The sequence below is a fragment of the Myotis daubentonii genome, chromosome 1 (assembly GCF_963259705.1).
Source record: "Myotis daubentonii chromosome 1, mMyoDau2.1, whole genome shotgun sequence".
NCBI lineage: Eukaryota > Metazoa > Chordata > Mammalia > Chiroptera > Vespertilionidae > Myotis > Myotis daubentonii.
In genome coordinates, this window is record NC_081840.1 from 148356276 (window position 1) to 148428364 (window position 72089).

The window sequence follows — 72089 nt, forward strand, 5'->3', positions numbered from 1 at the left end:
AAAGGGGGAAGGTCTATCTCATTTATTGTACAAATGGGTATCACGTAGCCCATCTGCCATTAGGGCCACATGGCAGTGCAGGTGAAAGGTCTTATCAAGCAGCATTCCAAAATTCTCTAAGCTGCACTATAGGCAAAGAGAGACATTTCCTTTTACCCCCTCTTTCTTTTTTATATTTATTTATTTATTTATTTATTTATTTATTTATTTATTTTATGCTTTTCTTCCTATGATTTACCCCCCTCTTTCACACTCAAACTACTTTACAGCAGAAACCAACCAACTGACTAACCAGCAGAGGTCTGAATTATGCCAGCATAGATAACGGGACATTTCAGGGACTCCAGGGCTGGTGTGCAGCGAGCTCAGGAGAGGCTGGAATGGGAGCCACCATGCCTCAGGGGTCTTAACCTCTTTTCCCACTTCCTTTTGCACCACTGTTTCTCTGCGCCTCTGGGCACAGGGCACATTACTCCCTCACAGCTCCTGACTTTGTGTGTTAGAGTTTTGGCTAAACAAAGAGACTAAGGGCTCTTTGTTCAAATGCCAAATTTTGTAGTAGAGGGTCTTATTGGTCTTGGGTCAGGTGTTTCTTGTGACCACAGACAATTACTTTGTCTAAGACCCAACCAGCAGCTAATTTTGTGTGCAATTGGTAATTGTATTTCCTGCAGATGTGGAACAATTTGGCCACAAAATGTACTTGTGACCACTGGGGTTATTAGGTGTGTGTTCTCTTCCTCCATCATCTCATTGCTAGCACAATCAGTTATGCTCACTGCGCAGTCTGAGCGGGAGAGCCATCACGATTATTTGTTAGTGTGCTGATAGGCGGCCACCAGTCATAGAGAAATGGCACACAGGTTGGAAAGCATCATTATTGTGAGTCATTCTTTGCAATAATAGAAGGCACGGCATATGAGCCAGTTTGTATGCATGAGTATATGTGGGTATCCAGCACTTCAGTCTGTAACTTGGCATTACACAAACTTACATATACAATAAAAGCCTCCCGATTTATTGCTAGTGGGGCACTGGCCAAGTCACAACTTCTCTGAGACCTAGTTTAGTCATTTTAAAATAAGGGATAAAAATAACACAGGATCAAGTGAGGATTAAATAAAATAATACATTTGAAATGCATTATGCTAAGCAAAATGCTTGGCATATTTAGCAACCACTTAAAATATCTTAACCCTTATTGTTTTCATTTTTATTATTAAGGGACTAACCTTGGTACCTCTCTCTGACGGATATATAGCACAGGGACTCCATGGCAATATTTTAAAGGGACTTCTTACATTGACATGTGATAAGGTGACAATGTAAGAGTTAACTTTAAAAATGACCATTTGTTACAACCAGGTAGTGTTTACCAGTAAGGGTCAAAGGCTATGGGTTCACTTTCTCTACAGTCAAGGACAGAGTGAAAGAGGTGGGGAGAAGTCCATTGCCAATTGATGACTCTGGCAGAAGGCTTGTTTACAGATAAGCATTTTTCAACAAGCTTCACTTTGCCCTACACCTGAGGTGATGAAACTAACAGATGTCATGAGTTCTAGAAAGAACAGGAGATAACCTCACTGCCCAGTCAATGTTCCTTTTGTACAGGACAGAGTGTAAGTCCAAGGTAGCGAACTCCTAAGTACGTAATTCTGTATTCTCATAGAGGTTGTCCTCTCATCTCTCTCTGACTTATTCTAGATTACTGGGGGCGGTGAGAAAGTGAGATCAGCATTTTTATTATTATGTACTAATAATGAGCTAAGCCCTGTACTATGTGTTGTTTGCAATGTGGTAAGAAAAGACAAATCTGTGATGCAGGTATTAGCTCCATTTTACAAATAGAAACTGGGGCTGAGTAAGAGAGAGTGAGACTAATGTAATAAAGACAGATGTAACAATTAGCAAGGGGCGGGGTTAGGATTTTTAAAAAGTATTTTATTATGAAATATACATATAAAATTAAGTAAATCACAAATATAGTTTTTAATAAATAACCATAATCAGATCAAGAAATAAAACAAAGGATCCTTAGGTATTATTTTCAAATCATGGCCCCTAACTTCCCTCTGAGAGGTAACCATTTCACTGACTTTTATGATGATGAATTCCTTACTATATTGAAAATTTATGAATCTCTGAACACTATAGATTAACTATTTTAAAAATTAAATCTTTATTGTTCAGATTATTACAGTTGTTCCTCTTTTTTCCCGCCATAGCTCTCCTCCACCCAGTTCCCACCCCACCCTCTGCCTTTACCCCTCCCACTGTCCTCATCCATAGGTGTACGATTTTTGTCCAGTCTCTTTCTGCACCCCCACACCACTTTCCCCACAAGAATTGTCAGTCCACTCCCTTTCTATGCCCCTGCTTCTATTATATTCACCAGTTTACTCTGTTCATCAGATTTTTTATTCACTTGATTTTTAGATTCACTTGTTGATAGATATGTATTTGCTGTTCATAATTTGTATCTTTACCCTTTTCTTCTTCCTCTCCTTAAAGAATACCTTTCAGCATTTCATGTAATACTGGGTTGGTGGTGATGAACTCCTTTAGCATTTTCTTATCTGTGAAGCTCTTTATCTGACCTTCAATTCTGAAGGATAGCTTTGCTGGATAAAGTAATCTTGGTTGTAGGTTCTTGGTATTCATCACTTTGAATATTTCTTGCCATTCCCTTCTGGCCTGCATAGTTTCTGTTGAGAAATCAGCTGACAGTCATATGGGTACTCCCTTGTAGGTGACTGACTGTTTTTCTCTTGCTGCTTTTGAGATTCTCTCTTTGTCTTTTACCCTTGGCATTTTAATTATGATGTGTCTTGGTGTGGTCCTCTTTGGATTCCTTTTGTTTGGGGTTGTCTGTGCTTCCTGGACTTGTAAGTCTATTTCTTTCACCAGGTAGGGGAAGTTTTCTGTCATTATTTCTTCAAATAGGTTTTCAATATCTTGCTCTCTCTCTTCTTTTGGCACCCCTATAATTAGGATGTTGGTGCGCTTGAAGTTGTCCCAGAGGCTCCTTACACTATCTTCATATTTTTGGATTCTTTTTTATTTTTGCTTTTCTGGTTGGGTATTTTTTGGTTCTTCGTATTTCAAATCTTTGACTTGATTCTTGGGATTCTCTTGTCTGCTGTTGGATCTCTGTATATTATTCTTTATTTCAGTCAGTGTATGCTTAATTTCTAGGTGGTCTTTTCTCATATTCTCCAGGGTCTCACTAAATTTATCGGCGGTTTCTAGAAAATTCTTGAAAAAAACCTTATAAACGTGGTTTTGAACTCTATATCCGGTAGTTTGCTTTCCTCCATTTCTGTCATTTGTGACCTGTTTCTTTGTCTCCACATTTTGGCTGCTTCCCTGTGTTGATAGAGTGGCTTTCTGTGCTAGGTGTCCTATAGGGCTCAGGGGCTCAGCCTCCCCAATTATCTGAGGTGGTCAATCTTGGTGCACCCCCTTGTGGGCTTTGTGCACAGTCTTGTTGTAGTTAAGCCTTGATTATTGTAGGTATCACTGGGAGGAATTGACCTCCAGGCCAATTGGCTGTGAGAATCAGCTTTGTCTACCGTGGGAGAACTTCTGTGCTGAAGACACCCTTCTGGGGCAAGACTTGCTTCAGTGGGGCTTTGGTGCTCACTGAGTCTGCCCCCTGAGTGTGTCCCTTATGGATCTGAGGGGTTGTAATCTGGATGGTCCCACTCTGACCACTGGGTACACTGGCACTTGGATCTAAGGAGGTGCTAATTTTAGCCTCTACCTGAGGCTACCCAGCAGGAGCTATGGAGAGATCTGCAGATTCCCCTTCCTTGTTTGGGGTTTGGAGGTGCCCAGATGAGGCCCAGCTGTGAAGCAATGCAAGCTGCTGTGGGGCCTGGGGCCTTCTCTTGGAAGTTCTGGGTCTGTCTGGCCCAGCTGCAGTTTGTTAGGTAATTTTCAGATTGCAAAGGGCCAGGGCATTCATATGCAAAAGCCTCTGCTCGCAGCTTGGGTGGGGCAGGGTCTCAGGGAATCAACAGGGCGGAGCAAGCAGCTATGGCTGATCCTTAGCCCTGCCCTAAGAGGCCCTGGGTCTCAGTGTCCTGGTAATCACTGCAAGAACCTTTGAGAGAAAGCCACCCTCGAGTTCCGAGTTCTGCCCACTGCCAGACAGTCCAGTTTCTCCCCGTATGAGTCTGGGTCCCCAGAGACTTCCCGGAACTGGAGTTCAGAGCAGTCTGGGGGCTTGTGACTCCCTCCCGATTCAAAACTAAGCTGCATCCTCAGTTGCCAGCCCTTGCCACGTGTGCCTCCGTACCTCTGCACTTCCGCACCTCCTCATAGTCTCAGTGTGCTTTTCTCTTTCCTTCTAGTTGTAGAATTTCCACTCAGCCAGCCTTCCTGTAGTTCTGGATGATGTCCATTTTGTCTTTTAGTTGTATTTTTGAAGTTGTTATGGGAGGCAGCAATTTCTGGTGTTTACCTACGCCACCATCTTGGTTTCTCTAGATTAACTTTTCTTAGTTTTTAATTTTATATAAACGAAGCATACTATATGTTTGCCAATTCTCCTTAAATTGATTTGTAGATTAAGCAATCTCAATTAAAATTTCAGCAACTGCTTTGAGAAGCTGATTCTATCTATAATGTCTACAAAAATACAAACGGCCAAGAATTGAAGAGGCAGTTTAGAAGAAAAATAACAATGTAGGGGAACCTGGTCTACCCGATATAAACATTTATAAGCCATACTGATTAAGACAGTGTGGTGTGGCCACAATGGGACAGAATAGAGCCAGGAGCAGACTCACACTCACATGGGCACTTGACAGGTGATAAGGTGACAATGTAGACCAGCAGACAATTGGGTATCCATATGGAAAAAAACAAAAAACCAAACCTATCTACAAAAGTCAATTTTAAATAGATTAAATATTTAAATGTGAAAGTTTATAAATAGGCTTTACAAAATACACTGGAATATATGCTCATGACATCACGATTGGGAAGGATTTCTTAAAAATTTTATTTATTGATTGATTTTTAGGGAAACATTGATTTGTTGCTCCACTCATTTATGCATTCATTGGTTGATTCTTATATGTTTCCAGATCTCAGATGGAACTTTGGCATAGTGGGATGATGTTCTAATCAACTGAACTACCTGGCCAGGTTGGGAAGGATTTTTTAAGACATGAAAACAACATTAGAACTAGACTGATTGGTTCCAAATTCCAAGCTCTTTTGACTATGATGTACTCTAACCTAGGAACAACAATATCTATCTCCTATGCCATTCCTTAAAAAATATTTATTTATTTATTTATTTATTTATTTAGTTAGTTAGTTATTGTTGCCTGATGCATGAAATTCATGCAAGAGTAGGCCTTCCTTCCCCCAGCTGCCGGCATTGGCTTCCCTCTGGCACCTGGGAACTGGGCTTCCCTCGCAGCCCCAGCTTTGTCTGGAAGGTTGTCCGGGAGGATGTCCGGTATAATTAGCATATTACACTTTTATTATTATAGACTAGGGGCCCAGTGCATGAATTTGTGCACCTTGAAAGGAACTGTGGGCCGAGAGGCTGAGGTGGGCACAGGGGTGGGTCTTGGCCAATCCTCTGCACCCCCGCCTGGCCCCTCCTGTTGTGGCCCCTAGTCCCCTGTCTGCCGGCAGCCCCCACATGCTGGCTCCCAATGATGGTGTGAAGCAATTGGGGCTGGTACCAGCAGCAGGTGGAGTGGGGTTAGTGCCCTCAGTGGGTGCAATCAGGGGGAGGTGGAGAAGCCCTCAGGGGCGATTGGGGTCGGCAGCCACCACTCGCACCCACTGAGGGTGCTGAGCGATTGGGGCTGGCACTGGGTACTGGCAGTGGGTGTGAGTTGGGCCAGCGCTGTCAGCAAAGAATTTTCAGTAACCACCAGAGGCTTGCCCTGATTGCAGCCACTAGTGCCCCACTTTGGTCTGGTGCCCCTGCTCACCTGCTCCACCATCCTGCCGTGGTCAATGCCTGCCATGTTCCACGCATGCCCTCTGGTGGTCAGCACACATCATAACGATTGGTTGTTTGGTTGTTTGGTTGTTCTGTCATTTGGTCTATCTGCATATTAGTCTTTTATTATATGGGATAGTATTACAGATGTCTCCCATCCCCCCCCTTTTCATCCCCCTCCTTCCCAGGCTCTTGCCCCCACTCTGCCTCCAGTCTGCACCACTCTATTGCCCATGTCCATGGAATATGCATAGCTAATCTAATAAAAGGGAAACATCTGCTACACCCCAAGTCACACCCACCAGCCAATCAGAGTGACTATATGCAAATTAACCCAACCAAGATGGCGGCTGGCAGCCACGGAGCTGGAGCAAGCAGGAGGCTTGGTTGCCCCGGTGATGGAGGAAGCCAAGCTTCCCGCCTGCCCTGGCCGGCTGCGGCCTCCACTCAAGGCAACAAAGTTTCAATTATAGAAGATAAATAAATCCTAGATATCTGCTTCCAGCCAGCCTCCACTGGGAGCTTGGGTGGCTGGGGGCTGTGGCTAGCCTGCAAACAGCCATCAGCCCCTCACCCAGGCTGGCCACACCCTCATGGGGTGAGGGTCCCTGCTGGGGGGCTTGGCCAGCCTGCAAACAGCCATCAGCCCCTTACCTAGGCTGGCCAGGCACCCCAGGGGGGACCCCCACCCTGAAGGGGCTGTGGCCAGCCTGAAAACAGCCATCAGCCCCTCACACAGGCTGGCCAGGGATCTCAGCAGGACCCCACCCTGACCCAGGACATCCTTCAGGACAAACCAGCCGGCCCCCACCCTTGCACCAGGCCTCTATCCTATATAATAAAAGGGTAATATGCAAATTGACCCTAACAGCAGAACAACTGGGAATGACTGGTCACTATGACACACACTGACCATCAGGGGGCAGACGCTCAATGCAGGAGCTGCCCCCTGGTAGTCAGTGAGCTCTGCTCAGCCACCAGCCAGGTTGATGGCTGCCAGTACAGTGGTGGTGGTGGGAGCCTCTCCCGCCTCCTCAGCAGTGCTAAGAATGTCCGACTGCAGCTTAGGCCTGCTCCCCGCTGGCAAGTGGACATCCCCCGAGGGCTGCTGGGCTGCCAGAGGGATGTCTGACTGCCATCTTAGGCCCAATCCCCCGGGGAGCAGGCCTAAGCCAGCAGGTGGTCATCTCCTGATGGGTCCCAGACTGTGAGAGGGCACAGGCCGGGCTGAGGGACGCCCCCCCACTCCAAGTGCACAAATTTTTGTGCACCGGTCCTCTAGTAAGTATATAAGTTCTTTGGTTTAGCTCTTCTCATCCCCCCATCCGCACATCAAGGTATATCAGTCTGTTCCATGCTTCCTTGCTCTGGGTCTTATTTTGTTGGTCAATTCATTTTGTTCATTCAATTCTACAAATAAGTGAGATAATGTGATATTTGTCTTTCTCAGACCAGCTTATTTCACTTAGCATAATAGTCTCTAAGTCTATTCATGCTGTCCCAAAGGGTAAGAGATCCCTCTTTTTTATAGCTACATAGTAGTCCATCATGTAAATGCCCCACGGCTTTTTTATTCATTCATCTAATGATGGGCAATTGGGCAGTTTCCAAATCTTATCTATTGTAAATAACACTGCTATGAACATAGGAATGCATATAGTCTTTCTAATAGTGTTTTGGGTTTTTTAGGATATATTCCCAGAAGTGGGATCACTGGGTCAAAAGGAAGTTCCATTTTTAATTTTTTAAAAATATATTTTATTGATTTTTTACAGAGAGGAGGAGAGAGGGATAGAGAGTTAGAAATATTGATGAGAGAGAAACATCAATCAGCTGCCTCTTGCACGCCCCCCACTGGGGATGTGCCCACAACCAAGGTACACGCCCTTGACCAGAATCGAACCTGGGACCCCTGAATCCGCAGGCCGACACCCTATCTGCTGAGCCAAACTGGCTAGGGCCCATTTTTAATTTTTTGAGGGAATTCCATACTGTTTTCCATAATGGCTGCACCAGTTTGCTTTCCCACCAGCAGTGCACAAGGGTTCCCTTTTCTCCACATCCTTGCCAGCATTTGTTGTTTCAGAAAGCAGTTCCTCCCACTCCCCAAGATGGCGCTGCCCACTCTGAGCTCTGGGTGTCATCCCAGGCTCCTCCCACCTCTAGCAGCCACAGCTGTTGTCCTAGCGGAATTATTTCAGAAATTTCAGAAGTACAACCACTGCCAACCGACCTTCTACACAGAAAGTTAACATTGCTGTGTCCCATTATTTTCCCCAGAATCCATGGGCCTTGGGACTGTCAGAGACTCCACCCTGGCATGAATGTAACTGGAAATATATCCACTTTGCAAGTCTCATGTCATTGCAACTGTTGTCAATAATAATAATAATAATAATAATAATAATAATAATACCACATCTGTAAAGCACATCCTATTTCCACACACTTTTTTCTTCCATTTTTTTTTCAAACAACCCCTGTAAAAAGACCTTGATTCAAGGCCTCACAGGTGGCAATTAGGTTGGGGTTACAGCTGGGGCTGCAGATCCTCAAGATTCTCACAGCAGTGAGCTTTCAACTTGACTCCATTCCCTGTTACTAGTCAGCCCAGCAGTCTTTTTCTTCTCTGACACTCCTGGTTTCTCCACCTCTCAGTGCAGACAAGGGCAGAGAAGGAGGAAAGCAGTCTCTCCAACAAAGTGTGAGGATACAGACTCTGGGGTGTCTGTAGAGTTGCTCTGAGACCGCACTATTCCAACACACACCCCTCCATATACACACTGCACAGATGTATATTTACACAAAGAGAATAATTCATGTGCAAATTACATCGTGCTAATGACAGCTTGCTAATACTTCTCCACATAGCCATTTCTAAATTTTAACAAAATTTAATTAAGAGATTTTACAAATGGGTTTTGACATGGTAGAAAAAAATTCTCAATATTTTCTTATTTGGTTTCTGAATTGTATAATACACTTAAAAGGGCTTTCTGCACTTCATGATTTTATTTTTGAAATTTCTCTCATGGATTTTTCTAGTTTGTTTAGTTTTAATACAAATCTCTTACCTAAGGGACTTTATGTACCTATCTTCTTTTATCTCCAGAGGCTGCCTAGTTTCCTCAACACCATTAGGAAATAACCCACTGCCCTGGCCATTATTGCTCAGTGGTTAGAGTGTTGGCCTACACACTGAAGGGTCACAGGTTCGATTCCCAGTCAAGGGCACCTACTTTGGTTGCAGGTTCGATTCCTGTCCTGATCAGGTGCTTGCAGGAGGTAACCAATCTCTCTCTCTCTCTCTCTCTCTCTCTCTAATCAATAGAAACAAAATAAAATATATATATATATATATATATATATATATATATATATATATATATCCCACCAATTATGAACAGTTTAAAGACCAGATGTGTGGTGTCCATAGTTTGTGAGTTTTTGCATGTGTTTTGCCAGTGGTATTTTATAGTATTGCTATGGGAGAGTAAAAACCAGGTTTATGTATAGGTTACATGAACTACCCATGTAAAAAATGTGTTCAATGTGCTTAGATACCTATCCTATATAATAAAGAGCTAATATGCTAATTAGACTGAGCAGCAGAATGACCATCTGGACGACCTTCTGGATGAAGTAGGGCCTGCAAGGGCCGAGGCAGCCAGGGCTGCGGGGGCCAAGTCCCTTGCATGAATTCCATGCATCGGGCCTCTAGTATAGTTATAACATTGTGCCCTTGGCAAGAAAATGCAATGAGTATACCAGGATGGAATGGTAATATTAGTAATTACCATATTTAAGACAGCAGAGGCAGTGGTTAGCTTAGCATATATGAAAAGTCAGCAGGAGTTTTAAACCTCTAAAATGCTATGTTTTCCACTTCAGTAGAGTAAGAGGAATCAGGCAGAATAAGGATAAATACTGGAGGGAGGCGATTTTGTAAGGGCTTCTTTGGTTGCTTAGGCTTATTTGTTTTTGTGGGGGTTTTTTGAAGGGACCCAAAATGCTGTTTTCTTCCTCGCATGGGTGTTCTAGAAATGGAGGGAATTAAACTGAACTGGTGATGTGAGAAGGAGTTGAGGTAAGGGGGTGGAAAACTCTACCCTTTACAGGATGGGTGGGGAATGTCTGGTTCACGAAATCATTTGGCTTGGCCCTGCCAAGGCAATCACAGGTGGGACTTGAAATTCCATAAATCTAAGAGCTTTTTTCATAGCAACATAAATTTATATTAAGTGAATTATGTTAAGCAAATGGTGTTAAAAATATCCAAATGACCCTTTGCAGAAAAAAGATTCCCAACCCCTGCTTTACAGTCTCCTTCCTTTTATTTTCTCTTAGTTGCCACCCCACCCTTTTTTTTTTTTTTTAGTTTTTCAAGAAAATAATCTTAAAATTTTTATTTTATTTTAAATCTTTATTGTTGATAATATTATAGATGTCCCTCTTTCCCCCCCTCCATTTCCCCCCTCCACCCAGTTCCTGCCCTACCCTAGGCCTTCACCACCCTATTGTCTGTGTTCACAGGTTATGCATATGTGCATATAAGATCTTTGGTTAATCTCTCCCTGCCCCCCCTCCAACCCCTCCTCTGAGATTTGTTAGTCTGTTCCATGTTTCCATGCCTCTGATTCTATTTTATTAACTAGTTTAATTTGTTCATTAGATTTCTTGTTTGTTTATTTTGATTTTTAGATTCAATTGTTGATAGATATGTATTTATTGCCATTTTATTGTTCATGTTTTTAATTTTTTTTCTTCTTCTTCTTCCTCTTCTTAGAGAATACCCTTCAACATTTCATGTAATACTAGTTTGGTGGTGGTTATCTTATTTAGATTTTTCTTGTCTGTGAAGCTCTTTATCTGACCTTCAATTCTAAATGATAGCTTTGTTGGGTAGAGTGATCTTGGTTGTAGGTTCTTGCTATTCATGATTTGAATATTTCTTGCCACTCCCTTCTGGCCTGCAAAGTTTCTGTTGAGAAATTAGCTGACAGTCATATAGACACTCCCTTATAGGTAACTAACTGCTTTTCTCTTGCTGCTTTTAAGAGTCTCTTTTTGTCTTTAACGCTTGATGTTTTAATTATGATGTGTCTTGGTGTGGGCCTCTTTGGGTTCCTGTTGTTTGGGATTCTGTGCTTCCTGGACTTGTAAGTCTATTTCTTTCACCAGGTAGGGGAAGTTTTCTGTCATTAATTCTTCAAGTAGGTTTTCAATATCTTGCTCTCTCTCCTCTCCTTCTGGCAGCCCCATAATGTGAATGTTGGTATGCTTGAAATTGTCCCAGAGGCTCCTTACACTATCTTCATATTTTTGGATTCTTTTCTCTTTTTGCTCTTCTAATTGGGTGATTTTTGATTCCTCATATTCCAAACCTTGATTTGATTCCTGGCATCTTCTACTCTATTGTTGAAACCCTGTAAATTATTCTTTATTTCAGTTAGTGTATGCTTAATTTCTGACTGGTCTTTTTTTGTCTGACATTCTCACTAAGATCCTTGAAAGTCTCACTAAGTTCCTTGAAGCTCTTATTAAGATCCTTGAGTATTTTTATAACCATTGTTTTGAACTCTGTATCCAGTAGCTTTCTTGTTTCCATTTCTTTCATTTGTAACATGTTTCATTGTCTCCACATATTGGCTGCTTCCCTGTGTATGTTTCTATGTATTAGGTAGAGCTGTTATGTTCAAGTGGCTCAGCCTCCCTAGTCATCTGAGCTGGGCACTCTAGGACTCCCCCTTTTTGGCCTGTGTGCACAGTCTTGTTATAGTTGAGCCTTGATTGGTGTCACTGGGAGGAATTGGTGTTACTAGGAATAATTGACCTTCAGGCTAATTGGTTGTGATGACCAGCTGCATCTACAATGGAAGAGCTGCTATGCAGGAGACATCCCTAAGGAGCAGGACTTGCTTCAGTGAGGCTTTGGTGCTCACTGAGTCTACCCCATGAGTGTGTTGCTTGTGGATGTATAGAGTTGTAATCTGGTGTGGTCTGAAGCTGTCCACTGGGTCACTGGCTCTGGGTCCTCATGGGAGGTGCAAAGTCAGCCACTGCCTGGGGCCACCCAGCAGGAGCTACAGAGAGGTCTGTAGATGGATAGTATTTGCATTGGGGTAGAAAGTGCCCAGGCAAGGCCCAGCTGTGAGGCAAGGCAGGCTGGTGCTAGGGCTGGGTCTTGGACCTTTTACTGATAGGTTTGGGGTATGCTGACTCCAGATGCTGCTTGTTTAAGAGATTTTAGCAAAGTTTGAAGCCTGAGCCAGGACTGGCCATTCAAATGGAAAAGCAGCTGCCAACAGCTTGGGTGAGGCTGAAAATTGGATGGGGCAGGGTCTCAGGGAATCACGAGGGTGGAGCAAACAGTGTGCTCCAGGCTGATGGAGACTCAGATATGGTTGCTAGTCAGCCCTGAGACAGGGGAGATCCCAGCACAGGAGCAATGACCCCTGCAAGCACCGCTATCTGGGAGAAAGCCACCCCCGAGTTCCTGCCCCGATACCAGACAATCCAGTTCCTCCCCATATATGTCTGGGTCCCCCAAAGCTGCCCAGTGCTAGGAGTCCAAGTAAGTTCATGCACTGGAACACTTGGGGCTCTAGCAACCTCTGTTCATTCAGCCACAATCCCCACTAGTTTTTATAGCCTTTAGTTGTGGGGACTTCTCTTCCCAGCTCTGGCTGGGGGTTTATTATGCCACTGGAAACCCTCGCTCTTCATGGGAGGCCTCTACAAAGATGATTTCCCTGATAATTAAAAAAATGGCACAGGTGATTCTGAATGATAATTGTTTTGTGTTTTAATTGTAATTTTGATGTGGTTGTGGGAGGCGGCAAGTACTGGTGTTTACCATCTTGGTTGTCTCCCCTTAGCTCCCTTTTAAACATCATTATAAGTAATATGGGGACTCGAGTGCTTTTTAGTTCTCCAATTGATTTTACCATTTCCTTATTTTCTATTTTACAGGAAAAGATTTCTGGAAAAGGATTAAGGAGCAACCTTTGAGCCAGTAAAGCCATTGATGAGTGACCTTCACACCCTCATAATGTCCATCAGTCCCCCAAAGCCAACCCCCAAATTTACATAGGCTGAGTTAAACAAGGTGCTTACCTTACCAAAGCTTCTCCAAGATCAGGACCCTAATTTCCAGGCATTTTACTGAGATTGCTGCCTCTCAAACCCTCATCTAGAAAACTACTTCTAATAAATGTCTTTATTTGATTATATGTAATTCAAAAATTATGTAACCATAGTTTCCTAATTATACCAAAGGCCTTGGGAAAAGCAGTTATTTTAATGAGATCAATACTAAAAATATTCTGAAAAGCATTAAAAAGAATCTTGTAATGATAGGGTTTTGTTGTTATTCATTTATTTATTCACATGCATTCAGAAATAAATATATACCTGTTAGGAAATATTAGCTTACAAAAATATGAACAAAAGGGTTTATGGCTTGAGGTTTTTTTTTGTTTTTTTTTTCTGGTTCAACAGTAAGCTTCTCTTCATAGAGATAGTACTTTATCCTCATGCTGGCTAAGTGTCTGTGGAAGTTCCAGGTTTGCATCCTCATACCAGGAGAGCTCTTCTGTTCCAGCATTCACGCTGCTGGGAACAGCTTAGGCCAATGGTCCATGCACTGTGACCCAAGGCACGGCCATGCTGATGGACTTCACCAGTGTGTGTGTATGAATGTGCACATGTGTGTTGTATATCTATTTGAAAATTTAGCACTGTTAAGGTGAGGGAAGGAGGAAGGAATACTGGGTCCACAGACAACAAATGTGTAGTGGAGAACCTGTGCTCCACTTTGTGGAAAATAAAAATATGAATGAGAGCAGCTAATGCTCTCAAGGGTCTCGAAGGGAATTGTTGAAATAGATATAGTCCCCAGATACCTATACACCAATGTACTTTTACCACCATATTACCTAACTGATGGCGTGATCAAAGTCTCATGGGAGAGAACAGTTACTTTTAGTATGACTCTGGGGGCTCTGTCGCCCTGCAATCATAGCTCTTACATAATGAAGACAAATTGACATGCACAAAGAAAAGTAAACAAAGCACTGGATAAGAAGAACAAAAGAGCTAGAGCAGCCACGATATTAATTTCTTTTATGTGAGTATATCTGTTACTTGTCTGTAATAAGTTCCTTGTAATAAGTTCCTCATTCTGCATGGGGGAAAGAAAATGAGACATATCCTTCCTTCACAGAGTTCCCTTATTTTAAGATATTCTCATGTATTTTACAAGTTCATTTAACTTGTCTCTCACTTGGAAACTCTCATTGTGGTAGAATGAATAACAGCCCCCAGAGATAACCTATACATATCCTTGGAACTATGAGTGTTACTTATATCAAAATGGACTCTGCAAATATGACTAAATCAAGGATTTTGAGAGGGGGTGATGATCCTGGATTAGCCTACTGGGTCTGATGTAATCATAAGCGTCCTTATAAAAGGGAGGGAAGACCATCACGAAAGGAGGAGGCAGGACAGCAGACACAGAAGTTGAAGGGATGCACTCTGAAGGTGGAGGAGGTGGACCAGGAGCCAAGCAATGCAGGTGGTCTCTAAAAGCTGGAAAAGACAAGGAATCGGAATCTCCCCTGGAGCCTCCAGAAGGACCCAGTCCTGCCAATACTTTGCTTTTTAACTCCCTGGGATTCATTTTGAACTGATGTCCAGAACACTAAGAAAATGAATTTGTATTGTTTTAAGCCACTAAATTTGTGGTAATCTGTTACAGCAGCAAAGAAAAATAACACAATCACACCACCTCTTCCCCTGCTTCCAGACTCACCTCTTCGCTCTCTACTTGCAGCTACTTAGAGAGGTCTCTATGTAACACAAATCTGTTTGCTTAAAGCTCTTCACAGACCCCCGAGATTCTAGTGGATAATGTTCAAATTCTTTTACAATTTTTCCTTTTTCTCCTTTCACAACTCTTAGCTCTCTTCCTCCTGTCTTCACCTTTCCCTTTTTGTGTGTGCTGTTTTCACTCTAGACTCTGGGCTTTTGCACATGCTGTTCCTCTGTCTGGAAGGGGGTGTCTACCCTTCCCTGTCTGGTAAATTATTTTCTTTCAATATCTTCTAAACTATGAAGACTCCAGAACTTTTCTGGATAGCATTGATTGTTCCCTTTTCAAAGTTCTTGTCTATCTTGGTGATACGCACCACATACCATCTTCTGTTGACATTGCTCTGTTTACATTCTTAGCAGGGGCTGATCTTAGGCAGGAACTCTGAAAGAGTCCAGAAAATATTTGCCCAAGGCATGGATGAGTTCATCCTGCTCCAGGTCTCCAGCGGGTCATAGCCCTTCACCATTCCTCCTCTAGCACAGTGCAGATGGGTTGGCATTTACCAAACAGACAGACCTACATCTCAGCCCTAGGCTTTCCAGCCAGAGAAAATGCTCTAAGACAGGCATGGCAAATGGATGCTCGTACATAGGAACACAATACAGCAGGGGACTATTTTCAGAAAGAAAGATAGACAAGAGTTTGAAATGATGGAAAGTCAGTTAAAGTTAATACAGGCTGGGGCAAAAGTAGGTTTACAGTTGTGAGTACGTGAAACACAGAGTGTACGCATGTATTATTATTATTATTACTTTTCACACTATCATCGTTATGGTAGGAAGAGTTGCGCCAAGACTCATGTATTATTTTTTATTATTTTCCATACAAACAACTGTAAACCTACTTTTGCCCCACCCTGTATTTAGCGTTTAACTAATGATTTCAAAGTACATTGAAACACCCTCTTTTTTCCTCCCCCCTCCCCCCAGTGGATATTCACTCACTTGTTGCTTTCCTCCCTTTTCAGTCTCCATTTCCCACTTCCTCACTTCTGCTTCCTGGGATTATCTCCAAAGCAAACATCTGCCCCAGCCCCTTGTCTCAGGGTCTGCTTTTAGGAAAACTCAAACTAAGGCATTGTTTAAAACCACATGGCAACTCCTCAGGGAAAGTCATGACTTTTATGACTTCATTATGAGGATGGAGATAAGAGCATTTTTCTGCCCTTTCATTTTGAACTTTCACCGGCTGTCCTCTTCATCTGGTAACAGAGCGGACAGAGGATACGCTGCTTCTCTTCCCCTGGACTGGCAGCAGCTCCCCCTCCAAGGACAATGTCAGTCTGCACTCCCAAATTATAACACCCAGAATGAAGCCAGATCAGATAGAACACTAATGTTGGACTATCTAATGCAAACATGCCATTAAAGAAAAGACTGTTTTCTATCAGTCTTGGACTTGACCTGTGAAACTTTCAAAAAGACACATGGAAGCAATCACAATGAAGATTTCATGCATTTTTGGAGCGAAGCTTATTTATTCAAATTATCTTAATAGTTGGAGCCCATCATGTTAGAGGATTTTCAAGAAATTCTTAGGTGTCCTTTTCAAAGTGGTAGATTTCTTATTTAATTATTAATAATGTTATTTGGTACAGAATTTTGTATTCTTCACTGGGGTTTTTTCCTATTGGATATGCAGATTGAATCTCTTGAGGATTCCAAAGCAGTTCTTGGTAACAATAACTTTTCACATTTCATGGAAAGGCAAACTACATCCAAAGAACTGCAGAGGCTTTATTCTTTAGTCTAAAGCAGTGATTTTCTTTTCTTTTTAATTAAACCTTTATTGTTCAGATTATTACAGTTGTTCCTCTTCCCCCCCCCACCCCCATAGCTCTCCTCCACCCAGTTCCCACCCCACACTCTGCCCTTATCGCCCCATTGCCTCATCCATAGATGTTCGATTTTTTCCCAGTATCTTCCCGCACCCCCCACACCCCTTTCCCCCTGAGAATTGTCAGTCCACTCCCTTTCTATGCCCCTGATTCTATTATATTCACCAGTTTATTCTGTTCATCAGATTATTTATTCACTTGATTTTTAGATTCACTTGTTGATAGATATTTATTTGCTGTTCATAATTTGTATCTTTACCTTTTTCTTCTTCTTCCTCTTCTTAAAGGATACCTTTCAGCATTTCATATAATACTGGTTTGGTGGTGATGAACTCCTTAAGCTTTTTCTTATCTGTGAAGCTCTTTATCTGACCTTCAATTCTGAATGATAGCTTTGCTGGGTAAAGTAATCTTGGTTGTAGGTTCTTGCTATTCATCACTTTGAATATTTCTTGCCACTCCCTCTGGCCTGCATAGTTTCTATTGAGAAATCAGCTGACAATCTTATGGGTACTCCCTTGTAGGTAACTGAGTTTCTTTCTCTTGCTGTTTTTAAGATTCTCTCTTTATCTTTTGCTCTTGGCATTTTAATTATGATGTGTCTTGGTGTGGTCCTCTTTGGATTCCTTTTGTTTGGGGTTCTCTGTGCTTCCTGGACTTGTAAGTCTGTTTCTTTCACCAGGTAGGGGAAGTTTTCTGTCATTATTTCTTCAAATAGGTTTTCAATATCTTGCTCTCTCTCTTCTTCTGGCACCCCCATAACTTGGATGTTAGTATGCTTGAAGCTGTCCCAGAGGCTCCTTACACTATCTTCATATTTTTGGATTCTTTTTATTTTTGTTTTTCTGGTTGGGTGTTTTTTGCTTCTTTGTATTTCAAATCTTTGACTTGATTATTGTGATCCTCTATTCTGCTGTTGGATCTCTGTATAATATTCTTTATTTCAGTCAGTGTATGCTTAATTTCTAGTTGGTCCTTTTTCATATCCTTGAGGGTCTCACTAGACTTATCGAGGATCTCACTAAATTTATCGGCGGTTTCTAGAAAATTCTTGAAAAACCTTACAAGTTTGGTTTTGAACTCTATATCCAGTAGTTTGCTTTCCTCCATTCTGTCATTTGTGACCTGTTTCTTTGTCTCCACATTTTGGCTGCTTCCCTGTGTTTATAGAGTGGCTTTCTGTCTTAGGTGTCCTATAGGGCCCAGTGGCTCAGCCTCCCCAATTACCTGAGGTGGACACCCTTGGTGCACCCCTTTGTGGGCTTTGTGCACAGTCTTGATGTAGTTAAGCCATGATTGTTGTAGGTATCACTGGGAGGAATTGACCTCCAGGCCAATTGGCTATGAGAATCAGCTTTGTCTACGGTGGGAGAACTTCTGTGCTGGAGACACCCTTCTGGGGCAAGACTTGCTTCAGTGGGGCTTTGGTGCTCACTGAGTCTGCCCCCCTGAGTGTGTCCCTTATGGATCTGAGGGGTTGTAATCTGGATGGTCCCACTCTGACCATTGGGTACACTGGCACTTGGATCTCTAAGGAGATGCTAATTTAGCCTCTGCCTGAGGCTACCCAGCAGGAGCTATGGAGAGATCTGCAGATTCCTCTTCTTTGTTTGGGGTTTGGAGGTGCCCAGATGAGGCCCAGCTGTGAAGCAATGCAAGCTGCTGTGGGGCCTTGGGCCTTCTTTTGGATGTTCTGGGTCTCTCTGACCCAGCTGCAGTTTGTTAGGTAATTTTAGATTGCTAAGGGCCAGGTGATTCATATGCAAAACTTCTGCACACAGCTTGGGTGGGACGGGGTCTCAGGGAATCAACAGGGTGGAGCAAACAGCTATGGCTGATCCTTAGCCCTGCCCTAAGAGGCCCCAGGTCTCAGTGTCCTGGTAATTGCTGCAAGCACCTCGTAGAGAAAGCTGCCCTGGAGTTCTGCTGGATGCCAGACAGTTCAGTTTCTTTCTGTATGAGTCTGAGTCCCCGGAGACTTGCCTGGAACTGGAGTTCAGAGCAGTTGGGAGCTTGAGACTCCCTCCCAATTAAAAAAGACAACCGTGTCCTCAGTTGCCAGCCCTTTCCTCGTGCGCCTCTGTACCTCTGCACTTTACTTCCACACCTCCTCTGAGTCTCAGTGTGCTTTTCTCTTTCCTTCTAGTTGTAGAATTTCCACTCAGCCAGCCTTCCTGTGGTTCTGGATGATGTCCATTTTGTCTTTTAGTTGTATTTTTGAAGTTGTTGTGGGAGGCAGCAATTTCTGGTGTTTACCTATGCCGCCATCTTGGTTTTAAAGCAGCGATTTTCAACCTTTTTCATCTCATGGCACAGAGACTAATTACTAAAATTCCGCAGCATACCAAAAGTATTTTTTTGCCGATATGACAAAACATAGGTATAATTTTGATTGGTTCACTCTGGACAGCTATTGTTTTGGCTGTTTCATTTTTTTAATTTGACAATCTAAGGGAAAAGATCAGTGCCCCTGACTAAATAGTCAAGGATTGCATTTTTAAAAAATCCCTGCGGCACACTGGTTGAAAATCTCTGTTCTAAGGTATCAGGGCCATCTTGACTTTTCTTTTTATGACTTTGACTATCAGTGAAAATTTATTATCTTGGACCCTCCTTTTAAAGCAGGTGCATCAGAACCTGAGTGGTTAAAGGATTAAATTAACTTCCAATTGTCATGCATCTCACTGGACTACAAGAGCTGGGAAGGCCCTGATTTTCTGAAGAATAAAATTTTGACTCTTGATTCATGGGTAATGTGGAGTCTCAACCTGACACCTTTTGACCTGAATAGCAGTAAAGAAACATCCAGCTCTTCTGTTGCCCACACAAAGAATTGAGCCTCGCAGTTACCCATTATAGGTTGATTGTAGGCAGAGAGTCTCTGAACATCTCCGTGGAAGTAAGAGTTTTTCTACCCCTACTCTCCCAGACCATTATAGATTCTGTAAGGCAGGACAAGCTTTTGGAAAGGGAAGATGAATGTAAGGGGGCAGAGCAAGAAGCTGGAATCCAAAGCAGAAGCCCATGAGAATAGGCTGAACCCTATGTCAGCTTTGTTGCCTCTGACCCCAGTGGTGTGGGTGTCCTGCATTGCTGGGCCCTTTGCCATGGAACTCAACCCATATTTCAGGTATAGGAATAGGAGAAGCTAAGGGGGGCCCTGGGAAAGGTGGGACAGCTGTAGCCCCATCGTTGACTCACTTCAAAGAGGTAAATATAGTTCAGCCTAGGTAAGTTGACACATTACAAAGCCACCACAGTTCTTCCTTCATCAACTTGGAACTTATGCACATCTCCTTTACCCATAATTCATCTCCAAATAAAGACAATACCAAACCCACGTTTCTACCCAACATGATCCACTTGTACTACATACAACCCAAAACATTTATCCCTTTTCCCAGAAGAGGATACAAAGTCCCCTCCCCCTTCCTTAAAATTTAGGATGGTGTTTTTCTTTTGAATTCCCAATATGCTTCTTCTTACCCCTATTGCATGCTGGCAACACCGTTCTCTCTCAATGCTCAGGATCAATCACTCCAATGAGTTAAAGTAATGACCTTCTTTGCTTATTGATTCAGTGGCATGAAGAGCTCAAAGTGGCCAGGTGGCAGTTTCAGTTTCCAGGAGGACTCATTTTTGTGTCCTCTCATGGAAGGACTATTCCTTCTGGAACCAAGACTTCTAGACCAGCAGAGCCTTGAGCTGTGAGGATAGGAAGTGAACATGTTTCTAGTGGATCACAGACGTTCACAGTGAGAGGAATCACTTTTGTTTCTACCCCTCGATTCCCCATCTCATGAATCCTGCATCCTGGAAGGTGTTTCTCCAGCTTTGTAAGATGCTGGCACCATAATCGAGTCTTTAAAAAGCCATCCCACCATTTTGTAAGCTAATTGTTTCAGGGTGATGGAGAACATGAGAAGACCAGGGGACTCCATGAGCTCCGGCCCTTTTCCACATTGTATTTGCTGTGAAAGAAGTTATTGGGTCAGAAGTGATACAGTGTGTAGTATCATGAAAGTGGAAAGTTATTCTGTAAGACCACTGAGAAGCATTCCAGGAAGGAAAGAAAAATCCATAGCAAGAGTAACTATTTCCTCCAGTAAAAACACGACTCCCATCCATGCTAGAAGAAGTATACTTTAGTCAAACTGACACAGGTAGCTGGCTGACTCTCTGAGGAATGGTGGCTTACTGGAGGTTCAGCGTTGGTCTCTGGTGTTGGCAGCCTGGGCACTCAGCAGTGGCTGCAGCCAGAATGACCATGGTGAGTGGGCGTCCATGTTGCTGAATCTATACATGATCTCCATCCCTGCTATCAAGGACACTGTTTTCGTGACCCCATTGGACTGTGACAGGAGTTCCTGGGTGACTGAATAGGATCCTCAGGGGGGAAATTGGTGTTTCTAGAAAAGCAATCTTTGTAACGGAAACCCTTTAGAAAGAGGGATTAAGTAAAGAAGTAGTTCAGGAAGAAGAAGGAAAAAGAGAAGAAACAAATTCGAAATCCCAAAATAGACAGCAGAGGTTAGGGATTTCAGAAATATCACAAAACAATACCTTGGGAATAGAAGAATAAAAGCAAATTAGTGAATATATGAAAGGACTGAGTGATTAGTTTTATCTCTCAATATTTTCTCTTTCTCCCTTTAAAAAAATCATCATCACACCAAAAAGAACATAAAGTCGATGTAAGGCGTGAGGGGGCATGGTTAAAATCAGGGGGTCTCGGGGTGTCCTGGGGGACCAATGTGAAGGGACTGTGGCTCTCTGCAAATCCCTCTTGCTTTCTAAATCTGCACTTTCTGTTCCCACAGTCCCATTTTCACTTAAAATACTGTGTTACTGTTGCAATTGTTTTCTTTCCAGATGGAGAAAATATCCTTTGAACTTTCCTTAGCATAGCTATTTATTTCAATTCACAGATGATATTGTTATTGGTATAAAAAGTGCAAGGATGCACAAGTCAGCTTTTGGTAGCCAATGTTTCATTATGTTCAGGTCATATTACCTCGTAGAATTATTGTGTATTTGTTAGTGTGTCACTTCAGTGAGTTTTCTTTATTCATATTTTTGTATCTGTCACTGATTGATTAACTGTTTTGCTTTTGCTTGTGTGGGATAGGAAGAAACTTTCCTCTACCCTCCTAGGCTCTTCCACTGGACTGGGCTAATAATTAAATTTATGTGAAACAGATAGACAAGCGAAGATAACCACATTTAATTACATACAGATACATGGGAGCCCCACATACATGAGAGGCTCAGAGGCAGAAAGTCAAGGTGAGATAGGTATGGCATTCTGAGCAAAGGATAAAGTAAGGTGTCTTGGGGCTTTGGAGGGGAGGAAGGTCATTGCAGGACAATAAGATGAGCAGATGTTCAGGAATTAGTAAGTTTGCCTTGCCATATACAGAGGTTGAAAAATGTTATCTCTGAGAATCTCTTATTATGGGCAAGGCCCCTAAATCAAATTCTTCTAGGTAGTTAAAGGGGAGGGTAATAGTTTCTCTTGATACCCCAGGGTCTTAGTTGACTTTAATTCCAAATAATCTGCATATTACAGAGGCACATCTAGAGGTGACTTGTTCTGAACCCTTACACCTGCTGTAGGCCAAAGCCAATTCATCAAAATAACTGGTTTTATAACATTTGACTAGTAGATTCTACCATCTATGTTGTTACTTTTTTATGCCTCCAACACTTTTATTATTTACCAGGGGCCCGGTGCACGAAATTCGTGCACTGGGTGTGTGTGTGTGTGGGGGGGGAGTGTCCCTCAGCCCAGCCTGCCCCCTCTCACATACTGGGAGCCCTCAGGCGTTGACCCCCATCACCCTCCAATCGCAGGATCGGCCCCTTGCCCAGGCCTGACGCCTCCGCCAAAGGTGTCAGGCTTGGACAGGGGACCCCCATCTCCCCCTGATCACTGGCTCTGGCCCCTCCCAGGCCTGAGGCCTCTGGCCCAGGAATCATGCCTGGGCAGGGGACCCCCATCTCCCTCTGATCGCTTGCTCCACCCCCCGCCCAAGCCTGACGCCTCTGACCCAGGCTTCAGGCCTGGGCAAGGGGACCATCATATCCCCCCAATCCCTGGCTCCGCCCCCCACCCAGGCCTGATGCCTCGGCCAGAGGAGTTGACCCTCATCACCCTCTGATCACCAATCACCGGATCGGCCCCTTGACCAGGCCTGAGGCTTCCGGCAGAGGTGTCAGGCCTGGGCAGGGGACCCCCAGCTCCCCGCGGTTGCAGGCTCCGCCCCTGCCCAGGCCTAACACCTCTGGCCTAGGCGTCCGGGCCGGGCAGCGGGGACCCGCAGCTGCAGCGGCCCTGTGATCATGGGCTTCGCTTTAGGCCCAGGAAACGGACCCCTAGCTCCTGGGACTGTCAGCTTCGACTGTGCCCAGCTCCCATCGCTGGCTCCACCCCTACTTCCTGCTATCACTGGCCAGGGCGGCAAAGGCACCTGATTCTCCAATCATGGCTCTTAGCTCCCCCCTGGGTTTCCGATCACTGTCAGTGGCAGGGGGCTTCTTCCTGCTTTCCCTTTCGCCTCCCTGCATTGTGCCTACATATGCAAATTAACCGCCATCTTGTTGGCAGTTAACTGCCAATCTTAGTTGGCAGTTAATTTGCATATAGCCCTGATTAGCCAATGAAAAGGGTATCGTCGTACGCCAATTACCATTTTTCTCTTTTATTAGATAGGATTATTTTTCCCCAATACCTATTGTTGAAAGTATTGCATATGTTCCCCCCCACCCACCCCCATGGACCTCTTCTAGCCTGCCTCCATCCCCTGTCCCCTCAGCTCCCACCCCTCTGGCCTTCACCACCCTATTGTCTGTATCCATGGGTTATGCATATATGCAAACAAGTTCTTTGGTTGATCTCTTCCCATTCACCCACCCTCCCCCGCCTTCCCTCTGTGATTCCACAGTCTATTCCATGCTTCTAAGTCTCTGAATCTATTTTGTTCATCAGTTTATTTTGTTTATTAGATTCAACATATAAATGAGATCATGTGATACTTGTCTTTCTCTGACTGGCTTATTTAGCTTAGCATAATACTCTCCAGGCCCCTCCATGCTATTATTTTTTCTAATAAATATCCCATTTAGTTATCTCAAGTATGCTCAAAGTGCCAAGTTAACATTATCTGTCTTGAATAATGTTCCTACTATGGACACAGAACAAAGAAAACTTTGAGAAAATACAGACCTAAAATACCTACTTTAGACAAATAGGAAAATAAGTTTCAGTATTTAGGGTTATATGTAGTACAATTTTACATAATCATATATAATATATGAATCAATTTTTTTAGAGACAGAGAGTGGAAGAGGGGGAAAGATACACACAGAGAGAAACATCAATGTGAGAGAGACACATCAATTGGTTGCCTCCCGCACATGCCCTGAGAAGCCTGCAATCAAGGTATGTCCCCTTTACCTAGCTCAAACCTGGGACACTTTCGGGGCTGAGGGCGGAGGGCTGAGCGCTGAGGGCCGATGCTCTCTCCACTGAATCAAACCAGCTAGGGCTTGTAGGAATAGTTTTATTAAAAGTTCTTCCTGCTCTAGAGTTTTATTACTCCAAAAATGGTCTGATACCATAGCATCAGAATCACCTTGGAAGTTTCCTAGAAACAGTGAACCTCAGTCCCATTAAGGCATAGATTCTTCATTTTAGAACAATCAGGAGAAGGTCTTGAATTTTCCTCCCTTCTATTTCAGCCTGATGTCTTATCATGAAAAGAGCCCTTTTTCTCTTGCTCTCCTTGAGGAATACCCCTCTACCTCCTATTCACAAAGAGATCAGAACAAAGTTTCTATATCTGCTAGCCTATACTGCCCCCAAAGAAGTTTTCCCAGGTATCAGGTGAGTGCAAGCTTTGTTAGAAGGATGTAGGTAGGAAAACTCACTGCTCTTCAAGACTTCACTTGTGAAGTTCATCTGTGGTTGCTTTTCCAGTTCCAAAGTGTACGATTGGGATGGACACACTTGGCAGTTGGAGTAACCCCCTTGTGGGATTCTTACCTGTGGAGTAAGAGCTATCACAGTGGAGAAGGCCAGATGGAAGCCTGAAACTGCCCTTCCGCACACCTGCTCTCACGCTCTCTGATCAAGATGATGTAGCAAAGACAATGTCACAGTCTGGGTATTGACCGTGGACATTAGTCCACTCTTAATATAAAGGGTGCAGGGGTGGCCGTTCCTATCATCTCTCCTCTTAATTAGTTGACTACTGTTTCCTCGCTCCTTTATCTTTTACAGGACGTACCCCTATCGATCTCTTGCACTTCTATCTTGGTGTTAGATCCGCCTTGGGACTCTATTTCTGTATCTCTCTTGCTTATTATAAAAACCTAATTCTCAGGTAATGAAGAGTTGAGTGTATTGAAGAATAAGCTCTTAATTTTCTATTATTTTATACTTGGAAAACAAACATAGGTAAGGGTTTTCTGCTTCCTTCCTTGAGCGCCTGTATCAGCTCCAGTAAGAGGCGACAAGGGGCGCTCACACAAGTGACCTTGTTCACTGGAAGCAAACTTCACAGCCCTCTATTCCCTTTCCTCTTTGTCAGATTTGGAAGCATTACCCAGCCAGGGTCCAGAATCATTTATAATTTTAGGAGTAAAAAGGATTAATGGTAATGAGATCTTATAGCATTTTTGTAGCATTTTTATTTATGATAAACTCAGAAAGGAAGCATTTTACAATTAATTTCCCTCCCAACATCCCTCTCAGTTTTCATAAAATTGCCATAGCAAAATTATTACCTCCTTTTTATGCAACAAAGAAAACAAAGTTCAATAGCTATTAGGAAGGCAATAGTGAGACAATGGGAGGTCTATAATAAAGGTCGCATTTCTCCCAGTTCAGTACATTGAATGTCTCATGGTACCAGCACGCACTGGAGTCTCTTGAGGTTCCAGGTTTCCTCATGTCTGGTTAGAAATGTGTGTGTGTGTGTGCGTGTGTGTGTGTGTGTGTGTGTGTGTGTGTGTGTGTGTGACAAACTTGATGGTGAGAAAAGGACGTTTGGTTCAAAGTTAATTTCTTACCTGCCAGGTAAGGCACTTGCCAGGGTGACACAACCGGGGCAGACAAAGTCTGCTGACTGTGAACAGGGCTTTGGCTCCTGCTGCGGTTCCAGTGCCTCCTGAGAGCGTCACTGCCGTGCTCCTTGTCCCCTGACCCCCTGACCCGAGTCCTCAGGAGCATGATTCACTGAGTCCCAGTTCCCCGCCGGAGGTCTGGATTATTCATTCACTTTTTAACATTTGCTGTATGTTATTTCCCCCCAAATGACTGAGTTTACCACCCCAACTCTTAATATTCTTTGCAAAAGAAGAATAAACACTTTGCCAGTAAAAAATGTTTGGTTTACATCATCTTTTATTTAATTATAGTCCATAAATATATACCAAAGGAATCATTATAGAATTCATATTTTAAGGCACAAAGTCTCCAAAGTTAAGGAACCTATTGTACGTTGCTCTCTCATTCCAAACATTAAAACATCAGAAGTAAAACTGCCAACATAACATTCAACCTAAACCTTAAATTTAGTGGAATAAATTAAGTATATTCAGGAGGTTCAAGTAAGGAATCAACAGGCCGGAGGCTGAACTAATAATCTTGACATGGTTTGGTCATCATTTGGTTTATTTTTTCTACTCATTTACCTTTCTTTTATTGACCAATCTATATGGAATGCAAAATTTACTTTTCGAGAGTACAGAGAGCTGTTAAGAAGACACTTCCATTCGCTCTCCGTAACTCAGGACGTTTATCTTGCTTTGAAACACAAATCTGTCATGTCTTGAGCCTCTTGCTGAGCAGTGACTGCTTATCTGCGCACAACCCATTTCTCTTCTGGCTGGGATTTTCTTTCTGCTCCGGGGCCCCTTCACTGAGCAATTGCATGTGGGCTTCCTTAGGCTTCTGCAAGACAGGCGTGCAAAGTGCGGTGGCACCCACCTCCAACCAGCCCAGCTCCCAAAGGCTGACCCACAGGCCGACAGGCAAACGCAACCCACAGAACACAACACAACACAACACAACACAGCACAGCACAGCACAGCACAGCACAGCACAGCACAACACAACACATCACAACACAGCACATAGCACAACACAACACATCACAACACAACACATAGCACAACACAACACAACACATCACAACACAACACAACACATCACAACACATCACATCACAACACATCACAACACAACACAACACATCACAACACATAGCACAACACAACACATAGCACAACACAACACAACACATCACAACACAACACAACACAACACAACACAACACATAGCACAACACAGGTTGTTCCTTCCTCCCCCTGGTAAATATCTTCCATAGACATTTGAAATGGGATGTCAACATAAAATCTGGGATTCCAAGCCAACATTTCAGAAACGTGTGTGAACTTTGCTGGCTCCAAAGTAGGATGTCCCCTGGTGAACGCCTTATGGGAGCTCCTTTTCAATGCTTGCTGAGCACTTACACCTGCGCTCTGTCCTAGGCAGATTAGCTACTCTCAAACCCCAGGTAATCATTGATTTCTAGAGTTAGTTTGTGCTGTACTGAGAGGCAGAAGCAGATCTTATTAGCAAATCATTTGCTCTCATTCAAACGGCCTAATGCTTTTCACTGAGGAAAAGGACGTTGCTGACCACTGGATGTGCAGGCGGGCTCAAGGCACTGATGGATCTTTATTCATAAACAGATTATGCAACAAAGCCTCTCAGGGTTTTGGCCTTACTGTTTCCTGCCCTGGGGGAGCTCTTTCTCCCGCCTGGCAGCTCAGGGAGGGAGTGGAAAGGCCCTCCGCTGGAAGTGCCTCCAAGGCAGAACCAGGCCACTGGCTGCCAGGCAGTTCCCAGGCTCCGGAGGCCATTCGAAGTTTCGACTTTAGTTTACCTCTGGACCAAGCTCTGGCATGTTGGCGCCACGCTGCTAATGCTTCTGCTGATTTTACAGAGTGGTGTGTGGGAATCTGAGGCAGCGTCAGGCGGTCTTCAGAGCAAACAAGAAGGCGTTTAGGATGAGAAATCATCTCTATAAAATCTGAAGGCCCTCTTTATGCCCCTGAGAGGTTTCGGTGGTTGTTATGGGAATGATCCTAGCGGGCTGGTTCTGTGGTTTATTCCTTTCAAGCGGCTTGACACACACTTGAAGTTCGGTTGTGTACTCAAAACTGCAATAAGCCCACCCTAGCAAAGGTGGGTTTTATTCTATAGGTCAGTGTACAATTTTTTAAAAAATTGCATCCCTTTTTCATAAATTCCTAAAGTTTTCCACTTTCCCCCTAAAAAATAAAGTAGCTGATTCTTACCTTTGTTCTGCCTGGTGTATTCTCAGAGATCGTCACACCCTCAGAGTTGGTTCCAATGGCTTCTTCTAAAACTATGTTAAGGAGGGCACAGAACATAAAAAATCTCAAAAACCCTTTTTGGTATCTATAGGAATACTCTTAAGAATAGAGAGATAAGTTGTTAAAAGACTGTGTCACTAAGCAAATGGCTGCTTTTAAGCTTTTGTAGTGTTTCATTAGTGTCATTTACAAGTGGCATGTGAGCCTGTGTTAGCTATGCCTCGGCCACTTTATTCAAAAGAAATTCTTCAGCTCATCATTGACAATGCTTCAGTTCCGAGATGAATTTTAAGTAACAGTGATGGGCTTGCCCCAACCTCTACTCTTTCTACTGCCTGGCCCTTCAAGGGACCAGCGGACAGCAGTTGTGTGAGGACAGCTTGCCAGGTTTGGGTGTCAGCATACTCTTGGTCCAAAGGCAGTGACCTATTACAAAGAACTTGGGCTGACCCTCAAGCTGCCAGACATTATCTACCTGTCTGCTACATCGAGTCCTGGCTTCTCAGCCTGTCTCACCCCTGAAAGACTGAGAAGGGAACAGAGAAGTTGAATCTTAAAAATACAACTAAAGCAACAACAAAAACGCTAACATTCGACAGGGCTTTATGTTTTCCAACAGGGCTTCATATTGTTGGCTTACTTTCTAATCTCAATTTATGCTCATGAGAGAAAAATAAATTAACCTAATTCTATACTATAGGTAAACAAAAGATAAATTCCTATGATAGGCTATAATTATAAATGACAAACAAAAGTCCTCAAAAATTATATTGCAATAAGTGAAATACATAAAATCAAGTGATTCAGCATAGAACAAATACTTGTTAACCTGTAGTTTATAATTTGTGTCAATACTGTTTTACATATTTTCACAGTGCAATGTTGACATAGTATACACTGCAGCATTTGCGGTGCATGGCACAATGTAGACATGCAATTTTTTTTAAAAAAAGGGAAAATAAATGATAAAAATTAAACTGCACTGTTGCAGTAAAAGCTTAGGTTTGGAGTTGTGTGAGGGCAAACAGAAACTTTTGATTTAACGAAGAGCCCATGATGCAGTCATTTTTCAGCTCTCTTTTCCTAGTTCTATAAGTATGAAGTGAACATTCATTTCTGCCTCCTTCACTTGCTTCATGAATAACAAGATGCAGTCATGTATGACCAGGCCGGGGTTAGGGGAGGAGAGCATGGCGTGTAGGGGTGAAGGAGGAATCTTAAAAATCTGGGAACACACCTGTTAGAATCCCATCGAGTTGGTCCACCAGAAACTTGGCATCTTCTTCAGAGAAGCACATCGGTGGCTTTATTTTAAGCACATTTCTATGAGGCCCATCGGCGCTGAGCAGCACTCGCTTTTCTTTCATCCTAAGTGGGGTGCGGGAAACACGTGTGAGTGCACGCAGATGATGGTAAGATTCTTTAAGAATAATATTCTGCACGCAAGAAGCCCACACTTATAAGTTGTATGTCTTAAACTTTCCTTATTTGGAGGGGTGGGAGGAAGTGAAAGAAGCTTTCAAGAGGGTGGGCACCCCAGGACCCAGACACCAAACAGCTGGGAGTGCATTTACTTGTAGATAACGTGCTGCGCTTCGGCTGTGGCGGGGGTCCTTCGCTGATGGTCCTTCACTAAGTCGATTCCGATAAAAAGGCCAACACCCCTGAGGGAGGTGAAGAAAGAAAACTTGACACACACTCTACCAAAGCCTATGTTGTCGCAACAAGTTAACACGGTCCCCACACTTCAGTTGACTGTGACTCCCTTTAAGGGTCATTGTAATTGATTCTGACTAATCCAAGACACCAACCCAGTGTCCACGCCTCCTCTCAGTTTCTGAAACAAGTTAGTTTTTGTCACCCAATGCCACCCCTCTCTCACTTATTTGTAAAAGGCTTAAAAACAACCTCTTCAGATCATTTAGTTTCTCAGGACATTAATGATGATACATGTTTATATCTATGTATGCAAAATCCCAAGTTTTCCCAGGTAGCATTTAAAATAGTTTTGAATAGATCACTTAAAGTTACTTTAAGTTCCTTCTTTTCATCTTTTCAGTGCTGAAATTACCCCAACTTTATCTTTAAAAAAATATAAAAGACATATACCCAAAAGTTAGCAGGAACAATGATATCTGGGTTCTAGATTAAGAATGAGCTTTGTGTTTTCTGTTTTCAGGGTTTTCTAGATTTAATTTTATGTAATTTATTTTAAATTTTATAAGATAGACATAAGCTATTTCATTTGGAAAAATGAATAACTACATAACGGCGCCATGATAAACACACCTGACATCCCCTATCAAAGTGTGCTTAGCCTTCTGTTTCTTCAGTAACTCAGTAAGATAACCCCCTACTCTTGTGGCATTTCCTTGAAGGTCTTCATTTTCAATTACATCCAGGACAGCCAAAGCAACAGCAGAAGATACTGGATTTCCTCCATACTTCATTCAGAAAAAAAGATAAATGAGAAAACATAATAGTTAAATTAGCGGTATTACTTCATCCATGAGAAACGTGTCTCATACATAAGCAAGTAACGATATAATTTCAATAACATTCTCTTGTGATTTCATTTCATAAAGTTAGAACATAGCATGACTCTATTCATTCAGGATTAAAGGGAAATTCATTCCAAATTATATTTTCCATGTTGCAGAAAGGCTATCAGGAAATGTGTTGATTCAACCAAACAAAAAAATAGACAATGTGTTGGGAATTAAGGATTTCAGAGTGTGGTTCAGTGAGGGGGATATGGATTTCTGCCCTTGAATAGTTGTGTGACAACAGCTAAGCAATGACATTTTCTCCAAATAATTTATGTCATTAGATTTGAATCTTACCTTTAGCTATGCCAAATCTATTACCCATAACGTATAAACTATAGTACTTTTTCCAAGCTTAAGCTTATTACTTTTGGGGGTAAAACCAAGGAAATAAGATTTCCCAGATAAAAATTTAGTATCTCCTACAAGAGCCATATAACATCTATAGTACTCATCTAAACAGAGATGTTTTGGAACTTAAAGTATGATAAAAACAAAGAAATAATATCCTCTGCTAGTGAAATATCATAACCTCTTGAGTATAGCAGGATAGCCATCTATTAATGGAATAATTAATAATAACATGTGAGGAAGGGAAAGATTCAGAAGGAAAAATGCAAGCATTATGTCAGATAGAATGAAACCGGGTTAGACCAAAGTTTAGCTAGGGTTCCGGGGTGGTTAGCTGGCAATACTGGGCGTTATTTTTCACTATCTAGGCAAGAAGTGTAAGAACAGGCATTATTTAACCTCTCAGCATTAAAGCCAGGCACCAGGATGTACCGTGTTGAAATACTCCATTCCCGAGCTGCAGAAGGCTTCCGCGATTTCTTTGGTTGTGACCACGCACGCCACCGGGTGGCCGTTGCCCATGGGTTTCCCCATTGTGACGATGTCTGGGACAAAGTCCTCGCCATGCATTTGGAAACTCCAGAAATGCTTCCCAACGCGTCCAAAGCCCACCTGAACTTCATCGGCTATGAACACCCCCCCTGCTGCGCGTACATATCTGAAAAGCAAAAGGACAGTCTAATGCCCTCAGGTCGCCGCGAGTCCCCACCCCCGCCCACAAAGATGCGGATTATTGAGCACTTACAAAAAATGTTGCTAATCGGAAGCCTGGAATCGCTGTTAAAAATATTTCAGTGCTCAGAACCCCGAGTGACACCTATGTTGTCACTGGCTTTGAAATAGAACCACATAATCCCCAGATTATATCTATTCTATATTTAGATTGGGGGTTGTGGTCAAGTAAACTCTACCACAGTTTTGCTTTTTGTTTTTTTAATCCTCACCTGAGGCTATTTCCCTGTTGCTTTTTAGAGAAAAGGGAGAGGGAAAGACAGAGAAATATCCGTGCGAGAGAAGCACATGGATTGGTTGCCTCCTCCCACCAGGGCCTCGGCGGGGGAGGAGCCTGCACCCGAGGTACCTGCCCTTGACCGGGATCAACCTGGGACCCACTCCAGGCCCATGGTCTATCCACTGAGCCAAACGGGCTAGATTACGGCAGTATTTTAAGTGGGAAAATTAAGACGTGAACAAGAAGTCATGTTTAGCAGGATTAATCTTCAGTTTTTTGCTAACTGTTCAGGCTCAGGCACGGGCCAATCAGAAAGCATGTCAGGCAAAGGGCTGAGGCAGAGTCCTGGAGGCCCCCGCCGAGCACCCACGTGTAAGCTCTTTGTTTGCTGGATCTTGGGAGTTTGAAGGAACCCAGGAGTCCTGGGGTGGCAGGCACTCCGAAGTGGCTATTGACGTCTGGTTTGGAAGTACTTCAATATTTTCACAACCAGTATGGCCCCATAGAACTGTCATGGTGCCCTCAGTGTGACCAAGAATGCCCGTGTCAAGTACATACTCTGCCACTTTCTGGAAGTAGCCTGTTGGAGGGATTACTTGTCCGCCACAACTCTGCATGGATTCAGCAATAAAGGCAGCAATCTACAAAAGAGAAGATGGGGTCAAAGTTCATTAGGCCCTCCTCATACCACCTGAAAAAGAGGACTTCTTATAGAGCAGGTTTTTTAAAAAAAAGGCTGGGAATGGATCTGTGGCAAGTGGCAAATAGGCCATTTAATTAAAAGGAAAAGATGTCTATGATGAAAAAGCAAGCTTTTGTTTCTGAAATCCTAGGGTATCAATGAAACTACCAGGAGAAATGGAGGAGAGGGAGTTTTCCATTTCTTTATAATTAATTTAAACACTGTTTTCATTAGGATCAATTGAATAAGACTGATGCTCTTTGCTCAGTCTTGATACGAATCTCTTAAAAATGACCCAGGTTCTAACTACATTACTGTGGTGCCTATTCCTCAGCCTGGTGAGATGAGACTGCCTGAGGCTGGAATGTGCACCTAATGAACTGGGAGGATGACGAGGCCGCACACAAGTTACTGTGTTATATTTCTAGTCCTTGTCCTGAACAGACTTAACTCAACAGACTTAGGCAAGTCACAACAGGAACTACAGAGAAAGTGTTCTAGAGGCTAAGAAAGGAGTAGAAAATAGATAACACTGAACTAAGAAGAGAAAGCATAGAACTATTGAGATATCAAGTCGAGAGAATCAAGGTAGGGTGAAGACTCAGAAAACAGAAAGTCTTTTTCTTGTGGTTCTGTCTTAGAAGCCAGGCCCAGATTGGAAGAATCTTTTTCTGCCGTGACTTACCCAAGCTCCGTGCCTTTGAGAAAGTTGAATCAGTTCAAGGGCAGCACCAAGGTTCCCTTGTGGGTCTGATGCTCCAGGGACGCCCTGTCTGTCCCATCCTGTCACCGTGTGCTAGCCCTCCTGCTGCTCTGCACTGGGGTAATCTGTCCCTGGCCCATCACCTGCCTTCATCCCCCCTTCCCTGCCCCTTTGGACCACAGCCTGCCTCCCACTACGAAAGTCAGAGCTAGGCCATCAGCTTTGGGACAGGCACGGTGATTGCATTTCCAGGATAAATAAAAATAGTCTGAGAGGCATGACTATAATAATTCACTTTTTGAAATATGTAACCAGAGAAGCACAGACAGGGAATTGAGATCTAATTCTTTTCTATCTCTCCAAAGTATCACAATGACTTACATCCATTTTTATAAAGATGTTAACATGGTTCCAAAGCTGTAAATACACACCTTCCTTCCATTCTTATGAGCTTCTTCAATGATTTTCTTCACTTCATCTGCATAAGCACTGGTTGGGTCTGCATGGTCTTCTCTATATTTTCCTCGGTAAGTATCTGGAATTGGTGCCTGAAAACATCAAATGATAGAGTTTCTATTGATTTGCCTCTTGCACAAAATGAGCTTGTAAAATTTGGCCTTTCCCCACAAAAGCATATTGGGAAGGTGACCATGTGGATTTAAGTGACTCTAGGTTCGTTTGTTCTTTTCCCACAGCATTTCTGAATTCTGTGTGAGTAATGAAATCTTTTTATTGTGAACGGGAGCTTGGATTAGCTCCTAGAACTTTATAAATTATGACTGCACAACTATTCACATAGGGACAAAATTCAAATCAACAGTGTGATTATATTATTGGAAAATTTCAATGAATGGGAACTGTATTAACTATTTTAGATAAAATAAACTAACATTTACCAATTATATAGCAAACTGAAATCATTCAGAAAACGCAAGTGTCTTAGCACTGCTTCAAGATCTTAAAATTTTGAAAGAAGGTATTGATGATTCTCTTGAGAAAGTCTACTGATCCTTAATTAAGCCAAATGAAATGTACTGTTTGTTGAAACAAGCCAATTTAATTGGTTTATTTTACTTAATAAATATAGGTAATAATTTAGCATAGAGCAATTTAATTTTGAGACAGTCATACACACTTAATTGAACTTTGAATTTCAAGGTGACATCAATGATAGAAAAACTAATTAAAGACCAAAGGGCAAGAAAAATAAACCGGTAGCTGTGAATAACAGCTATCACTACCACCATACTAATTTGCCCATTGTGGTACTCATCTATGGATTTTAAGCCACATCCTCTCATTAACTGCTCTAGATCTTAGTTTCCTTTTCATTTCAATGAAAGGGGTGGACTGGATTATCACTAGGCATTCTTCCAGTTACTAATATTCTCATTCTTGGATTCTAAATACTTACCACATGCACAAATTCTTTCTTGACATCTTTGCCCTTTCTAAATTTATATGGACTGATCTCAATTAAAGATGTTAGGTGACCATGGTAAGCACTGAAAAGAAAAAAAAAAAAAACAACCCAGTAAACTAAATTGCTCAAAGAAGATTGTTTATCTAGCATATGAAGAATAATATTACATCTCATCCAGGGAGCATCTCAATATTGGTGCCAGATTAAACAGTATGGGATCTAATTTTTCATGGCAAGACTGGCCATTTATTTGTCCAATTCTTTTTATTCATGTAATAAAATACATGGAAAGCCAAATATGTAGCCTCATAAAAAAATTCTTTTTAGCCAGAAAAGAACTCAATACTTTAAAATTGTATCTGTTAGCTTAGATAGTCCATATGCGAAAATATTATTTTCTATAGCTTCATGAACAACTTCTTAAATGTATTTGATAGTTACATTTCAGTAAATTTAAAAAGGAACACTATATCATGTAATGGGCGATGTTTCTGTTTGGGATGATTTCCAAAGGATGTCCAGTTGCATATATCAGGCAAATACAAGTTGATAAGGAACAGAAGGACTAAGATTGAGAGGTGATCAAGTGGCTACGAAATTCCTTTCTTTCACTTAAAATACAGGTGGCTCTGATATTCTCTTTGCTGTTTCTTGCCCAGAGATATAATTGAGAGATCTGCAAAAGAAATTATAAAAGGCCCATGAAAAGATAAAGCAAAGAGGGAGCGCTTTCTTTACCATAGTTTAAAGCCTGCTACAGAGCGGTGGTAATACAATTAGCATGGCCTTGGAAAAAGACCAGGGAGATGACTAGGCCAGAAGGTGACCTCGGAGATACATCCGCACAGAAATGGTCACACCGGGACTCCAGGAGGATTCAATGTGAGGAGTAATTATTAAAACAAAAAAGACTATCTTTGTGACCTGGGAGTTGAGAAAGAGATATTAATAAAACTAAGAAAACACAAAGCACAAGATGAAAATTTTATCTATTTGATCAAAATTAAAGATTTCTGTGGAAGAATTCCAGTGACAAAGTTAAAAGACATATGATAGATAGGAAAAAACATATCTGAATTGTCTCAAACTAATGTCTCAGATTAATTCCCCAAATTAATTTTGCCATATATTAGGAACACTTGGGGAATTTTAAAACAATATTTTCTAGAATCTGACTCTAGAGATTCTCTTTCATCGGTCCAGCATGGAGCCTGACATTGGTATTAAAAAAAGAAAATCCCCAGGTAATTTTAAAACACAGTCAAGATTTAGATCCTCTGATCTAACATATAAGCAGCTGCATACCAACAAGAAAAGGGTGGAATCCCAATAAAAAAAATGGGCAAAGAATATGAACAGTAATTTTCAGAAGAGAATTCACAAAGGCATAGATATATAAAGAGACACACAAACTCATAATTAGAAAATTGCAAATTGTTTTAAACTTCGGAGTCATTTTATACCTATTAAACAGGCAAACATCAGAAAAAAAAATTAGAAAGCAGAATAGGTTTTGTTGAAGATATGGAAAAATGGAAAATTTCATGCATCGTGTAGTGTTGCAACCATTTTTGGAGGTGGATCTGGCAGTATTTAGTAAATCAGCAATGTTTATAGTACCCCTATGATCTAGCAATCCTGTTTCTGCGCATTTATTCCTAAGAAATTCTTGGAAAGGTCCGTAGGGCACATGTACAAGGATGCCCACTGCAGCGCTGTTTGTGGTAGCTGGGGGTAAAGGGCACTCACAGTGTCCATTTCTGGGGGGAACAGTGTGCAACAGTTCTAGCTGCTCTGTCCCCCATGACAGCCACACCCACGTGCAGCTATTGAGCACTTGGAATGCTGTTAGTCTGAATTGAGATGTGCTGTAAGTGTAAAACACACATTGGATTTTAAAGACAATACCAAGAGAGAGCGAGAGAGAGAATGCTCAATGTCTTTCATAATGATCACCTGTTGAAATGATATGTCGGGTATAATGGCTAATAGAAAATTGTAAATTCCCTATGTGGCTCAAATTATATTTCTATCGGACAGCACTGAATTAGAATAGAGGTACGGCCATCAACATGGAATCTTGAAACAGTGTTGATGGAAAAGAGTCAGAATCAGAAAGAGATCTATAGCAATGTTTGCAAAAGTAAAACAGAAGCACATAAAATAATACACATTTTACAAAAATAAAAGATATACATTAGATGTATGAGAATAGTTGTCTATAAGTGGGAATAAAATAGAACAAAAAAATCAACTGTAGTAGCCACCCTGCCCCCAAGACGCCTCAGAACCGAAGAATATGTTACATGGCAAAGGGGACTTTGCAGATGTGATTGAATTAAGGATCATGAGGGAGAGATAATCCCGGAGGGTCCAATGCAATCACAAGTCTTTGTAAGTGAAAGGAGCCAGGAGGATGGTGATCAGAAACATGGGAGGTGATGTGGGGATGAAAGCAGAGGCTGCTGTAATGCAAAGGCTGGCTCTGAAGGTGAAGGAAGGGAGCCGAGGAATGCAGGCAGCCCCTAGAAGCTGCATAAAGCAAGGAACAGATTCTCCCCTACAGCCTCCAGAGCAGTGGTTCTCAACCTTCCTAATGCCACAACCCTTTAATGCATACAGTTCCTCATGTTGTGGTGACCCCCAACCATAAAATTATTTTCGTTGCTACGTCATAACTGTAATTTTGCTACTGTTATGAATCGTAATGTAAGTATCTGATATGCAGGATGTATTTTCATTGTTACAAATTGAACATAATTAAAGCATAGTGATTAATCACAAAACAATATGTAATTATATATGTGTTTTCCGATGGTCTTAGGCGACCCCTGTGAAAGGGTCGTTCGACCCCCAAAGGGGTCGTGACCCACAGGTTGAGAACCGCTGCTCCACGGGGAACCAGCCCTGCTGACACCTTGATTTTCGCCCTGTGGGAACCATTTGGACTCTGTCTTACAGAGCTGTAAGAGAATATATTTGTTACTTAAGCCACTAAGTTAGTGGTCATCTGTTACGGCAACAACAGAAAACCAATACACCAACCAACACATAGAATGGGAGAGGCCCACAGAGGGCAAGAAATAAGGTGCATGTGCAATTCAACGCTCTGTGTCGAAGTGGGGGGTGGAGAGGTAGGAAACAATTTAAAAGAAAACAATCTCCTTAGTAAAGGTTGAAGCTGTTGGAGTGCTTGTTTAAAATGTAATACATTTACATTTGGCAGGTAAAATTAAATAGTGATCATTAAAAGTCATTAACTTCTACTTGGCTCCTTGTTTTCTTTAAAATTTGCTCTAAATGATTATCTTTTAAATTAATTACAGTGCATAATCACAACAGTGAAGTGAATGCTTGGACTTTTAAGAAACTAATTGTATTTTTATTTTGAAAAAGATTTGTACATGAAGTGGCTCAATAAATAGTTAATGTGTGAAAAGTAAGCCCAGATTCATGCAAGCCCATGAGACCATAAGCACAGCACCCAATAGAGCCTCCAGTTTGTAGGTACTTAGAAGGAAATAAGTCTCCTGCAGGCCTGGGCTGGGCTTGATACCCTAATACAAGTAAAAACCACTGTGCCACACACCCAGCCTCCTCTACATGTGTTTATGGTATTAGTAGGGGCAGGGTCAATACGGTTTTGTCTCTGAAGGAGCTTCTTGCTTAGAAATCTTGCGTCCAAGACTTACTGGTCAAGAGTGATCACATCTTGGTGGCCCCGAAACTGCCGAGCCAGGCGTAAGGCTAAGTCATTGGCTTCAGATCTATAAGACAACATAGAGGGAACAATGTCAAGGAAACTCTTTTTAAGAATATTTCAAAATTTGAATTAAAAAGTTGTAAGATTCTAATTGCAGTAGTTTTCCTTATCTGCGGGGCATGCGTTCCAAGACTCCCAGCAGATGTACGAAACCGTGGATAGTACCAAATCCCATATATACCATTTTCCTCCTATATACACATATCTATGAGAGTTTAATTTATAAGTTTAAGTTATAAGTTAGGCACAGTAAGATATTAACAACAATAACTAACAAATAGAATAATTATAACAATATACTGTAATGAAAGTTCTGTGAATATGATCTCTCTCTACTGGAACTCACGTTTTAACTCAAAGGGAGCACTTTTCAGCTTCTCTTTGCATATCTGAACTGTCAGCACCACTCTTTGTGCTTTGGGGCCATTATTCAGTAAAATCAGTGCTCCTTGACACCGTGACAGCGCGGGGGATCACGGAGGGGGCACTAAGTGACTAGTGGGCGGGAGATGCGTACACTGTGGATACACTGGAAAAAGGAATGAGTCACGTCCCAGGCAGGACAGAGCCAGATGGCACGAGATTTCATCATGTTACTCAGAATGGCCCATATTTTCAGACCATGATTGGCCACAGGTAACTGAAACCGGAGTAAGAGAAATCTTGAATAAGGGGTGGGGAACATTGTATTCAGAAATGTATTAAGAAATAAGTTGAACTCCTCTCCTTCACCTTTGATCTTGCCCATCCAACAATATCCTTCTAATACAAGTTCCCCAGGAATCTTCAATAAAGAATGAGACACAGAAGAAACAGTACAAATGAGGGATATGCTGCCCATTTCACAGGTTAGCGGAGTTCAGCCACATCAGTAGGTGATTAACTTTGAGGACATTCAGAAGCCTGATCTCCCAGGGAGGAATGGGAGTGTGGGGGCCCATTATTCTTGGCCACTAAAGTCTGTTGTACTGGCCCACTATTTAATTAATTTCTTATCTATAAGATGAAGATCATAATTTTTCAACCTGGTTCAGAGAGTCTAACTATACTACTCAGACACAGGGGAGGAATATAATCAATGTGCAGTGCTGTCTATGCCAGACATCATGGTGTGTGTTTTGCTTGTATTTATTCTCATAATTATTCTAACAGGCTAGTATTGTCATCTCCTTTTTATAAATGAGGAAACAGCCTCAGAGAGCGTAAGTGACCAGAATGAGTTCTCACAGCTAATAAGAAGTAGAGTCAGGTTTCAGACTGAAGCCTGTTTAACTTCAAGATTATTCTGTGTACTATCCCAGGCTCTATCGCCTCCAGTCTTTGGGGACAGCCTTCTTTTTCTTCTTTTTTTTTTAAAAAAATATATTTTTTATTTATTTCAGAGAGAAAGGGAGATGGAGAGAGAGAGATAGAAACATCAATAATGATACAGAATCATTGATTGGCTGCCTCCTGCAAGCCCCCTACTAAGGATCAAGCCCACAAACCAGGCATGTCCTCTTGACCGGAATCAAACCTGGGACCTTTCGGTCGGTCCACAGGCCAACACTCTATCCATTGAGCCAAGCTGGCTAGGGTGGGAACAGCCTTCTTTGAGGACAGTGTTCTCTGGGGCTAATCCCTCTCTGACGGTATAGGATTCTTTGTCAGTAAAAGTCAATTATGATATTTAGTTTATTAAAAGCAAGAATGCTTTATAACAACCTACCTTAATTCCTTTTTATCCAGTGTTTTTTTTTTAAATGTTTCATTGATTTTAGAGAAAGAGAGAGAGAGGAACAGATGGGGGAGAGAGAGAGAGAGAGAGAGAGAGAGAGAGAGAGAGATCAATGTGATAGAGAAACATCGATTGGTTGTCTCCTGCATGTATCCAACTGGTGATTGAACCCGAAACCCGGGCATGTGCCCTGACCAGGAATCAAACCGGCAACCTTTTGGGGCACAGGGTGATGCTCAACTGAGACACCCTGCTCAGGGTTAAATATCTTATTTATTTACAAAAAAAAATGAATGATCTTCTGGTTTAAAATTTGCTACTAAAATATCTCGTTGAGAAGAGAAAAATGAATTATGGAATCATATAATTAAACATGTACAGAATTTCTAATAGCTAATTTTAACACATATAAATCATTTAAAAATATAAGTTTATGCTGAATATACAAGTTTCCTCCCAATATAACATTGCATTATGAGCTTTTCACATGTCACTAGGCATGTAATTTCAAAACATACTTTTTGTGTGTGTGTTAATCCTCACCCAAGAATATTTTTTCCCCATTGATTGTTTTAGAGAGAGTGGAAGGGAGGGGAGAGGCAGAGAGAGAGAAACATCAATGTGAGAGAGACACATCAACTGGTTGCCTTGCATACTTGCCCCGATGGGGGCCAGGGATCCAGCCTGCAACCCAGTTACATGCCATTGACCAAAATCAAACCCAAGACCCTTCAGTCTGTGGGCTGATGCTCTAACCACTGAACAACATTGGCTAGCTCAAAACACACTTTTAATGTCTGCACAATATTCCAGAATAGATATGTAATAATTAGAATTTACAGAATTTGAAAGTTAGAATGTATCTATTCACCTTAATTTTTTCTTCCTTTCCATTGAGTTTGTGTTGTGGAAATATGTTCTCATGCTTAAGAAAACAAATCAATCACAAATCTTACGAAAGCCCTGACTAGGTAGCTCAGTTGGTGGGAGCACAAACCTGTACACCGAAAAGGTTGCAGGTGTGGTCCCTGGGTGGGTTGTGTAGGGAAAGCAACCGATCGATGTTTCTCTCTCACACTGATTTTTTTCTCTCCCTCTCTCTCCAAAATCAATAAACATATTTATCGGGTGAGGATTTTAAAAAATCTTATGAAAGTAATAGCTTGTTCAGTAGAGTTCTTTCTTTGATAAATTTCCTTATTCATGCTTTGAAAGGACTAAGCCCGTGGGTTCTTTAGCTACTTACTCTACTGCTGGAAGAGATGAGTGTCATTTGATGAGTTAGGTTTTCTCACATGAGCACCAGACCTGAATATTTTTTGCAATGGATGGCCTAAGTATCAACCCTTTTGGGATACTTAAACGGATGCCTTCCCATCTTTCACCAGGAAAGCCATGGCAAGAAAAAGTTGAGTGGCATGCACATGAACCATCAGACTGTTGTTATAGGCTGTGCTCAAGAGCCTCGGAACAGGCTGTCTGGTGTCGTATGTACAACAGGCTCATGGAGGAAAGCACAGGAAGCAGACTGGTCAGGTCCCCAGTGTATGGTCATTTAGTAAACGGCAAGAACGTTGGCAAAGCCTGAAATATCTGTGCTCCACCACGAAAAGGGTTGTGCGAGAGAGAAAACAAAGAGATGGCTGGGAGTGGGATGGGCGGGAAGCCTAGAGACATACCCTGAGTTTGTGAAATAGCACACACAGAGCTTCTCCGGCAGGGTCCCGCAGAGGCGCTTGGCGTACTCCACAATGTTGTCGTGGAGGAATCGAGAATTTGTATTTAGCAGTTCCATCTGCTTCATGGCAGCTTTGACCACTTCTGGGTGACAGTGTCCCACTAAAATGTAGGAGACAAAAGCCAAAGAAAGAAGTTACAACACTAAATGCCTGGCAAGTGAGGGGGATTCTGAAGCAAGAAAACAAAGCAGAAGTCTTCTGTTCCACATGTTGCTGCAACTTTTCTCTGCTGGGACTACGGGGCCCCGTTCAGCAAAGGAACTGCAGCTTCTGGAATTCCTGGGGCAAATATTAATGGTGCCACGTCTGCCTTACTCCACGAAGGTACCCCCCAGACACAACCAGGCAGGGCAGTTACCATGGGCGACGTTGTTGATGCAGTCCAGGTACTGTTCCCCTTTCTCGTCAAACATGTACTGCCGCTGGGCTCGCACTATTTTGATGGGGTCCTCAGCAAAGAAGATTTTGCATGACGGCCTAGAAATAATGAAAGGGAACATTCTGGTCTGCTAGGACTGCTCAGTGTTTTTCCTTCTCAATGAAGGTCATGATAAGTGGAAAATTACAATTACATCAAGAAAAGGGAAAACACAACCTGGGTGACATACTTTAAAAAAAAATTTCATATCAGCCTGGAACCTTTTATCTTCATCCCGCATTCGCGACACTGCTCACATCTCTTATTGTTGTATTAAATTTGCCACGATTGGACAATGCTATTTAAAGGCACACAGGTCAATTCCCATTGCTCTAGTTACATGAACCAATAACTAATTTTCCTTAGGGAAATTTTGTTCTACCAGGGAAAAAATCTTCACCAAACTTTTTTTGTTTTTTTAGGCTTATTATGAGCCAGGAACTGGCAGATATTACAAATATTATCTCATTTAACCCTCCCAACAATGATATGAATAGGGGTTATTATTGTTCTCATTTTTATAGGTGAGGAAACTGGGGCACAGAAAAATGAAGACATTTGATCAAGGCTACACAGCTAGTAAGAGAGAAAATCAGAACTTGAAAGTATGTAGACTGTCTTACGCCATAGCCCCAGTTAGTGCTTGCTTTCTCTCTCCCCCCTTCTAACCTAATTTATATGACAGATAAACAGCACTAAAGGCTATTCTAACCCTTTAACCCACTCTTTTGAGCATAAAAAGTCACCAACATTTTTTGTTATTTGGGAATGTCTGCAGTATAAATGTTAGCAACACAGCAACAAGACCGGGTTTCTGACCTTGGTTCTATGGACACTTAGAAATGAAAACTGAATATATTATTTTTATTTTGGTGATTTTGCATGCAAAAAAACCCCCAAAACTCCCACACATTAAAGGTAGTCTACAGGCTATTTAAATACCTATATATTAAGTTGACAGGCATCTCTTTAGAAAGTATTTTCATTATTGCCAATAGGTCATCTGAAGTTTTAACACTGCCTACATTAAGTAAACCAGTATGTGATGTGAATTTCTTATCGGTTCATGCTCAGCTGTTAGTTTATGCTAAGAGTTAAAACCCAAAGAAAACCTTTGTTATGAATGAGAGCTGGAAACTACAGACTTCACCTTCCCTTGTTATAATGTATTTCCACCTTGCCCTTCAGACTTCGGTAAAATTCTCCAGTCAGTTCATGGCTAAACACCTTTCACAGAATTTGTTCTGCTCATGTCAGAAATCATTAGGTTTTCATTGGACCCTAACTATATGGGACTGAAAGCTAACAGAATGGAGTGGTGATTGGGAAAAGGGAAAGGGGTGACCAGGGAAGGAGGAATCTATTTTGCTTGTACAGTGAGGCTAACCGGCCTCCGAAATCATTCAGAAACTCCCCGGGGTTGGTATCAGGGAACTCGGTATGACGAACTGCCTAGCACAGTGGTTCTTAACCTTCTTAATGCCGCGAACCTTTAATACAGGTCCTCATGTTGTGGTGACCCCCAACCATAAAATTATTTTCGTTGTTACTTCATAACTGTAATTTTGCTACTGTTATGAATCGTAATGTAAATATCTGATATGCAGGATGCATTTTCATGGTTACAAATTGAACATAATTAAAGCATAGTGATTCATCACAAAAACAATATGTAATTATATATGTGTTTTCCGATGGTCTTAGGCGACCCCTGTGAAAGGGTCCTTCGACCCCCAGGTTGAGAACCGCTGGCTTAGCACTTCTCGGAAGGAGAGGGCCCTGGCTCTGTTCTTCCTTGGGCCCCCCCAGGCCTCTCTCCAGCCAGCCCGCTGCAGCGCTTGCTAATTACTTGTAAGGATCGCAGGCCCTTGATTTTACAGGATCCAGGGCCCGAATAGCCGCAATCATCGGTCGTTTTTGCATGTACCTTAAAAGACAGTCACACAAACAAAAACAACAACAAAAGCAGATCACACTTATTTAATATCATTTGCTCGCTCGTGCGCAGTAGGATGTCATTCCTACTCTTCACAGAAGAGGAAACTTGACAGAGGTCACACAGGTAACAGGACACCCTGCTAGGATCGGAGGCCCGACCACGTTCACCGGTCTATCTATCGCCAAGTGGTTTGCAGCGCGGGCAGCACCCGCGCACTCGGGAGAGAGCACCGCAGCTTTGAACTGAACTGTAAGTAGCCACGCACCCTTAGCACGGCCGTTTCAGAGTTCTCTACTGGCTGGGTTAACCCTCTACCTCTGAACCGAGGGCGCAATAAGAAAAAGCTCACTTTAAACAAGCTGTCAGAATTAGTTTTCATAATCGTCGTCAGAATAAATATTTCTGAGTTCACAGTTTTGAAAACCTTTCGAGTTGAGTTGGTGGGAATGGAGGAGAGGTGCGCTTCTTCCTCCCAGCGCCCGTCCCGGGAATGGTGTTCCAGGGCCATCGCCCCTCCCGGGGAACTCCTCCGGCGGCCCGCGCCCCGCGCCCCGCGCCCCGCGCCCGGCTCCCAGGGCTGCAGAGCCCGGGCTGCGCGGGGAGGCGGGAGGCGCCCGGGCGGGAGGGGGCGCCCTGCGCAGGTGCGCGGGCGGCGGGCTCGCACCGGTCTAGCAGCCGCTTTAGCGGAGCTTGGGGCGCGCTCCTGGCTGCCCGCTCCCTGCCAGGCTCGGCTCTCCGTCCCCAGCTCTCATGATTTCCCCCTCTCTGCGCCGTCCCTCGGGACCGGGGAGCCCTTACCCGATGTGCTTCCTCCTCAACGCCAGGGTGTCCTGCTTGCTGTACAGCTCGCACATGGTGGCGGGCGGGCGGCCGGGCGCTCCCCGGGGTTCCCCTCTCCTGTCTGCGCGCCTCCTCGCAAGTCAGCGCACTGCCTCGCTGGCAGGTCTTTCCTCCCGTTCCCCGCCTCGGGTGTCCTTGCCCAGGGCTTCGGAGGTCAATGGTGGCATCAACTAGCTAGGGTCATCTCCTTTTAAATCTTGCCCTGCATTTACCCTTCCCCAAGCCCCACCCCCCTCCGCCTGGTGCCTGCTTGGCAAGTCACCGGGCGATCCACTCATTCGCCACCCATCTCCTCCCGCAGTCTAACTGGCTCCAGTTTCTGCCCTGTTGATTCTCACCTCCCCTCCCCATCCCTGCTTCTTCTTTGGACTCGCCTTTTATTTCCCTAACCTTGCCTTCGCCTTTCTTCCTCCTCTGGCTGTGAATTCCCCTCCTTCCTGCGTGCGTGCGTGTGTGTGTGTGTGTGTGTGTGTGTGTGTGTGTGTGTGTGTGTGTATCTCATTATTTTCTCTCTTTTTTCTTTTCTTGTGGGGGAGAGAGAGAAACGTTGATTTGTTGTTCCTGACCAGGGATCGAACCTTGACCTTGGCTTACCAGGAGGTCACTCTAACCAACTGAGCTACTAGGCCAGGCTCTCATTATTTTCTTGTAAATATTCAAAGACGGGCACTCTTTGGAGATATAAAGACTGAGCGGTTGTCTCCATTCTCGCACTGAGAGTATTCCATTACCATAACCTACCATAACTCAAGGAAAGTAACAAGTCCGGGTATGGGAGCACCAAAAATAGACAGTGCTCCTCCTTAGAGCCCTAACCCACCAGTCCCTCTTACCTACAACAGACTGGAAGATTCATGATATGAAGACATTCATGATTCTTGTAGAGCTTCATAGCCAAACACAGCTTCTTTTTTTAAAAAAAAATCCTCACCTGAGGATATGTTTTTATTGATGATGATGAGATATATATATATATATATATATATATATATATATATATATATAGAGAGAGAGAGAGAGAGAGAGAGAGAGAGAGAGAGAGAGAGAGAGAGAAATAGGAACGTGACAGAGAACAATGGATCAGTTGCCCCAACTGGGAATTGAACCCACAACCTAGGTATGTTCCCTGACTGGGAATTGAACCTGCAACCTTTTGGTGTATGCTGCAACCAACTGAGCCACTCAGCCAGGGCAAACACAGTTTCTTCCTTCAGGCATTCATACCACAGCTGAAGATCAAAGATATTATGACACGGTTCCTCACATGACAATGCACCCTTTTCAGTATCGTGAATAAAATGACAATGCTTTATAGTAGGGGGGAAAAAAAGCAACAAGTTGCATGCCCTAAGGATAAATGACAGACTCAGCCTGGTATTTACTGGGAAAAACATAGTATTTCAAACATCTGCTTTAATAATAACAGCACTTCTGCTTTTTCTAGTACTACACAGATTGCAAGACATTCGCACGATTTATCTGGTTCAATCTGAGAAACAATGCTAAGAGGTATCACTCCATTTAGCATATGGGAAAAGTGAGGTTGTTCCCTGTTCTATGATTAACAGTCAATCTGGTAGTGAAGTTGGAATTCATTCCTAGGTTTCTTGACTTTCCTTAGGTTGATCTTTGCCCACTGATTAAGTTTGAAGTTAAATATGCGGACAGAAGTAACCCTAATTTACTATAACATTAAATCATAAATTATTTTAAGAACTAGAGATAATCTGGTTTAACCACTCTGTTCTATAGATAAAGAACAGTGAGGCAAAGGTAAAGTCTTATTCAAGATCACATAACTACTTAGCCATAGAATTTAGGTCATTTCATTCTTTCTGTGATTTGAAAAGCAACAGAGAAAGTCTAATTTATGATAATAGCACACTTAATAAATGTTTGAAAATGACCTTTTTCTTTATTTATTTACTAGAGGCCCAGTGCATGAAATCTGTGTACTCGTGGGGGGGGGGCGGGAGCGGGTCCCTCAGCCTGACCTGCACCCTCTTGCAGTCTGGGACCCCTTGGGAGATGTCTGACTGACCCCTTGGGGAGCAGGCCTAAGCCAGCAGTTGGACATCCTTAGTGCTGCTGTAGAGGCGGGAGAGGCTCCTGCCACCACTGCTGCGCTTGCCAGCCATGAACCCGGCTTCTGGCTGAACACCAGGGGGCAGCTCCTGCCTTGAGCGTCTGCCCCCTGGTGGTCAGTGTGCAACATAGTGACCTGTTATTCTGCCATTTGGTCGGTTTGCATATTAGCCTTTTATAATATAGGACTAGAGGCCCGGTGCACAAAAATTTGTGCACTCGGGGGGGAGGGGAGGCCCCTCAGCCCGGCCTGTGCCCTCTCGCAGTCTGGGACCCCTCGGGAGATAACGACCTGCTGGCTTAGGCCTGCTCCTGGGTGGCAGAGGGCAGGCCCAATCCTGCAGCCCCTGGTCGGGCTCAGAGCAGGACTGATTGGGGAGTTGGGGCACGTCCCCCTGTCATGCACAAAGCAGGGCGGATCAGGAGGTTGCGATGCCACACTCAGTCATGCTCAGGGTAGGGCCGATTAGGGGGTTGGGGTACCGCCCCCTGTCACACTCAAGGCAGGGTCGATGGGGAGGTTTTGGAACCACCCCCTGTCACGCACAGAGCAGGGCCAATCAGGGGGTTGGGGCGCTGCCCCTTGTCACTCACAGAGCAGGGCCCATCAGGGGGGTTGGGGCTCCGTACCCTGTCATGCACAGAGCAGGGTCGATCAGGGGGTTGGGGAGCTCCCCCCTGTCATGCACAGAGCAGGGCCCATCAGGGGGTTGGGGAGCTCCCCTCTGTCACCCACAGAGTAGGGCTGATAGTGGAGTTGGGGCACCGCCCCCTGTCACACACAGAGCAGGGCGGATCAGGGGGTTGGGGCGCTGCACCCTGTCACACTCAGGGCAGGGCCGATGGGGAGGTTATGGCTCTACCCCGTCACACACAGAGCACGGCCCGTGGGAGAGGGGCATTGGGGCGCCACACCCTGTCACACACAGAGCCGCAGGGCGATCAGGGGGTTGGGGAGCTCCCCCCTATCACGCACAGAGCAGGGCTGATCTGGGGGTTGGGGCACCTTCCCCTGTCATGAACAGAGCAGGGCGGATAGGGAGGTTGTGGCCCTGCCCCCTGTCACACACAGAGCCTCAGGGCGATCATGGGGTTTGGGTGCTGCCCCCTGTCATGCTGATCCCGGTGCCGGGAGGCCTCGCGGCTCTGCTGATCCCGGTGCTGGGAGGCATATTACCCTTTTACTATATAGGATACAGGCCTGGTGCACGGGTGGGGGCCGGCTGGTTTGCCCTGAAGGGTGTCCTGGATCAGGGTGGGGGTCCCCACTGGGGTGCCTGGCCAGCCTGGATGAGGGGATGGTGGCTGTTTGCAGCTGGTCACACCCCCTTCAGGGTGAGGGTCCCCACTGGGGTGCCTGGCCAGTCTGGGTGAGGGGCTGAGGGCTGTTTTCAGGCTGGCAGGTGACTGAAGCTCCCAACCGCTCCTTTTTTTCTTTTTTAAAAATTTATTCTGGGCCAGCTTTAGCTCTGGCTCCAGCTCTTAGGCCTTGGCTGCTGAAAGCAGGTATCTGGTTTGTTTGGGTTCTATAATCGAAACACTGCTTCAACTCCAGCTCTGAGATCCTGGCTGGCTGAAAGCAGGTTTCTGGGGTTTTGTTTAGCTTCTATATTTGTAAGAATGTTTCAAACTGCAAGCTCAGAGGCCGGCAGCGGCAGGCGGGGAACGTTGGATTCCCCTGTCACTGAAGCAAGCAAGCCTCATGTTCGCTTCAAGCTGCCTGGCTGCCGGCCGCCATCTTGGCTGGCAGTAATTTGCATATCGCCCTGATTAGCCAATGGGAAGGGTAGCAGAGGTTAATGGTAATGGCTAATTACCATGTTTCTCTTTTATTAGTGTAGATTTTTATTTTTATAGTTTACATTCATTGTTATTTTGTATTAGTTTCATGTGTACAGTTTAGTAGTTAGACAATCATATAATTTACAAAGTGTTCCCCCAGATATTACCAGTACTCACCTGACACCCTACTTAGTTATCACAATATTAATGACTGACTGCATTCTCTAGGCTGTACTTTACATTCCTGTGACTATTTTGTAACTACCTATTTGTACTTAATCCTGACACCTCTTTCATGCATTCTTCTTAACTCTTTACCTATCTGGCAACCACCAGTTTGTTCTCTGTGTCTATGAGTCTGTTTCAACTTTGTTTCTTTATCTTGTTCTTTAGATTCCACATGTAAATGAAATCATATGGTATTTGCCTTTCTCTGAGTGACTTATCTCACTTAGCATAACACTCTCCAGGTTTATCCATGCAGTCACAAATCATAAGATTTCATTCTTTTTAAAAAAAATATATATTTTATTGATTTTTTACAGAGAGGAAGGAAGAAGGTTAGAGAGTTATAAACATCGATGAAAGAGAAACATAGATCAGCTGCCTCCTGCATACCCCCTACTGGGGATATGCCCGCAACCAAGGTACATGCCCTTGACCAGAATCGAACCTGGGACCCTTCAGTCCGCAGGCCAACGCTCTATCCACTGAGCAAAACCGGTTAGGGTGACTTATCTCACTTAGCATAACACCCTCCACGTTTATCCATGCAGTCACAAATGATAAGATTTCATTCTTGTTTATGGACAGGTAATGTTTCATTGTATATATGGACCACTGGGTAATGTTTCATTGTATATATGTACCACAATGTTTTTATCCACTCAATGACCTTTCTCTTGAATGAAAGTGTTAGTTTACATTAGCACACTGCAGAAGTAGTAGAATTGCATTGTCTAAGACAGGTAGAGGCCTATGATGAGCAGTATGCTAAAAATTCTAGGTGTCATAAATGAAGGGCAGGAGGCACTTAAGGAATTGCATGAAATCTCAATCGTGTGATCTTGGTCTACTTGCATGCCTAAAAGATGTCGCCAAATCCGCATCTATTTCAAACCACCTAGATCTGGTGAAGTCACAGATAGTCACGCTTCCTCCATCAACTTCCAAAAGTCCTTTGTTAATCTCATTGCTTTATAATACATTCTTTATATCGTTGCTGGACAATGAATCTTGGACTCCAGATCTGGTTCTTCCAGAAACTATCTGGGCTTCTTAACCTTTGGAGGCCAAATGTCTTTGTATTTAAAACACACACACATACACACACACACACAGAATCACTCTCTGACTCAAAGCATTACCAGTACGGCTTAAAAGAGATGACGACTGTGGAATGTGTCAGGATTATTTTGACCTCGATGCTCCTGTCTTCTTGGTCCTTTCATTTACTTACTAGAGGCTCAGTGCACAAATTCGTGTACAGGTGGGGTCTCTCGGCCTGGCCGGCGATTGGGGTCAATTGGGGCTGGCCCACCAGCTGGGGAAGGGGGCAGGTCCCCTTGGGTGGTTGGCTGGCTGTGGGAGTGCATTGACCACCAGGGGGCAGCTCCTGCGTTTAGTGTCTGCCCCTGGTGGTCAGTGTACATCATAGTGACCTGTTGACTGGTTGTAACAGTCACTTAGGTATATATATATATATATATATAATCTGACCTCTTAGCAGAGCTGACCACTTCTTTCCTCTTGAAACATTTTCTCTTGATTTCTTGAGAGCACCACACTTTTTCTGATTTTCCTCTTTTCTCACTCAATATTTTCATGTTGGTGTATCTGAAGGTGGGGTTCTGGACCCTTTCATTTCTCTGCACTCTTTCCCAAGGTGATTCACGATGATTCCTTTGGATTTAGAACAATCACAGTGCCAAATTTACATCTCCCCCTACGTCTTTCTTCTCAGTTCCAGGCTCCCAATCCAATTCCTTTCCTGACATCTCCACTTAGAAGTCTCATAAACACCTCAGACTCACTGAGTCTAGAATGGAAGCTTTGATCCCACCCCCAAAACTATTGCCTCCAATAAGCCTCCCATCACTGGGCATTATTCGCTCATTTAAAACATACTGAATTCTCACTGTATGCCACTGAATGCTCCAGTTGCTGGAGAAAAACAGTGAACTAGGCTGAATAGACCTGCACTGCCCAGTACATAGCCACCATCACAGGTGATTATTAAGGACTTGAAATGTGGCTAGTCTGAATGGAGATGTGCTGTCAGTGTAAAATACACATCATATTTTGAAGACTTCATACAGAAAAGTTTAAAAAATATTTTACTCATATTTATATAATTTGTCCAAATAATATTTTGAAAATATTGGATTATGTAAAATATATCATTAAAATTGATTTTACTGCCCTTTTAATGTGGCTACTGGCAAATTTAAAATTACATATGTGGTTTGCATTACTTTTATATTGGACAGCATGGACAGAAAAACAAGTAAACAAATAAATAAATAAGATAATGGCTTAAGTTGTTTTAATTGTGGTAGGAGCCTGGAAGGAAATAAACTGAGGGAAATGATCCTAAGTCAGAAACCTAAGAGTCCTGAGTAATTCCTATCTTTTTCTCAACTCCATTCCCATGTCAAATTATTTTTAAGCCCAGTGTACCCCACTTCAAGACACATCTCAAGTCTATCTGCCTACTACCCATTCTTTTTTTTCCTCAATATATTTTATTGATTTTTTTACAGAAAGGAAGGGAGAGGGATACAGAGTTAGAAACATCGATGAGAGAGAAACATCAACCAGCTGCCTCCTGCACACCTTCTACTGGGGATGTGCCTGCAACCAAGGTACATGCCCTTGACCGGAACCGAACCTGGGACCTTTCAGTCCACAGGCTGACGCTCTATCCACTGACCCAGACCGGCTAGGGCTACCCATTCTGCTACCACTTTGTAAGCCTTCTGCCTCTCACCCAAGACTCATACAAAACACTCTGTAACTTGTTTCCTTGCTTCCCCTTTCCACTCTATGCAGCCCGATCAAGTCCTCTCCATCCCTAAAACTCATCAGTGACCTCCAGCTTTCTTCTCCAGCTCATTTTGGGCCCTTCCCTGCCAACCCAGACTGTGCACACACACACAACCATACTCCTCTCCCTTGTCCTCAACACTTCAAGGACTTTGTATTTGCTTCATTTTCGGTTGAATTGTTCCAGACAGCCTCTGAAAGGTCATTCTTGACTACTCTGTCTCAATAGTTCTCAATTAATTAAAAACAACAACAAACCAGTCCTACCCTGTTCCTCTGTCTTCATTCTCTCTTCTGGTTTTTATCTGTCTTGTTCATCAGTGAACCCAGCAAAGCTCTTGGCATATGGTAGACTGATAAATAGTTGTTGACTGACTGAAAGGGGAAACACATTCTAGGACTTACTACCTTGTTTTGAAGATGAAAGTTCTTATGAACCATATAACCCTTGAAATTTTTCCCTGTACTTATGTGATGACTGTCAACTTACCTTATAACCCTTTTTTTAGAGAGAGATGCTTGACTCATTATCTTTTATAAGAAAGCAAATTACTATTACATAAAAGCCCACTTCCCATTGTTTAACTTATTTCACAATGTGGAACATACAATTTTATCTAAGTACCAAGGACAGTCTTTAAGCAAAGAACAGACACAATAGCATGGAAATAAAGATGGATAAAAATTGACAGGTCACCTTCTACAATGCTTTGTAAAAAACAAAATCTAAAGCATTTTTGGTACATTTTCTCATGAACCTCTCCATTGTATGACTGTACGGTAGGAGTGGGCACTGGGGGGCCTTTTCTCCCCAGCAGCTGATGTTAGCTCAAGTTTTGCTCCCAACCCTATTGTTTGGCTCACCCTACTGAGTTTTTTCTGACATGAAGTTCACAGATTTCTCAACTATCTGGGCTTGGCCAGACGGACCATACTTGTGCATGACTGAAATGAAATGGCATGGCCCACTCTAGCTTGGGACAGTGAGACTTCTACCAACAATCCCATGAGAAGAGTCTGAATGGCAGGTTTAGCGTTCTTGTCAGCGAGAAACCTGCAAAGGTGAGTGAACTGTATGTTCCAACAACACAGATGCTCCAGCTTGTCATCGTGGGGCCCAGAACAAGTCACCCAAGATGTGCCTCTGTGGTATGCAGATTGTTTTGAGCTAAAGGCAACTTTAGCCACAGGCTCAGGAGAAACTGCTGTCCCCCACTCTTAATTGATTGGAAGAATTTGAATCAGAGGCCTTCCTCATAAGAGATTATCAGCGATGACCTTCTTCACCCACCTATATGGCAGGACAAACTTCTATTTCCTAAAGGTGTTCTCTTCTTTTCATCCTGCAATGACCTTTGAAGTCCCCAACACATCTTACCTCTTCCCTATCTCAAGAGCTCATATCCAGGGCAGACAAAGGTAGGTTTACAGTTGTGAGTATGTGGAACAGAGTTTATTCTTATACTAGTGGCCTGGTGCATGAAATTTGTGCACATTAAAAAGGAATTAATTAGAGGAAATATTTTAATATTGCTATTTGCCCTTTCTCTATAATAGAAGTGTCAGAGATGAAAGAAAATTAGTAAAATGTATATGAAAATTTTCCTCCTGTCCAAGTCTGGGGTGCCCCACAGGACCCAGAATCAAGTCCCCGCCCACCTGTGGTGCCTCAAAATCACGTGAGACCCAGACCCAGCTGGTCCCACCCCCATTGGGCAAGATCCAGACCCGGCCAGCCCCACCCTTGTCAAGCCCCCAGGGCAGGGGAGCAACAGCCTCAGGTCCCCTGTCAAGACCTGCAGGGTGGGGGATGCAGCCTCAGGCCCCCCATCAAGCCCTGCAGGGTGGGGATGCAGCCTCAGGTACCCTGTCAAGCCCCACCAGGCGGGGGTGCAGCCTCAGGTCCCCCGGCACTGGGGCGGGGGGCACGCCTTGAGGTCCCCTGTAAAGCCCTGCTGTGTGGGGGATGTGGCCTGAGATACTCCCTCAAGACCTGCTGGGCAAGGGGTGCAGCCTCAGGTCCCCCAGCCTGGAGCGGGGGGAGCAGCCTGAGGTTCCCTGGCCTAGCACCGGGGCAGGGGGCACACCTTGAGGTCCCCTGTCAAGCCCTGCTGAGCCGGGTGTGTGGCCTCAGACCCCTGCTGATTGCTTATTAAGGCTTGTTACGGAAACACCACCTCCACTGTGGGCATGGCCATCTTTGTGATGGTGTGATGGTCAATTTGCATATTCCCTCTTTATTAGATAGGATTATTATTTATTTATTGTATTATTTTCCATATGAACAACTGTAACCTACTTTTGCCCCACCCTGAATACCCATGTTACCTTTTCATCTCCAAACCTTTCCTGCATGTGGGTCTCTGACTCTTATATGTTTGCAGGGTTCCCATACATACGTATGTATTAAGCTTGGTTCTGTTCTCTTGCTAATCTGTCTCAGACCTATTTGATTATTGGACCAGCCAAAAGAACTCTGAGGGTAGAGGAAAGTATGTTCCTCCCCCACAGTATACAGTACTCAAGACAGAATGGGGGGATTTGATTAGTTCCTCACTATTTCCTGTTACCCTATCCTGTCCTGACCTACCCTACCTCTCACAGGGACTTGCCTGTTCTGAAAACCACACACCATCTGGGAAAAATGCTGGGTGTGATGCTTTGCTGACATGACACATGATATCCAGAAAGGGTCTCCTTTGTCCCTGACAGACCTTGCATGAGAGTGCAGATCACACATCTTAACTTCCCCCCGGAGTCCACACTCACTGATGTCAGCTTGTGCATATAACTATTCACACAGCTCCTCATTCACATCGGGGGAGCCTGACAGGCCTTCCCATCCCTGGGAGTCCAAAACTACTTTAAAGGAGTCATTCAACTACACATGATATGCGGGTATGTGTCCCTGCTGTAAACCAATGGCACATTAGGATTGTATGTACCTACTCCTCTCCTCCCTCCATCCTGAATTTCCCCCTAAAACTAAGTCCACAGGAGTCTTCCAGATCTGTATTTGTGTGTGGTAGGGCATGGGAATGGAGGGCTTCTTGGGGGAGGGGGTTGTGGTGGTGGAATAAGGTTATATTTTAAATTCCCTAGGCTCATCTCAGTTCTGACTGGAGCTGTTACCTGCAAGGTGAGAAGACCTTGGTTCTTGTCCTTTTGAGGGAAAGATTTCAATTAAGAGACAAAGCACCGTAATGCAAGCAAGAATTTATTGACCTCAGACAAAACGCACTCAGGACAGTGAAACAAGGAAAGGCACCGAAGAAGCAGCAGGAGAGCCTAGGCTGGGCTGCTTTGGCTCACTGGGAAGTCAGAGCAAGAGGGGCCTTGGAGACAGGTTCAGGGGATTAGCCTGGGATGAGCTGCTGCTGCCCACTGTTCCCCTGGTTGCAAGTCTCATGGGGTCCCTTGGAGTTTAGGAGATGAATGCCTGTGGGGGAAGGAGAGGGGAAGGGAATGGCATGAGTGTGCTCCCTGAAGGGAGAGTGCTCTGGGATCTTGGTTTTCAGGGATTTTAAAGGTTGGGTGTTTAGGGGAGGTTTTAGGGGAGGATCAAGAGAATATTCATCAGCTTTATGCTTTTGTGCCAAAATGAGATTTATTCTCTTAATTTGTCTGTTCTTGGGTGGTTAGCAAATGGCACTAATTGTATTTCTATCAACAGTCTCCCTGAGTAGGGTGATTTAAGCTATTTACCCTCTGGCTAGGGAGAAGAACTGCAAACCATTTACTCTTAAGTGTCCCTGGTTTAGGAAAGATGGGATTTACTAGGTGGCTGCAAACTACTGCTTAACTATCTGTCTTAGTTTCCCTATTCCACTTGTCCTGGGATGTTCCTAGCTTCTTGCTGTCCTGTAACAACAGTGCACAACCGTTATCTGTAAGGTACCATGGTCAAAGTACCTTAGTATGCTGGGCATGCCATGAAAAACAAAATTGTAGAAAGAAGAAGAAGAAAAAAAGATTTAAGATTTCTGCCTTTGGGAAACTTACATTGTTGCGGGATCAGAAAAAACATGTAAACAAAAATGAAGACACTGAGGATTACTAAGACATTGTAAGTGAAAAGGGTCAGATAAATTTATTGCTGTGGTCAATGAATTCTTGCTTTTCTACACGTTATCACTTCCTTGAGAACTTTCCTTCAAGAAGCTAAGAACTGAGGTCTCATCATCTCACTGGTAACACTATGCAGGAGTGGATAGTAACAGACAACATTTATTGAGCACTTACTATAAGGCAGGCACATATATTAGATCTTTTAATCCCAATGATAACCCTGCTGTATGAAGATCATTTGTTGGGGGCTGAATTTTGTCCCCCTAAATTTCTATGTTGAAGCTCCAACATCCAAAACCTCAGAATGTGATTGTATTTGGAGATAGGTTCTTTGAAAAGTTAAAGTAAGATCAGTAGAGTGGGCCCTGATGCAATATGACTGATGTCCTTTATGAAAGGGGAGATTAGGACAGGGATATGCACAGAGGAAAGACCATACGAGGACACAGTGAGAAGGCAGCCATCTGAAGAAACCAACCATTACCAACACCTTGATCTCAGTCTTGGAGCCTCCAGAATTGTGAGAACATAAATCCCTGTCGTCCAAGCCATCCAATCCGTGATACGTTGTTATGAAAGCCCCAGTGCACTAATATCCCATTATTATTTCCTTTATCAGATGTGAAAACTGAAGGACCAGAAGATTAAGTAGCCTCTCCAGTTAATAAGCAAAAGAGCCAGCAGTTGAGCAGTGGGAGTTCGATTCTCAGACTTGCTCTGTTTCCCACCACGCTATGTTGCCTCTCCCTGGCCAAGCTGATGGAGGGGACAACTGGAAGGCAAGAAGCGTCCTTCCTACGCCAACTGGGTAATATGCAAGGAGGCCAAGGACAGAATCCATGTAAGGTCTTGGTATTTTCCCTGGAGGCACTGGCAGAAGTTGGGGCCCAGTGACAAAGTCTCCAGTTGAACAGTTGATGGGCTGGAGAGGTGTCCCTGAGCTGTGCAGGGGTTTTCTAAAATGCAGAAGTCAGCTGTCGCTCCATTCCAATGCTCTCCATTCCAGCTGCTCCTGGCAGTGTTCTCAGCCATGGAGGGCCTGCTTCTTGTCTCCCTGACAGCTATCCACCTATTAATGTTCCAAACAACTCAGACTTGAAGGAACACACTTTTTAAAAAACACCAATTTAAATAATTTGAATGTTGGACATGTTACAGCTGAAGGGCTTTTAGTTCTAAGTAGGGAAAGCATTCGGTGAACTAAAGTTTACACCTGGATCCTTCTCTGGTTGGGATCATGAGAAGCACAATCCCTAAGGATCAATGTATGTTACAGGCGGAATGGAGGTGTGCTTCCCAGTGTACTCTGCAAGGTAGCACTGGACAAACCTGCCTGACGAGAAGAGCCACTGGGAAGCTTGTTTAAAGCACAGATTCCCAGGCCCTGCCCCAGGCCCACCGAAATGGAATCTGTACAGGAGGAGCCTGGGAATCTGTGTTTTTAACAAACTTCATAGATTTCTATCATCAGGTGAGTTTGAAAAACACTGTAATAGGAGATAGGCTAGAGCCACAGCACACAGCATCCTTTCAACATATCTCTGCTCTTCTTCTTCTAAAATACCACCACCTCTTAACTGAATGATACCAACAACCTCTTAATTATGGCTCCAGGTCTCAAGGCTTTCTCTCAGGCCCCCTCCTGTGTCATCCTCAGAGCAGCCAGTGACACATTTACCCATTCTCCTGTGAATACTTCTTTTTTTAAAAAAATAATATTTTTTAAAATTTTTCCATTAGAGTTGAGGGACAGTATAGTTTTAGGTGCATAACCCAGTGATTGGACATTTATATAACTTACAGAGTGATTATCCCAATACATCTCATATCATCTAATACAGCCGTGGGCAAACTATGGCCCGCGGGCCGGATCCGGCCCGTTCGGCTGTTCTATCCGGCCCGCGGAGCCGAAAGAGTGGAGGGCTCTCTTGCTCTCCCCTCCGCTCCTTCACCAGCAGCAGTGTTAACATGTATTAGTTCACACAAACACTCCATCCATGCTTTTGTTCCGGCCCTCCGGTCCAGTTTAAGAACCCATTGTGGCCCTCGAGTCAAAAAGTTTGCCCACCCCTGAATACCATGCATAGTTGTTACAATTTTATTGACTATTAAACACTTGGAGGCTAAATAGCATGCTATTGAATAATGTCTGGGTTACAAAAGAGGTCAAAGAAGAAGTAAAACACATCCTGGAAATAAATGACAATGAAAACACAACAATCCAATATCTATGGGACACAGTGAAAGCAATTCTGAGAGGGAAGTTCATAGCACTATGGGCCTGCCTGTGAATACTTCTTAATGATTTCCCAGTCTTCTCAGGGATAAAGTCTAGGCTCCTCAACATGGCCTGCAAGCTCTGTGTCCTCTGGCCCCACCTCTTGCCTTCTCTCCATCTTGCTTGCTTATTTCAGGCCCTCAGAGCTGCCTCACCCAGGCCCGCAGCCTGAAGCTGTCCCGGCGCCCACCTCCTCCCCCCTCTCCTATTTCAGGAAGCTTCAACGATGCTAGCTCATGGCGGTTCCCCACCTGCCTTCGGAAAGCAGCTCTAGCCAACCTCTCGGTTTAGGATTTTCCTAACATTCCATGCTTTCCCTTTGTAGCATTTGTCACAATTGTAATTAATGAATAAATGTACTATGTCATTATGTGTTTAAGGTTTATTTTTTCCTCCCTAGAGGTGAAATGGGCCAGAAAACTGGGTCTGCCCTTCTCCCACTCTGTCCCTAGTGACTAGTCCGGAGCCTGGCACATGGTAGCTACTCAATACATATTTTAAAAATAAATATCAAATTGCCTGGCCAGCGTGGCTCAGTGATTGAGTGTTGACCTAAGAACCAGGAGGCCACAGTTCGGGCACATGCCCGGGTTGTGGGTTTGATCCCCAGTGTGGGAGTACAGGAAGCAGCCAATCAATTACTCTCTTTCATCATTGATGTTTCTTTCTCTCTCTCCCACTTCCTTTCTGAAATCAATAAAAAATATTTTAAAAATAAACAAATGTCACACTTAGTAACCAGCATCGCAATCACAGTTACAAAGTACTGCCCTTCCCCATGATGGGGTTGGCATGTGCTGGGTACTTTCACTTCACATCTCTTCAATCTTTATACCAGCAAGGCAGACATTGTTATCTCCATTTCAGATTAGGAAAGTGAGACTCAGAAGGCCAGATGATTTGCTCAAGGGCACGGAGCTGCATTGGGGTAGAGTCGGGACAAGATCTAAAAGTTCATGAACCTTCTATTCTGCCCAACACCTGGGCTACCTGCCATAGTTACTTATCCTCTCCTCAAATCTCCTTTCTTAGGAATTTTGTGTTTATTCTGTTCTTCACACTGCCAAGCTATGTCTGCTAACATAGGGTTAAGACAGCTCCTTGCAGGTTTGGCTGAGACTGAGCCTCAGCTGCTTTTCCTGGGGAAAGTTTGAAGTTTCACAGTCAAACCACCTCCCACCTGCCCCCGTCCCCCCCCCCCCCCCCACTCCTGCCCCCAAATTAAAGCCATCAATGCAGCAGCATTCAGGTGATATGTTAACTCCCTTTTACATGAAAAAGTCCAGAAATGCAGTCAGTCTCCTTAGGGGACTAAGTACAGGACCAATGGGTGACTCTGCAAGAATAAACATGGAACACGGGAGTGCCAATGCCTCCGGGCAGGCTGCCAGGAAGCAGCCTCCCTGGGAACTGGCAGGCCTCAGGAGCCACGTGGCCGCCCAGTGCTTGGCTAGTGAGATTCCTTTACTTTCTGGCTTGCCCCTGAGACTGGAGATACAGAGGCAGGACTGTAGCAACCAAAGTTATATAATATGTATGCTCAACTTTTAAAAAATGGAAGTAAGGCAATTATTAATTTGATATTATGTTTGATATTATACACGTTTATAAAACTAAGTATACTGAGCTTTTCATGCCATTCTGTGCGTGTAGCCCTGAAATGACTCCCAGCCCATTGTTTTCTGATTCTACAGCTCTGAGGCAGGTTTCGTGGCCTGGGCTACTGCTACTGCAACAGCCAGTCCAGCCTCCTCTGGGAGCGAGAGCTACCTGGGAAGGCAAAATAGCTTGAGAAGTTTCCTGAGTCTGAAACTGCAGGCATCAAAGCAGAATCTTGGATGGGAGGGGTCACGAGACTGAAGTGCTCTGCCTGGGCAAGGGGAAGGAATTCTTGTTCTGGAGTCAGACTGCTGGGTTCAAGTCCTGGCCCCACAGTTTGCTGGCTGTATAATTTTTGGGTGATATTCAACCTCCTCTTATGGAAAATAGAGCAGATAGTAGATTCTTGGGAGGGCCAAGTGATATGATATGGTAAAGCACTTAGAACAGTGCCTGGCTTCATGATGTCAAGGCTTAATGCCTGTTAGCCATTATTGGTGTGCGTGTGTGTGTGCGTGTGTGCGTGTGTGTGTGTATGTATGTGTGTGTGTGTGTGTGTATTGACATGTCTGATCTTGGTAGGACATTAATTAATAACGTTTTCTGTTTAATTTTATAGAAATAAAGATCTGAGGATTCCCATCCTACTGATACCTCTTTTTCCTAAAGGAATTTACTACAGGAAAGTCAGTCGATCACATTCATTAGTTATGAAGGTTCCTAGAAGCTTTAATCTTACCGCTCCTCATTTTATCCTGCATCAAGGCCTTTGGCTAAAGGGATCTAAAATGCTATTGATACAGAAGTATATTTTATTTGAAATTGCCAGTGTTCATGCTCTCCCTACAGATAGCACACACTGCTTTTAATGTTCCTTAATTTTCTCACATTAAAATTTGTTTTCCTATTGTTACTTTAAGAATTCAAATTCAGATTAGAAAATATGTTTTTATTGGTTTTAAAGAGAGGGGAGGGAGAGGGATAGAGAGATAGAAATAATCAGCTGCCTCCTGTACCCCCCCTATGGGGGGTGGAGTCAGCAACCTGAGCATGTGCCCTGACCAGGAATCGAACCAGTGACCTCTTGGTTCATGGGTCTTCAATCAACCATTGAACCACACTGGCTGGACCAAGTTCAGATTTTTAATGTGATAATGAGACAGGCCAGTAAGCCAGGACAAGTGAAATAGGGAAACTGAGATAAATAGCTAAAAAAACTGACAAAGCAATTTACAGCAGAGACTGAAGGTCCCCTTCCTAGAGATACATCTCGACTTCAGTTGTATTTCAGCTCCAGACCCAGGAAAGCAGCAAAACCTGGTGGGTGACTCTAGGACCAGCTGCAATGGCTAATGTCCCCCTGCCCTGGCACTGACCAATCAAAGAAGACCACAGCCCTGAAGGAGCACATCTAGGAAACTGGTGAATATTCTATTGAAACCTTCCCCAAGACCTCCCCTAAGATTCCCACCTACAAGAGAGAGATAAAAGGCTCAAGACAAAGGACCCAGTGCCTGCTCTCCCTCTGGGGAGCAGCCCCTGCCATTCCTTCCCCTTTCCTCTTCCTCCACTTCTTCCCGCACAGGCATGAATCTCCTAAACTCTAAGGATCCCCATGAGACCTGCAACCAGGGGAGCAGTGGGCAGCAGCAGTTTGGCCCAGGCTAATCCCCTGAACCTGTCCCCAAGGCCCCTATTCTCTCACTTCCCAGTGAGCCAAACCAGCCCAGCCTAGGCTCTCTTGTTGCTTCTTCTATGCCCTTCCTTGTTTCATTGAACTGAGTGTGTTTTTGCTGTGGCTAATAAATTCTTGCTTGCACCCAGCCAGTGTTGCTCAGTGTTTGAGTGTTGACCCATGCACCAAGAGGTCACCAGTTTGATTCCCGGCTCAACTGGGGGGTGGAAGGGGGTTGCAGGAGGCAGCCCATTGCTGTTGATGTTTTTCTCTCATCGGCATTTCTATCTCTCCTTCTTCCTCTCTCTCAAGTCAATAAAAACATATTAAAAAATAATCCTTGCTTGCTTTGCTGCATTTTGTCTCTTGATTGAAATCTTTCCTTCAAGAAGACAAGAACTGAGTTCTCGTCGTCTTGCCAGGAACATCATCGGTAATGTATGTCGAGCCCTTTCTCATCTAAAACATCTTTATGTAAAAGGCTCATATGCAGAACAAACTCATTTGCGAGTGTCCCAAAACTTCTGCTAAACTCCAGTCAGAATGTCCTCACTTGCTGAGAAAAGCTCGATTCAGGGCTGACAAACATGACGGTAACACGAAAGCACGTTTCTTCTGTTTACCATCCATGACTTCAAGAACTGGTGCATTATTTCTTCTTGCTTCCCCCACAACCCTTCCTTTGTGCCACCATTATGGAATTTATTTTATGTTCCCCAAGCTTTTCAAAGAGTTGGCTTTGTTTACATAGATTCCAAACACCTTTAGGGCAGGAGCTTCTTTTTGTTATCTGTGTTTTCTGGGCGTTGAGTAGGTTGTGTGCTCTACTGGTTTTGACTTGACTAAAATGTGCGGGTGGGAAATAGATTGAGAAAAATCGAAAAAAATAGTAGGCAAATTTCACTTTTTGAACATAATCAAATAATTTTGTATTAATTGAATTTTTGGAACTTGCTATCTATTCAATAAAGGCGACTTTCTCAATGTAAGATTACTATTTTAAAAAGCACTTACATAATTTACTTAATTTTTAAAAATCAGGAATTCATGAGCACGCAGGCAAGTCCTTTCTGCCAGTCTCCAAATAAGTGGGCCTCCCTGGGCCATCATTTTGTTTGCAGATTATTTATCTTAATTGAAATATAAATCTTTATGTTAATTAGCACTCAGATTTCTGGATATTATCAAAGACACATCTTTCCTTGGATTTACTGGAAAGACCTGCTAGTTGTATATATCAAGTTTTGTTTATATCTTTATGTTATTTGGATTTGGACTTGTAGAAATATTTGGCTAGCTTATTTGTTGGATTTTTTATACTGTTTTCTTAAAACAAGAGGACATTATTTGAGAGATAAGATGTGTACGCAAAGGAAATACATTTCACGCAAGTTGATTAGACTTGGGCTCACTGAAATAACCAGAAGGGCTTGCAGCTGTAATTCTTTATCCTATGTGAGCTTCTAAGGAACTGGGCCCAAGGACATTGAAGGACACAACTTTTCTGGGCATTCAGGGTCTGCCCTCTGTTGGCGAGATGTGCTATAAAAAATGCCTTTATCCCTCAGAATACTGCTCTAGGTTGAAATAAATTTTATTGATTAGGCATAGTGTTTATGGGAAGTTTGGCATGAACAAGACAGAAAACTCTGTTTTACAAACTCAAAATCGAGTTATAATTTTTTCTTTGATTGGGACTTGTAATATGCAGGAAGACAGACTGGGGGAAGGCTAAAGAAAAATAGACAGATGGGGGCAATTTTAAGTTTCACATTTAGAAGAATATTTACTTTGAAATCTTAACTCAAATAAGGGATTGGACACCTTTACTGAAGGAGAAGTAAGATCTACTCTATTTTCCTCCATGTACCTAGTACACTATTTGAATTCACATAAATATGTCATATATATATTCTATATAATAAAGAGCTAATATGCAAATGGTCATCACGCCCTTACGCCCTCACCCCCTCGCACTGGAACTGCTCAGACACTCAACACTGGGGAGAGAGGAATGGGGCCAGCCAGGCTGTGGTCTGGGAGAGGGTCAAGCCACCTGCTTCACAGTCCCCTGTGGCTGTGGCCGGCCTGGGCAAAGCCGGCCCAGGTCCTGGGTGCCTGTGGCTGGCCAGAGGGAGGGAAGCCTGGGTCCTGGGTGCCTGCGACTGGCCAGAGGAGGGAATCTTGGGTCCCGGGTGTAGGGCGAGGCAGAGGTGGTTAGGGGTGATCAGGCCATCAGGGGAGCAGTTAGGGTGAATAGGCCAGTAAGGGAGCAGTTAGGGGCAATCAGACAGGCAGGCAGAGATGTATAGGGACGATCAGGCAGGCAGGCAGAGGGGTTAGAAGCCAGCGGTCCTGGATTACGAGAGGCAGTTGAACATCCCACAAGGGGTCCTGGATTGGAGAGGGTGCAGGTCAGGCTGAGGGATCCCCCTGCCCATGCATGAATGTTGTACACCGGGCCTCTAGCGTGTGTGTGTGTGTGTGTGTGTGTGTGTGTGTGTGTGTGTGTATAAATATATTTCAGAGAGGAAGAAAGAGGAAGAGAGAGATTGAAATATTAATGATAAGAGAGGATCATTGATTGGCTGTCTCTTGCACACCTCCTACTGGGGATCGAGCCTGCAGCCTGGGCATGTGCCCTTGACTGGAATAGAGCCTGGGACCTTTCAGTCTGCAGGCTGATGCTCTATCCACTGGCTAGGGCACACAAATATGTCCTAATGCTCTTTGCTATCAGATACTCTCTGATAGTAAGCCCAGTGCTCTTGTTAGTTACTAATGAGACTCTAAATACTTGGAGAAAAAGAATTTTTAGTTCATTGCAGAATACCACTAATTTAAGGGTTTCTAATATAAAATGAAATTATAACTTCATTAAACAATTAAAGTTATAATATAACATAGTTTAAATATTGAAGCTTAATGGGATCATTAAATAAAATTAATAGAGCAAAATACTATTTTGCATTCTTTTAAATTTCTTATGTTATCTTTTCTTTTTCATTAAAATTAATATATGTGAGAAGTCTTGTGAAAGGAAAACATGTTTTAAAAATTAAATTTATTGGGGTGACATTGGTTAACAGGATCATATAAATTTCAGGTGTACATTTCTGTGATATGTGATCTTGTATATTGCATTGTGTGCCCACCACCCAACATCACATCATCTTCCATCACCAAATATTTGTCCCCTTTGTCCCCTACCCCCCACTTTCTTCCCTTTGGTAACCACCATACTGTTTTCTGTGTCTATGAGTTTCAGTTTTATATCCCATATATGAGTGATGAAAACTTATAAATGTTTCCCCTTAGCATAATATTCTCAAGGTCCATCCATGTTGTCCCAAATGGCAGTATTTCATTTTAATATATTACTTCTATGGAGTAAATGATACATGAGTGGACTCTGGAACTCAATGGGGTTTACCCATTGACATTTTCATAACTTCAAAACTGTTTTTGGTGAATACTATTCAAAGTTGCCAATTGTCCGTCTCTTTGTCCCAGTTGTTTGGCTCATAGACTTTGGTTCAGTTTAAAGTATAAGTAAATTCCCTTGTTAGCTACATAAAAACCTGTTTTTAATAAGCAACTTCAAAGAATACTAAAACCAAAGTTTATTACAAAGGCTCTGTTTTTTAAAAAAAATATATTTTTTATTGATTTCAGAGAGGAGGGGAGAGGGAGAGAGAGATGGAAACATCGATGAGGAGAAATTATCATTGATTGGCTGTCTCCTCCACGCCCCTCACTGGGGATTGAGGCCCCAACTCGGGCATGTGCCCTGATAGGGAATTGAAACATGATCTCCTGGTTCATAGGTTGGTGCTCAACTGCCGGGAGCCGGTCCATCCTTGCTGTTTCAAGGGACCTGGCATATATGGCATATGGTTCTTAATATGTTTGCTCACCTTCTTGGCGCTGTGTTTTAACCAAAGTCACCTCTCCGAGAAAGGTTGAATCCCCAGGTAGGGATTTTCCCCTGAAGTTAGGGAGGGAATAAAACCCCTCAACTAAGTGCCAGGCAGGTAATTAATCCCTTTAACTACGAACAATCATGCTTAAACTACATAATCTTTTCTCCCTGGAATGGAGATAAGAAACGCCCTAACCTTTGTAATAGAGATTGATAGGATTGAATCAACTGGTATAAATACAGTTGTAACAAGACAGAAACACTCAGAACTTAGAACAGAATCAAGAAGACAGAACCTACACGGAGCCTAGAGACAGAAGAACTTCGCTGGAGAGAGCATGCCGGAGGATCCTGGAGAGGGACTGGCCTCGGAGCCTAGAGACAGAGCCTAGCAGGAGAACATGGCAAGGGATCCTGGACTGAACCTGACTACAGAGATTGGCAGGAGAACCTGACTGGAACCTGGACACTGAGCCTGGCTGGAAAGCCTGGACCAAACCTGGCTGGAGAAGTCCCTGTGTCATTCCTTCTTCGCCGACTCCGTCCACACCTTTGGGGACCCCTGGACCTGCTGGGGTTGGACCCCGGCACTCAACCAATGAGCCACCACAGCCAGACACAAAGTCTCTCTCTTTAAAAAGGATTCAGCAGAAACCATGTGCTATATACCAAACCCTTTATTTCTAGAGCATCGACATCACTCCCAGAAGGTTACTCAAGCATCACAGCAATTTTCTGGGTACAATGATATTTGGGGTAGAAAAGCAAAGCTCCCAGAGTGATTGACACCTGTCATACCATGGTGGTGAATTACATGTTATATCCCTCCAAAAAGGTTACAATCCTAATCCCTTGTACTGTGAATATGATTTTATTTGAAAACTAATGGCCTGGTGCATGAAATTTGTGCACATTAAAAGTGAATTAATTAGAGGAAATATTTTCATATTGCTATTTGCCCTTTTTTTTATAATAGAAGTGTCAGAGATGAAAGAAAATTAGTAAAATGTATATGAAAATCTTCCTCCTGTCTGTTAAGGACCGCTGGCAAGAAACACTTGGTTTAATTATGTCAGCTGAAACTCAGAGCGAAGGCAGGGCCATGCCCTGAGGGTGGACCCAGTCAAGAGATTGGACGCCACTCAGTCTGATTTTCCCACCCAGTGTTAAGGGTACGGATCTCATGATGTCACCAGAAATTCAAGGCCCACCCAGATGTGATGTAACTTCCTGTAATTCGAGTATATAATAAACTCCTTCTGGTGCTGGCTCTCTCTCTGTCTGTCTCTCCATGAGAGGGCAGATGCTAAACCCAGCCCAAGCTTTTAATCTAATTTTGTGTCTGTCATTTCAATTTTCTTTAATCCCAAAAGCACCTCCTAACTTATACGAACCGGTTCACGTCTCTCTCTCCTTGCAGGACGTGAACAGATCCCAGCCCCGTTATACCTGTCAGAGTCTGGGGCACGCTGCGGGACCCTGAGTCAAGTCCCTGCCCACCCACGTGCACCTCGAAATCCAGCGAGATCCAGACCCGGCCAGCTCCACACCCATTGGGCAAGATCCAGACCCGGCCGGCCCCACCTCTGTCAAGCCCCGCTGGGTGGGGGTGCCACCTCAGGTCCCCTGTCAAGCCCCATCGGATGGGGGTGCAGCCTCAGGTCCCCCGGCCCGGCCTGGCCCGGCGCCACACAGCCTCAGGTCCCTGCTGATCGCTCATTACGGCTTGTTACGGGAACCCTGCCTCCACTGTGGGCGCAGCCATCTTGTGTTATGGGACCGCTGCTTCCAGTGTGGGCACAGCCGTCCTGTTATGGCGTGACAGAGTGAGGCTCAATTTGCATATTCCCTCTTTATTATATAGGATAGGGTCTTTGCAGATGATCAAGTTAAGATGGGGTCATTAGGGTGAACCCTAATCTAACATGACTGAGTCCTTATAAAAAGGGGAAAGTTGCTCACAAAGACAGACAAATATGGAAGGATGACCATGTGAAGACACAAGGAGAATGGCATCTACCAGCCAAGGAAAACCTGAGGCTGCCAGAAACGTCGAACCCCTTGAAACTGTCAGGGTGCTGGTTTTCTGTGTGTGTGTTTACACTGTTGTTCCCTGCATGCACCCCAACATGCATTCGTATCTTTTACCTCCCATTTCCCCACTTCCCTATGAGTTTGGTTTTCAGAAAGTCTTGGAACACATTGCAAATGATTTCTCCTTATATTTCATTGACTCTATGTTGCTTTTCCCCAGGAGGGTTTTGCTTGCTTAAATTTTATATGTGAAGGTGCCCTCAGCACTTCAGAAGACAAGTTCAATATGAATTCAAAATATAATTATTCTTCAGAGACACTGTGCAGAAAAGTGTTCTGAAGCACAGAGGGCAACTAAATGGAAGCTGTTATTACAATCACCAAGCTCACATGACACATTGCAGTTATGTGCATCCTTTGAGTCCTCTGCCCTTCATTGTAAAAACGCTGATTAATTGAGGATATTTTAGGATCATCTCACCATCAAATGTTTTAACTCAGAATATTTTATGCATTGAGTAAATTTATTCTGATTAGCAGTTTTTCCCCCCTTAGGCATCCCTTTTCATTATCTGATTCACATCTCTCGTGATTTTAGTGTAAATGGTTGAATATTCTCAGAGTACAGTAAATATACAAAAACAGTATCTTAATCATGTAGTGAGACTTGTTCTTCATTTTTTTGTTTCTTAATTTTATCCCTGTATGTTTTGGAATACAGATCAGCTGCTTGTACACAACACAGGGTTGTTTCTTGTTGCGCTTTCTGCTGTCCTGAGACCCAGAAGCACAGAAATATATATACATGTTTAGTGTAATTAATAATTGATGTACTATAGTAATTTGTATTCAAATGTATATTTGCATACAATATTTACATGAATATTTACACATATGCGCGTATTTGATGTTTGGGTCCAGAGTTACATTTGGAGTTTCTGTCAGTGTAACCACTATAAATGGCTTCTTCCTGCTTTCCAATTTATCCAAAGAAATAGATTATATTATATGAAAAGAGAGGTACATTGAACTATGGATGGCTATCTTTTGGAAATGGGAAACAGTGAGAGATAGCGACCCAATTTACTATTGGATTTGATCTGTGTGATAGAGGGGGCAGAAAACATCTTTAGGAAGTATCAAGATTCTTAGTTTTGGTTCTAGTCTCAGAGAGAAGGGGGAAGTTCACCCCTCTGCTCCCATATGAACCAGTTTCAGGTGTTGGCAACAGACATTTGGAGAAGCCTGGCTGGACTTGCAGCCTCCTTCCGTGAATCCAGCCACATCCCCTTTTAGCCTTCTTGAGTCGTAAAATGAGAAATGAAGTTGGCTTGGTCAAATGTTGCTTCCTTTGTGCCAAATTGTACCCGAACTCAAATTCTGGCTCTGCTACTTTCTAGCTGTGTGAGCTTAGGGAAAATACTTAACCTTTCTGAGTTTCGGTTTTCTAATGTGTAAAATGAGAACAACAAAGTATGTAAATCACAGGGGGTGAGTTAAATGAGATGACATATGTGATGGCTTAGCATCATAGTATGTGATAAGCATACATATCCTTAAATGACATGTATCACTAGCACCTCTTTACCTGTATAGACCGTGACTTTGTCTATGTCTCATTTTCACAGAGCTCGGAGCAGACCTCTGAGACAGTAGGGCTGAAGTGATGCATTAGAATTTGGTCATAGTGCCCCTGGTATACAGAGCCAAGGACCCGTTAGGTTTGGACATGTGGGCGGACCACTGGCCTCAAAGCACCTTGAGCAAGAGCATTTTCTCGGTTCATCGGAAACCTATCATTAGTATCAGAAAACAGCTCAAGCACACGAGTGAGAGGCCTCATCTCCATAGGGGCAGCATAGCCAGGGCTACTAATCAACTGTGCTGTGCTTCAGTGTGAGCTAGATTTTAGCCCAAATGCAAGTATCTTTAAGAGAACACAACCAAACACTGAATTGCGAGGGGGTTAGTTATCTGTGATAATATTTTTATGATTTAATCTTTATTGAGTATCCATAAAATTCTGTACTATTGAACTTAAGCAGAAAGAGACTAGTTTATGAAAAGCCTTTTGCCCTAATCTTGGTGTTAATAATATTCTTTTTGTCTTTGTTAATATTATAGTATGTAGTGTAGTGCCAGGCTTGGAACAGGGAAGTTCAGGGTTATATAAATGTTCTGGCACATGAACAGCTTGAGAAAGACACTTTGAGCTCTCTCTTGTCCAGCAGTTTCACTGGACTGTGCAAACACCACCAGTAAAAATGTAGCCAAATGCCTCAGTCTCAATGCTTCTCAATTCAGCTGTGTGTTTTTTTAAGTTTAAAAAAATATTTTTATTGATTTCAGAGAGGAAAATATTGATTGGCTGCCTCGAGCATGCCCACACTGAGGATTGAGCCCCGCAGCCTGGGTGTGTGTCCTGACCAGGAATTGAACTGTGATCTCTTGGTTCCTGGGTCAACACTGAGCCACACCGGCCAGGCAATTCAGCTGTCTTTTGATGGCCTTCCCTCTAATTGGGAGTCCCATATCTTTTTCCTGTCAATGGTTAACTATCTTTATACAAGGACAATTGCTAAGTGTCTTTGAAGGTGGTGACATCCAGTATTTTTTAACTTAAGTTATTAGAAGAAAACTATCTGCAGAATTATTTATAGCAGCCAACAGATGGAAACACCCTAAGCATCTGCCAATGGATAAAGGAAATGTGACACACACACACACACACACACACACACACACACACACACACACACAGTGGTATATGATGCAGCCTCGAGAAACAAGGAAATCCTGCCATTTATGACAACGTGGGTGAACCTGGAGGACATTAAGCTGATTGTAAGCCAGACACAGAAAGACAAATACTGCATGATCTCACGTGTGAACACTAAAAAGGTTGAACTCATGAAAGCAGAGAGCAAAATGGTGGTTTCCAGGGGCTAGGGAGTAGGGAAATGGGCACGGTGGGTCCAAGGGTGTGCAGTTTCAGTTCTGTAAGATGAGTAAGTCCTGAAGGCCTCATGTACAGCATTAATACCACACTGTCTGCATGACATGTGCTAGGAGAGTAGATCTCAAGTGTTCTCACTGCACACACAGGAATGGTAACTGTAAGGTGAGTATAGTTAGCTTGATTGTGGTAATTATTTTAAATGTATGCATATCAATGTATACTTTAAATATGTACACTTTTATTTGTCAGGTTTACCTCAGTAAAGTTGGGGTGGGAGGCAAGAAGAAAACAATTTATCTTTTTTCCTGGCTTTTCCATCAGAATTGGTGCTCGGGTCTGTATACACGGTGCACACAGATGCCTTTGTGACACTCACGTCATCACTGAAATGCAGCAAAGAGCATTTGGCTTTTAGAACCAATGTCTTGCTTTCTTAATATGGAACTGAACCTACTCACTGCAAACTTTCCACTAAGATGATAGCTATTCAGGGCTTTTGATCTGAAGAGAGAATAATAGCTAGTGGTTTGTTGAGTACTGACTCTGGGCCAGGCTTCCAGCCAAGACTATATATATAGTCAACTCACTAAATCTATGCAATCACTTACCATCTTGAGGCAGGTACTTTATCGTTCCCATTTCTCAGATTAGGAAAGTGAGGCCACTGAGGTTAGGTAACGTGCCTTTGTAAGTGGTCAAACAGGGATTCAAATACAGGCCATTTAGCCCCAGGAGCTGAGTTCATAAACTCTAAACTACTTGTTTTTGGAATGACAAGAAAGACTTTACAAACATCAACTGAGAACATTTTAGACATTTTAGAAATAATTTATTCCTAAATATGACCAATAAACAGGAAAGAGCTTAACTCAGAAAAAAAAGAGATGAGATTTTAGACTAGATTTTTTTCCTACCCAGAAACACCTCATGGAAAATGCATGTCAAACAGGCTTTTGCAACCCTGCTTTATGGAGTTTTCATGCTCTATTTCTTGGTGATAGGACAATGTTCGAAGGGTGAAAAGGTTCTGGTTCTACACTCTGCTATTCACAGCTGTGTCATCTTGGCTAAGTAAACCTTCCTCTCTGAACCGTTTCCCCAAATGCAAATATTAATACATTGTTATTCATCTTATGTAGTTCTTGGAAGAATGAGATATAATTGATATGGAAATGGCTTACAAATACAAAATGCTATGGGAATATTAGCTCTTCTATCAGAAACATGGAATTATTGTTGTTTATTGCCACTAGCCACATATGGAATCACGTCATCTCAGGTTTGGAAGAGATATAGAGATACTGAGTGCCCCCCAGAGGGCAGAGTAGTGGAGCTATAAAGTGGTCGAAATTTCTAGAGCTGTAATGATTGTCCTGCAGCAAAATCTTCGCTCTGTTACTTATTTTCTGGGTGAACTGTGATCCAACATTTCTGTGTCTTGGCTGTTTTATTTGTAAAAGAGGGAGAATAACATTTA

At 43.3% G+C, this 72089-nt stretch overlaps 1 protein-coding gene across 2 annotated transcripts; it reads right to left on the reverse strand.

Annotated features, from left to right (window-relative positions):
• Nucleotides 1-26074: 26074 nt before the first annotated feature.
• ETNPPL (ethanolamine-phosphate phospho-lyase) lies at nucleotides 26075-45365 on the reverse strand. Of its 2 annotated transcripts, none has more exons than XM_059662004.1 (13): nucleotides 45124-45365; nucleotides 42327-42445; nucleotides 41909-42068; nucleotides 38442-38516; nucleotides 34741-34831; nucleotides 33758-33874; nucleotides 32500-32582; nucleotides 31422-31647; nucleotides 30382-30536; nucleotides 29667-29756; nucleotides 29330-29460; nucleotides 28054-28124; nucleotides 26075-26641 (listed from the first exon to the last, which is right to left on the reverse strand). In XM_059662004.1, exons 1-13 carry the CDS (start codon nucleotides 45177-45179, stop codon nucleotides 26513-26515), a joined length of 1503 nt encoding a protein of 500 aa, XP_059517987.1. In that variant the 5' UTR covers nucleotides 45180-45365; the 3' UTR covers nucleotides 26075-26512. The 2 variants fall into 2 exon arrangements, with proteins under 2 accessions (XP_059517987.1, XP_059517996.1); XM_059662013.1 differs by lacking the exon at nucleotides 45124-45365 and adding an exon at nucleotides 44750-44885.
• Between the last annotated feature and the right edge of the window lie 26724 nt (nucleotides 45366-72089).

Bases quoted from the DNA above. Each gene is read 5' to 3' on its own strand.
- ETNPPL (XM_059662004.1), bottom strand. From the start codon at position 45,179: ATGTGCGAGCTGTACAGCAAGCAGGACACCCTGGCGTTGAGGAGGAAG. The intron at 42,069-42,326 runs GTAACTGCCCTG...CCTACATTTTAG, and splicing joins CATCAACAACGTCGCCCATG to TGGGACACTGTCACCCAGAA. The intron at 34,832-38,441 runs GTAAGTCTTGGA...TTTTCTTTTCAG, and splicing joins GATGTGATCACTCTTGACCA to TGCTTACCATGGTCACCTAA.